The sequence below is a fragment of the Hydra vulgaris genome, chromosome 01, assembly GCF_038396675.1.
Source record: "Hydra vulgaris chromosome 01, alternate assembly HydraT2T_AEP".
Lineage (NCBI taxonomy): Eukaryota > Metazoa > Cnidaria > Hydrozoa > Anthoathecata > Hydridae > Hydra > Hydra vulgaris.
The window spans coordinates 45,512,215-45,584,303 of NC_088920.1; the positions used below are offsets into that span (position 1 = coordinate 45,512,215).

The following is a 72,089-nucleotide window of genomic DNA, read 5'->3' on the forward strand; positions in this document are numbered from 1 at the left end:
AAAGTGACTGGACTCGGCCAAAGTAGTTCTTGACTTCAACCGAAGATTCAGCAGAATGAACGCCAGCAAGGTTGAGACTATGAGCGCTGCATGGCATATAGAGAGCTTGAGGATTTTTTTGCAGTATAATCGCCTGTACTCCTTTGTATATACCGGACATGTTCGCTCCATTGTCATATCCTTGACCTCTGCAGTTTTTGAGATCGATTCCATTTTGTTCTAAGATGTCCATAATAAGCTTGGCAATGTCAGCACTTATCTTTTTTTCAAGATTAAAAATCTTGAAAAAACTTTTAAGCTAATAAAATAAGATAAAAAATCTTATTTTATTAGCTTAAAAGTTTATTAACATCATTTCTTTTAAAGAGGTAGAACTTAAAATATTCTCTTCATTCACAGCTACCATTCTGATTTTTGATAGGGGCTCTCCCGAGCTTTCAGAAATGTCAGTGACATCGTTTTCAGTTCCAACCTATAAAAATAAGTTAAAAATTTATATAACATTGAATTAATCAAATGGGAATTTTTTGTAACTGTAATGCCACAGTCTTGAAGAGTGCGTTTGTTCTTTTCCTCATTCGCAGTTCTTTGAGCAGCATTCTTTCTTACTTGACAACCAGAATCTTTCTTTTTAAAACCAGACATGTTTTAATTCTTTTTGAAACAGTATCCGCTCATAAGCAAAGAACTGTTTGAATTTCTTCTTGATTTGGTCTATCAGACTATCACATCGATATCACGTGTTTCAAAATTGTTTCAAATTTGAGAGATTTTAAAAATTAGAGAAATAAATTTAATAAAATTGTTTTAATATTTTATATCAATATCAAACTACTTGGATTTAATCTAATCTCTTTTTTTAATAAAGTAAAAAATCTCCGTTTTTAATTGAATGAAAATCTCCGTGCACTAAAGTTATTTTAAACATTTACTTCAGCGGGTTGTTAAATTAATCATTAGTATTCACTTTATTTGCGAGTTTCCGCTATATAAAAAGAATCGCTTTATTTAAAACTAATGTTTTGAAAGTAATGCTAATTTCTTAGTTTTAAAGCATTAATTACTTTTTTTTATTTAAAAAGTCCAATTATGAAGCACTTCATTACAAATTTGAAATTTTAAACTAAAAAAAATTGACCGGCCAAAAAAAGCAATTGACCGTCTATTATATGTTTTAGCTGGTCAAATTGACCGGCTGCTTTTGATTTCTTATTTTCCACGCTGCTTCCCAGTACTTCATCTTTTTTTTAAATAAACATGAAAAAAAAAATTATTTATATTCGGCTTCGTGCGCCCCTGTCGACCTGGCGCCCGGGACAAAACAACCCAGTAGACCCCCCTCACGGCGGCCCTGCTCTTCTTTGGGTATACTTTGAAGTAGCTTCGTTATGCGAGTTTTTTGACTTTCGACTTCAGTATTGCATCAAGATTTTTTTTTATCAAGTCGAATAACCAATAATCGGATGGTGCTAAGTCTGGTGAGTATGATGGATGGCGAATTATTGTAATTCCAGCTTGATTAAGACAATTTGTGACGGTTTTAGTCACATGCGGTTGAGCGTTATTATGGAGAAATTTGAAATTTTGAGTGCCTGTTTTAGGTCTTTGCTTATTTATTTCGCATATACGAGGTTTCAAACAACTTTTTATATAATATTCGCTAGTAATGGTGTCTCCTTTTTCAACATAACACAAATGATGGGTCACCATGAACTAAAACCAATTCATCGGTTATGGCTTGTGCTGAAACTCCAAGTAGAGCACGGGTTTTAATATATGCTTGATATTCAAATTTTTCCATTTTTAAATTTTTTCTTTTAAACGTATATAATAAAATTTAAATAACTTTTTTAATAAACATTCAAAATATTTCAACAAGTACTTAAAATATTCATAATTAAACACAGTTTAAAATAATGATTAATACCCCGTTCATACTGACGATAAAACACGTTTTAATTGTCGTATTTTAAACGCGTTTTACATTTTACTATTCTCATCAAATTTAAAATTGGTTTTAATTAAAACACGCAACGTTAAAAGTTGTTTTAATAAAACAACGTCGCGAGGTTGTTTTAATTGCGTTTTATTACCCTGAACTGTTTTTAAATGGCGGAGGAAAAAGCTGTTGCTGAAGAAAAAGTTAAATCTAGAAAGAGAGCTAGACATTGGGATGATGAGGAAACAAAAATACTAATTAGTAAATGGTCAGAAGATAATATCCAAGAAAAGTTGAAGTCATGCACAAGGTTTTGTTTTGTTTTTTTCAGTTAAGTTGGATCAAATTGAAATAACTTGTTAAATAAAATCAAACCACTCGTTACTAAATAGTTTAAATAAATCACAAATAGACAAGAAGTGATTACGAATTACATTAATATTGAATAAACAAGGAAATGAATGTTTATAAATTGTACTTTTTACAACAAGATATTTATTTCTCTTTGATAGTTAGCACAATATATATATATATATATATATATATATATATATATATATATATATATATATATATATATATATATATATATATATATATATATATATATATATATATATATATATATATATATATATATATATATATATATATATATATATATATAACTTCATATTTTTTGGATTTTAGAAAAGGAAAAATTTGGGAGGAAATTTTGCTATTCTTGCAAGCTTCTGGATATGAAGACAGAGATAAAGAGATGTGTAAAACAAGAATTCACACATTGACAAGTGCATATCGCAATTATATTGATAATAAACGAAATACAAGTGGGACTGGTCCTTCCAAAAAACCATCCTGCTTTGATGAAATTGATAAGGTTCTTAGTGACAAACCAACCACATTACCAACTTTTTTGAAAAGTTCCTCAGGCATGAATGTTATTATTGAAAAAACTGCAGAAGTGAATAATTTTAATAATTGTGTTAATGAGTTAGTAAACTGTGAACATATAGACATTGAAACTACTCCGTCAAGTTCTAAATCTGAAGAGTTGGTAAAAAAAGATAATAGTTTTTACTTTAAAAAATCCAAAAAGAAAAAATCAAGAAGTGAGGTAATGTTTGAACAATTAAATGCCACTGTTAATAAATTTATGACCTCTCAGGCTGATATTGATCATAAAATTTTAGAAAGTATTTTAGAAAACCACAAACAAGAAGAATCATGTGTTATATTAAAAGTTCGAAATAGAACTTTCATTGGCAGATTTGACACTAGAAAAACTTACTTGCACAATAAAAGAGGAATTTTCAGTTCAAGATAATGCATCTTTATTGATTACCAAGTTACCAAATGTACTTATCCGAAATGATAAGGATGTTAAACGTCTTAAAAGTGGGACTGAGATAGAGTTTTTAATTATGATTAAAAAAATGTGAAGCAATTTCTTTGTTTTGTTATTTTTTTCTCAAAATAAAATAAACCATGCCTTTTACAACATTGTTTGAAAAAAATCATTTACAACTAAACAGTTGTAAAATAATGTTTTTTTATGGAATTTCTAATAAACTCAGCTTTATTGTCAAGTTCAATGCAACTGTGGTTTAATATAGGGTTTACTAAGTCAATTTCTGTTTGTTCAATCCATTCATTTAAATACTTTTGCTTTGTCAAAGTACAGAAGTTATGTAGTATACAACATGTTGTAACAATATTGACTGTGTGTTCAACTGTTGTATCTAATCTCTTTAAAAGACATTGAAATCGACCTTTTAATCTTCCAAATCCATTCTCCACCACCACACGACATTTACTAAGAGAAACGTTAAACTTTGCTTCTTCTATACTAAGATTTCCACGATCTGAGTAAGGTTTCATAAGCCAATTTTTAAGGGGATATGCTGAATCACCAAGGATAAGAGGACCAATTTCAATATTATCAATTATTTTAGATAAGTTTGTAGGTAAAAAGGTTCTAGCCAGACACTCTTTATATAAGGGAGAATTTTTAAAAACCCTTGAATCGTGTGATTTGCCAGTCCACCCTACAAAAATATCTCTAAATAAATACTTGCTGTCTACCAATCCCTGTAAAATAATGGAGTGATATTCTTTTCTGTTTATATAGTCCTCTGAATTTTTATGAGGAGCCTTTATTCTTATGTGACATCCATCAACTGCTCCAACTACTTGTGGAAAACCATATAATTTTTCAAAACTTACTATAATCTCCATTGTTTCTTCCCTTGAGGGTAAGGAAATGTATTTCTTCATTAAGTTATCAACAAAATGTTTACAAATTCTGTGAACTATTGTACAAACAGTTGATTTTCCTAAGCCAAATAAATTGGCTATTGTTCGGTAATCTGCAGATCCACTTAAAAAGTAAAGTGTCACAGCTAACTTCATTTCTAAAGGCAAAGATTTACGAAAGTTAGTGCCTTGTATAGGCATAAAAGGTGAAACTTCCTTGCACAGATAATTAAAGGCTGCTTTAGACATTCTTATGTTTTTTATCCAATCATCTTCGTTCCAACAGTTTACCATTGTTTCGTACCAAAAGCTTTGACTGCGAGGTTTAGTCCAAATTTTTCTGTAAACCGCAAAATTATAAGCAGTAATACAGTTTATCAGTATGTGCTGCAATTGCAGTCTTCTTTTTTTCCTTGATATGTACAATAATACTCGTAACTTCGAGATCAAGTTTTTCTTTGAGAGCGCCATTTTCGAACGTTAATATAAATACTAAAGAACGTTCAATCTGAACGCAAGAAAACTGAAAACATGTTTATTATAAAACTATGTTTACATTAAAACATGTTTATTTAAAACAGAATTTAGTGTGAACTGGGTATTAATTATTTCTTGTTTCATTGTATCTTTATAGATGAAGTCCTATGAACTTCTCTAACGACCTAAGTATATATATATATATATATATATATATATATATATATATATATATATATATATATATATATATATATATATATATATACCTTTTGTTAAACAATTTTATAACTTTTTTATTGTATATTTTTTTTGCTATTGCCTATTTTGTCGCAATTAATAAAAAAATGAATTGTATTTATATTTTATTACCTTATAATATTTGTATATAAAATTAAATAAGTTTTTTTAACCCAACTGAAGATGGCTATAAAATAGCCGAAAAAAAATATTGTAATTTTATTTGTTAAAAAAATTAAAAAAAAAAAGGTTTTTATTAATAAGTAGATAAAATTAGTCTTATTTCTCAATTGTTTTATTTATATTGGGCAGAAATTTTGGATAAATATATATATATATATATATATATATATATATATATATATATATATATATATATATATATATATATATATATATATATATATATATATATATATATATATATATATATATATATATATATGAAACTTAAAGTACCATAGAAAAATGTTGTTTTTTCTTCGTTAATATATATATATATATATATATATATATATATATATATATATATATATATATATATATATATATATATATATATATATATATATATATATGTATATATATATATATACATATATATACTATTTCATTAATTTAATTCTTGTTATCTTTAAATCTAATATATTGTTTTTATTTGTTTCTTATAATTTTATTTATTGAAAGTTTTAACCTGCATAAAGATTATATTTTAAATTATTTCTTTGTTTTCTATTTTCCCATTTAGGTTAAAATTGAAATATTTACTGTATTAGGCATCCTATACTTTTTAATTATTTAAAATTTAAGCAACATTTAAATTGAGACTAATCTCAGAGGATGGTAATATTTTTGGTGAAAAAAGAGCTAGTTTGTGGCCCAAAACTGAATAGCAATTCTTTTTGCGTAACAATATTCCTAAAATTTTAGAAATCTTTACATAATTGATTACATAATTGCAAATGGAATTACATTGTGTTTGTTAAGAATTTTGTATTTTAAACTAGGTTTACCAATAGTTTTTCATTACCTGTTGGAAAATTAATTTTTGATTTAGTTTTCATTTTAATTTGGCAATTTTCACTTTACAAATTAAAGTGAAAATTGCCAATTTAAATTACTAAGTAACGGTAATTTGACCCGAGGAAATATTCATTTAATATAACTTTTATACTTTATATATGATATGAAATGAATTTTGCTAATAAATTTAAGATTAAAGATTTAAAAAAGAAAAAGTTATATAAGTTAAATTCCGTCGAACAACTACAGGAGCACTTACAACTACAAATTATGGCGAAGAGAAAGATAAAAAAAAAACGCATAAAAAAGATACTTAAGATGATACAAAGTCTTGATTCAGAGAATCAGGAATTCGTATCTTTTATTTAGTATCTTTTGTATTTTTAATCTTTAGTGGATAATTTTTATAAAGCTAAAAACCAATGTTTCTTTTATTTAGTAATCATATTAAACTTATGCATTTTTTTCTTAGAGTAAATAAATAAAATTAAAATCTATATATACGATTTTTTCATTTGTCGTAGGTGAATCAATTACGGTAGGTGGTGCCATATCATGGCTGGTGAAGAAACGTACTAGATCTTACAAAAAATTAAAAATAACATTAAAAAAATAATATTACTCAAATTTGAATAATATAAATTAGTTAATAATTGAGTACCGTAATTTTGGGTAACTTTGCACAACCGTGGGTAACATTGCACAACTAAAGTCAAAGATATTTTATTCTCTAACAGTTAAAATTTTTAACTATAACTGCAAAGCACTTTTGAAGTCAGCTGTTTATTCTAGTTTTAATACAAAAATAGTGTAAAAAAGTCATTTTCTTTCTAGGCAAGTAATTTTACTTAAACATAGAAAAAAGTAACGCAAATAATTTCTTGCAACATTTATCTGTTAAGCAGATCAGAATTAGACCCTAAGGTAAGTAAACAGCATAACATGCTCATCATGATATTAATTTGAATAATTTTATGTTTTAATGCGATTGTCAGTATAGGTGAAGAAAAATTACTAAATTTTGTAAATAAATTACTATTTCGGACTAAATTGGGTAACTTTGCACAATGTGCAAAATTACCACAACTGTCTTTAATCATCTAAAAACAATACTTTTTAAAACTTGAAGTAAATTTTATATATAAGCATAATTATTACATATATTTTTATTGTTTTTATTAACATTTTTTGCTTATTCCTAAATAACACTCATGTTTTTTCCAGTTGTCAAGTTGTTACAAAGCCAGAAAATATAAAGACTATGCAAATAATGACCTATCCAAATGTCTTGAAGAGGTCAAATGTAAAAAGCTGACACAAAAGCAAGCTGCTGCTAAATATGGCATCAGTCGAAGAACAATTTGTTATAAATTAAAGGGAAAACACAACTTAAAACTTGGTAAGCCATACTTCTTTTCGAAATTCGAGCTGCTTTTGTGAAGTGTACTATTCAATTGAGTGATTTTGGATTTCCAATTGGTAAAGAAGATTTACGTCATATTATGAATAATTACTTAATTAGTTCAGGAAAAAAAGTAAAAGAGTTTAAAATCTTTCCTGGGCCTGATTTAGTTAACTCATTTTTACAAATACATCCACAACTTACAAGTAAATTTGTGCCAAACTTAAAAAAATCTTGAGCAATGGTTAATAAAGAAATTTTAAAGGATTATATTCAGCAATTATCAAAAACTGTACAAAATGTACCTCCAATTACGATGAAACAAATTTGAGTGATGATCCAGGTTCAAAAAAATGCTTGGTAAAGAGAGGTAATAAATACCCAGCAAATATAAGAAACACTTCTAAGACAAGTATTTCTATTATGATATCAGGTAATGCTGCAAGTGAAGTTCTACCACCGTTTGTAGTTTATAAAGCTGTAAATCTGTGGTCAACTTGGTGTGAAGGAGTTCCTAAAGAAGTCAGATACTTTAACACTAAAAGTGGTTGGTTTGACAGGGCAGCTTTTGAAGAGTGGTTTTTTACTATAGTTTTACCTTCTTTAAAAAAAAAGCTGAATAAAAACACGAAGAGCATAAAGTCAAAAGTTCAATCTGAAGAAGATCCGAAAGAGTGCCATGATCACAGTTCTAGCTCAAAATCATTGAGTAGCATTGAAAATAAACTTGTAAACAGATATGATAAGAATGAGAAATCAAACTCAGAAAATTTGAAACATATGAACTTTTTCCTTGACAAATTACAAATGCCAAGGAAAACAATGCTTATGTGAAGCCAATGGTAATAATATTAAATGCTTGTTTGACACACAAGAAAATTTTTATGAATGGGACAATACTTGTTTCACATTAAGAAGCCTCAAAAAATAACCTAAACCAGAGAACTTTACAAAGTACCTCTATTAGACTTTTATTTCTGTTAAAGTTTGTTTATTTAGCTTTTATTTTTTATTTTAAAGATATATAATTGCCTACATTAAAAGAAATTTTGTGTTTTTAGTTTTTAATGTGGCTATGTTTCTTTTATCATGTTAAACTTTTTATTAACCAAAACAATGGTAAATCTGATTTTTTTTTATTTTTATTCGTCATTAAACTCTTGTTAAAATTTCCTTTAAAGGGTATAATAAAAAGAGTTTAAATAGCAAAATTCATATAAACGGTAAAGTTTTTTTGAAATTTTATAAGGCTTTGCAAAGTTATCCAAAACCCCGGTTAACTTAAAACATAATTTAGACACCCATAAAAAATCCTTCTTAAATGGTTAAAAAAATAAATTCTAATAATAACAGTTTTTGAATAGTCCAAAGAATATTTTTGGCAAGTTTTTATAAATATTAGAGATGTTTTAAGCCAATTTTTAGAAACACAAAGCAAAAAATTTCAACTTTTTGCGCAGTTACCCAAAGTTACGGTATAAATTATTATTCCGAAAACCCGAAATTTAAATCTGTTACGTTTTTGGAGTAATGAAAGTTTAAAGTTAAAAGTAAATTTTCTTAAAATCACGGTAGGGGAAAACATGACCCAACTACGAGTTCAGCATCGAAAACTTCATTGCAGTATGCAAAATAAATGATTCTACGCAAAATATGTTTTCTGTTATTATTCCGGTAGAATTTCGATACAACCAAGAATAAAATACTATAATGCTAAAATTTTGTACAAATGAACATAAGAATAAAACTCAAACACACAAAAAAAAAATAAAAGGGTAATCATTTTTATGATAATTTTATGCTGATTCATATTCGTACAAGAGTTGTGGGTTAAAAACGAATTTTATTAGAGAGTATTATTATGTCTATGAAACAAATTATAATGAAACAGAAAATAATAAGCCTTTTTATGTATTTTTGTTTTCTATTTAGTATGTTCTTTTGATAAAAAAAACATTTATCTTTTATCAATCTTTAACAAAAGTTATATAAAACAATATGGTTAACTTTTGAGTAAAAAACTAATCAAATAATGTTTCAAATATGTTTCTAATGTCATCGTCAATGTTTTCAAAACCGTTGATACTTTCATTATGCATTTTCAAAGTTTGTCTTTCCCATAAAATAGTACGATATAATTGAATATTGTAAAATTTTTTTCCATCGTTCCATTAATATTAAAAAATGGTAAGAAATTGCACCAAACATAATGTTTTAGTCATATTAGAATCACTTTTTTGTTGCGACAGTTTTCTCCTTGAGAACCACCACATGTGGAAACGCATTCAAGATTATGTTTTTGACAATTGCAAATATTCGAACCAGATTGGTTTTTTGAAGATATTTTACAATTGCATCTTATAACACATAGAATGTTTTTAGGTGCCACATCGTTATCGAGATAAGATTACTGTTATTTTTTCCATCCCTAGGCCTTCAGGATTAAGATTCAAACGCTCATCAAGAAACTTTCATTCAATAGCTTGAAGATGGACGCGTAACTCTTGTAAATATGCCACTTTTTCAGTTAGTGGTAACTTATGAGGTTTAACGGTTCCTTTGCAAGTCATTTCCAAATACTTTTAATATCTTTAATAGAAGGATTAGTTAAAGTTATTTTTTGTACTTTTAACTACCAGAATAGAGTTAATTAACAGCTAGGAGACAACAGGGCTAGTTGTAGCAAAAATTAAAAAACTGCACTTATCTCCTGTAACTTTGATTTTTTTTAAAATTTTTTATCAGGGTTATAAAATAGATTGTAATGACGTATTAAACCAACATTGATAAATATTAGTTTTTGCGTAGTTGTTCCGCAATAGTGAAACAAAAATGAAAAAAAAAATCTTGCAACTCACCCCGCACCGGGGCATTTTTTTTTTATTGTCGATTACTTTAGAAATAACTAGAAAAGTGCGTAAAATCAATAAAACCCGTAGTTATGACTTTGCCCGTTTTATTAAGTTTTATTCCCGTCAAACACAATATTTACTGCACCATAATTTTTGTTTTGATGTAGGTTAAGTATAATTTCCAAATCTCGCCGAATTTTAATTGTTTTACCTATCTTAGTCGATGTATCAAAGCTTCTCTATCGATTACGAACCTGACATATTTTGCATTTTTTCCATCCACTTTGCATTAAGCCTCTTTAGATTAAAAATACTTTCTGCGGTGATGATTTATAAGGTTTCCTCATCAATCCGTTTTTAAATAACGCCAGAGTTGTGGTAGTCATCTCAATGAAAATTACCGTTCGTTAGAGACGACAAAATATTGTCGTCTCTTGGAGCAATTGCACCACGTCTTGTAAACAGAATGATAGGGTTAATATGTATAGAGCTGCCTTCTTTCAGTTTTATCACATTATGCAATGCATTCAGTGGTTTTATTTGATCTTGACGTCTGATTTTACCTTTGATGACTAAGTTGTTTTAATTGTTATAGATCATCAATCCTATTTCTTCAGCTTTTTCACAATTTATTTCATCGTTTTTAATGATGGACACAAGATCTGTAGATAAAAAAATTCACGTTTGAGTTTTGATATATTAACGGGTTTTGTCTCTTTAACCACTTTACAAATTTTTGCAAGGTTCTTTGCAAGTCTTACTGACCCTATTTCTTTGTTTAGTTTGCTTGTTTCTATTTCACATCCTGTTATAGTTGTCATGGCTTCGTGTATAGTCGCACTGGAGTTTAAACTAAGTACCCAAAGAGTTCTGACACTTTATGTTTGTCCATGTCTTTAAGTAAACCCACCTCTACTTTTTACAAAATACATTAATTTTTGTTCTATTATTATATCAGATCAAAACCCCACCCAATAACGACTGGTTCTCCTTACAGCATGCGATCCAATTATAAAAGCAGTCACTAAACCAAGAACTTTTGAGATAACAGTGTTTAAACAAAAAATTCTCCACTCTTAGCATAATTTATGTGCCTTGTTGCAGCAATAAATTTAGCATTTGTTGTATGTAGATAAAAAGACCACTTTGATGTTCTCTTGGTAGGAATGAAGTTTTTTGCGATTGTCCATATATTGAAGCCAGAGTTCTGCAGTTCTAAATTTTGGTTTCAGAAATTGGATGAAATTTTCTACTCTTGACACAGTGATAAAATGTTCTGTTTGTACAAACCTCTCAAACTTGTCTTCAGTTAAAGTATTTTTCATTTCTTTTTCAAAAATAGGTTGAAACAAGGAAAGATCAATTTCTCCGTCATTAACAAGAACATCTAGCGGTATAATTTTAAGAGCATATTCTGCTGAATGTGCGCTGGAAGCAACCTTGAAATAGCTTTTCTGGAGATTATATGCATAAAACTATTTTCTGTGTATATTTTATTAAAAAACTCGTGCAAACTAGATTCTCCCATTAGCTTACCAATGCTTCCAATGTAACATATAGTATGCAGATTGGGTGGTTACACCATAATGAGTTTATGAAACTATTGTCATACCATAATTATATTAACATACCATAATGGTGAATATCATACTATAATGAGTTTATATAACTCATTATGGTATGACATAAACCCAATCTGCATACTATATTTAAATTTTCTTCTCATATGAGTGCTGTCGCTTTTATCCATAACGGATGGTCAAATGTTACGCAAGATATTAATACGTTTAATTTTTCAACTTTATTCATAACAAAACGGAGGGTGACTAAATGCAAGTTTCATCAAAAGGATTAAGATCAATTATTGGAAGGAATGAAACTAATTATTTTTGCGGACGAATTATTATGGCATAGTATCCACTTTTTATAATTACTACTATTATTCCTAAATGTATTATGATCATAAATATCCCTCTTTTTATTATTATTGAATTTGACATGTATATACTTTATATTTGGACTTATTACTATTTGTTAATATGCTTGATGTCACAACTAGATCAGTATTTATTTGATTTGATTTTGATAGAGTACGGTTCGCGGCGACAGGATCCAACGTTCTGTTTGAGTTTCCGTGTTGTTATACTTAAATGTACAACGGCATTTAAAGATGGCGTCTACTTTTAATTACTGCATACGAAGAGTGCCTAAGTTGTTAAAAAAAAGTGTGTTGCTAAAAGGAAGAAGGTTAGCTTAAAAATGTTTGAAAATATATATATTTGCATCGTTGTTCTTTTTTTTTGAAAAAAGTTATTTTGCATTTTGATCATGTTAAAAACATTGTGAATAAAACCACTCTCATTATCTATTAATACATTAACAAAAATGTTATTGTTTTCAACGAGGTCGGTCTTTGTATAGAGTTGCACTAACTGTGTAATCTTTGAAGAAGAAAGTAAATTTTCTCCTTTAAAGATTACACTTTTTTTTTAAAGATAAAATCATAGATACTTCAAGCGGTTTGCTGCTGTCTTTAAAAAAAATTTCAGCAACTTTAGATAAAATAAAAATGTTGTTGATCCCACTGTCAGCTACAGTAGTTTCTAAAATCTTCGCAATATATTTAGCAGTCTTCTGGTTTGAATTTTTTATTTCCAAAATAAATTTTTCATATTTCTTATGGATATCTTTTTTTTCTATAACTTTAACTTTTTTTTAATGTTATAATATCTTCCTCGGCATATTCATTAAGTAAACTTTTAAAAATATAATAAATATATGAAAGACAACAGTGGTTGCTCTCTAGCAATCCTGAGACTAGCCCAACCTTCACCCAAGTGATTGTTGGTCTAGTCTCACATGTAATATGGAGTATAAATTTTTTTTTCTGGAAGTAAATTATATACTGGCCGTAATTGTTGAACAAATTGTCTCATACTATTACTATCTGCAAACTTATCAGTTTACTTAAGTAATATAAAAAACAGTATAATAAAAAAAACATTTCTAAATATCTCATCAAAGTTGAGATTTTTGAACTTTTCAACTTCCAATTTTCGGATTTTAAACAGGTGGGTAGAGATTAGCAGAGAGACAAAAAAAAAACAGCCCAAAGACCAACACAAAAAAAACCTGAAAATAATCCTAGTCTTAAGGTAGTAGTATATTCTTAAGTACTTTGTTTATGTTTTTAATAATTAGAGAATTGGAATCAATAATAGAACACCCTACGCAAAAAGCTATGTGAATGCCTCATTTCTACTAATCTACCCAAAGTGTTAATAAAGTGATTTTTATAGACCTTTGACAATGCGCACTAAAATCATTTCTGGAACTATGTTCTTCGGGCAAAATTGTGCATATACTCTGATTTTACAGCTGTTGATGGAATCAGCCTCTCTGAGAGCTATAACAGAGTTCAAGAAACTTTACTACCAGCTGGCCTCAGAATCATTAAATTGATTTACAGATCTGTACCCTCATTAGAGAGTAACAAAAAGAGTTGCATAGCCACTACCAAGGGGGCACAAGCAAAAACCTATGATTAGAGTCAACAAGTTCACCCTAAATTCATCGTCCAAGGCAGTGTACATAGCCACATTCTAGGCAAGGTACATAGCCACTACCAAGGAGGTACCAGCAAAAAACCATGAGTAGAATAAAAAAGATCACCCTTGATACATCATCCTAAGTAGGATATAATGTAACATAGGTTTATATTTACAAATATTCTATCAAATTCTAACCACTGAGTGGAGCAAAGTGGAAACAGGAAACTATTCTGCTGATCAAAGACATTTTGACAAAATTGCTCACAGAAAGTGAAAACAAAAGAGCAGCCTTTTCAATAGTAATCCCAATTTCTCTATTGTATTTCTCTGTTTCAAATGTAAGTTTTTAACAAAAATATAAAATGATAGAAATATGATGTAAAAGTTGTTGTACACAACAAAATAATTATACATTTAGATGCTTAACTCAACTGGATCCAAATATTTCAAAAAAACTTTTAGAAAGACCAAAGTTACCTGGCATTTTAGCTGAGTACACTGGACATGTAATGTATCCAGATGAAGATACAGCTAAATGGGATGAAGAAGGTATTTAATATTTAGGTCACTTTTTGTAAAATTTTACAAAATACTTTTTATTTGAGGCATTTATCTTTTCTACACAGAATTTGAGGTTGAAAAGCTGGTTACTAATATGACATTAAACTTTGGTCCTCAACATCCAGCTGCTCATGGTGTCTTAAGGCTTGTTTTGGAACTAAATGGAGAGGTTTGTTAACTTTCTTTCAAACTTATTGTTATAATTTTTTATTTAACTATAATAACAAAAATTTAAAGTTAAAATTTTTTTGGCAGAGTGAAAAGCAAATGTAAATAACGCAAAATTTTAACAAAGTTAACCAAAAAATATTTTATAATCTATAACAAATAAGTAAGTTCAATTTCCTTCAAGGCTTCTAACATATAGCTTTGCTCACTAAATGTGTTACACTAAATGCTAAGCGTTAGATATCAAGTATTAAAAATAATTTAAAGTGTTTAATTTAAACAAAGAACAATATGTTAAAATATGATATTGCGAGTCATTTTTAGAATAATAAAAAAATTTGTAAAGATTTTTTAAAGAAGAAACTCAATTATTTAGTACTTTTAAGTTACTTTATTTATTGGTGTTTGATATTGCATAGTTATGGTATTATTTAGTACTTTTAAGTTCACTTTTTTCCAACTCTCTAGAGTTTCCTTTGCCAATTTGTTAACTACAAATATTTCCAGGATTTTTGTAAAAATAGTTTTTCAGGATTTTCAAAAAGTTATAAACTCATCTATGCATATTGCACATAAATTTGTATGTAAATGTTTAATCTTATTTTTAACCCTGACACTCTTGCTTCTTTTAGACCGGCACTGTCCTTATATATTTTCTACATTTTAATTTTTAAAATGCTGACTTAAAAGTTTTATAGACAAAAAAGAAAATGATTAATAAGAATAAGCAAAATATTTTATTGTTGCAGGCCTTGGTGAGAGTAAATGAGCGTGAGAGCAGAGAAAATGAACATGGCGAGCCATGTGAGTTGCTCATCTAAACAGCTTTTTTCAAGAGGTTTTGGTTTTTGGGTGAGCTATCTGTTTATTCATTAAAAAAAATTGCTTATTTAATACAAAATTTGATTTTATACTCATTGCAAGCATATATGTGTAACAATAATTTTAAAAGTATATATACCTATCATGCATAGTTTATTGTGCTATAAAAAAATTCTTTAGATGAGCGCTTTCTTTGGATTTCTACACCAGCTATCCATTTATTAATTAACAACTCTTCTTATTTTATAAAAAAATTTGATAAACAAAGAGCTGTAAAAGTTTTTGCTTCTTATTAAAAATATTTTATATTTCCTTACTGGGTAATTCCACATCAAATCAGCCAGTCCATTGAACCATGTGTCTTTTTTTTGTGTTATATTTTGACACATTATTCCTAACTATAGAAAAATATTGCATGCAAAACTTCAGCTAAAACTGTTGAGCGGGGGAGACAAGATACTGCAATTTTAATATTGACCTGGTTTCCCAAAATGACCCGGTTTTCATAACATTCTGAAAAACATTTTTCTTAAAAAAACAGGAAATAAAAATGGCAAAACTATGAAAATAAGCATATTAATGTTTTTTTGATAAAAGGAACATGCTTAAAAGTTAATAAAACAACTAGTTTGTATAAACCAACTTTGGGGCCCAATATCTCAAAACACCCCTGTCAAATTTTTTTTTTTTTTTGCTGTTAATATTTTCAGCTGCTTATAATCTTACTAGGCAAAAAAAATCTAACTGGAAAAACAACTGAAACATATAAAACTTTAATTTCAAAGATGTGTTACTTTTTCAAGAAATTCCCAAACAATATTTGTAAATAAAATGAAAATAAGTTAATTGTAATTTAAAAAGTTACTTGAATAAACAAGATTTTCAAAGGTATTGAAGATGTAAGTTATTTTGACTGTGTTTGTAATAGTTCACAATATTGTTCCCATTTTACTTGTACTTCTTCTATTTCAGCATTTTCAAACACATAGTTTCTACCGGAACTAGAGCAAGCTTGTGGAACAGATAGTTTTTTCAATATGTTGGTGTTGGGAATAAAACAGTAGTCGTCTCTTTCAGGCCAGTTAAAATAGATTGATGGACCTTTTGGGTTAAGAAACTTAACTTTAGCATCAACTTCGTCTAGATTGGTTTCAGTTACAATGCCAATCCACCACTTATGATCATAGACTACAGCTACATAACCTCCTAAAGTAACAGTATCAATTTGAAATATATCTTGTTTCTTTTTAAGATTGTGGATTATTGTATAATTAGTATCCGTACTACACCTCTTTGTCCCAACCCTGTTATCTCCAAGATTAATAAATTGATTAAAGCTACGAGTACCAGGTAGAGTTGTTACACCAGTGTACCTTTCTTCTTGCTCTTCACATTGCAATTGTAAGTCTAATCCCTTTATGTAAATGAAGTTAACAACCTTAATTTTCTCAATGCAAAATTATACATAGCTTCTGAAGTGAGAATTTGGTTTCTGTATGGTTGTTTTAAACTTTCTTGTGCTGTTAATCTTTTTACAGTACCACCAATCCCATCGTATGGTGACTTTCCGTGGGACGTGGCAAAAAAGTTCCATTTAACTTTAAAGGCAAATTTGCTCTCTAGTTGGCATATATTGTAAAAGCTTTTACAATTTTTGTACTGTCCTGCGCAACCATCAGTTAATAAATGTAATATGGACATATTGAAAAATTTTATTTTTAATATTGGTATGATTAGTTGAAATATTTTGTACACGTAAGTTACATTATGTGTAATGTCGTCTGATATAAAACAGTAAGAAATATGTTTCAGTACACCTTTATCATCTTTATAGTATATCACTAATGGATGTAAAGAACATTGTTGGGTGTTTCATTGATAGCTTTGTATTTCATCTTGGACTACGGAAGCATAATTTTCAGCAAAGTCGCCAATAATGATAATGTTTGATTGATCCATATTTTGTTTTAGTTGGTTAAGGTACTGTGATTAAGAGCGAGCAATAAAAGAATGAGCTTGTAGCTTTTCAAAGCAAGATACTAATAGTTCAACAAATGTTGGAACATCTGCTGTTAAACTCAATAGTGTTGCACGATCAGTAGTTTGCCATTGCTTGTAGTTATCTCAAAATCATCTTCGTATTCTCCAAAAATCTCATACAAATGTTTGGTAAGGGGTTCTTTATCAGGACAATTATCACACTGTGAAAGCATGCATTCTTTGTTTTCTACTGAACAAAGGGTTTTCGAAAGTAAATCCTTATACTTTAGTCCAATATTTAAGGCATCTACTAGCAATTTAGCATTTTGGTGATAAGAACAAACATAAATAGAATGTGTACCGCTTGCACCTGGCAAAATGCATCACTTTGGTCTAAGTGAAGCAAATTTTGAGTAACTTATTTGTATTTCTGGATTGTTTTCTTTGTATAATACATATAGTTCCTTTAAATTACACAAAAGCAGTTTTTTTTTGTTTATGGACGTTCTTTTGAATGCTAACAATCTTTTTTCCAGGCATAGTTCTACATAAATCACTCGAGTCATAAAAAAATTTAACAGAATCTTCTATTTCTTTGTGTAAGACTTTACCTTTATACAACGGAGAGATAGCTAACAATCCTTTTTTATTAAAAATTTGTCTAGCCATTTTTGCTTGGTATTCTGTAACTGCAAAGTTATTTTGTACTTCTAATATTGATCAACTTGGGGGTGCCAGTGTTAAAAGTTGAACAATAGTCCTTTTGTCAGAACATAGAATTTTTTCTTTTATCAAGCTCATAATTTCATCAAAGTTTTCAGCCTTCTTTTTCATGTTATTTGTTTCATAACACAGTTTTGAGGGACTTTCAGATTTTCTAGTAACGTGACTTACCATTTCATTGATGTGCTCAACTTTTCGCTTTCCTTCTGAGAGTATATGTTTTGATGACTTTGAATGAGATTTTAGAGGAGATATATTAAAATTTTCAAGTTCTTCATTGATCTCCTGTCTTTTTGATTTGAATGATGATATTAGAAAATCTTCATCTTGTTCACCCTGACTTTGCTTCTTTTTCTTAAGATCTGCTTGTCTGGCAATCTTTTGCTTACAAGGTTTGCGAAGTTTCTTTCCAGGAGCAATATTTGAACTACTTCTCATCATGATTTGTGATTCATTTATTGTAACTACTTTGAGATTTTCTAAAAGTAATTTATTGTAACTACTTTGAGATTTTCTAAAAGTAATTTATTGTAACTACTTTGAGATTTTCTAAAAGTAATTGAATTGTATAAAGCTTATCTGCACAATTGTTTAGAACAATGTTTATGTTTTGGAAAACACAAATTAAAAAAGTATATATATTAAAATATTTAAATTTTACTTCTACTTACTTGTGATTTTCTTTGTTTATTGAATGGATCACAACATGCTTTCTGCTATATAGGATACATTTTCAAATATTTTGTAGTATGTCTTTCACATAGCATTATTAAGTTTGATAGTTCAATGTTACAGCGTAATGATATAGTTATTTTTTCTTCATTGCTTAAAGTTTCAATAACATCTTGTTGGCCTTTGCATGCATCTGATGTCATTAAGCCAATAGAACACATCTTATAATAAATTACTTAGTATGAATGTATTTCCTAAAAAAAAGAGAATTCTTCTTTCCTACTTAATTTTCAGTTCAAAAGAAAAAAAATTTTAATATAGAAATAATTCAAACCTTTTCAGAATCCCTGTTGTATAATTTTTTACACTGATAGATATTGTTAATTTTCTTTATAGATATATTTATATATATATACAATCTATATATATATCAAATTGTTAATTTGTAAAAATTTTAATAAAATTTCACCAATAAATGCTGTTCTATAACTGAACTTTTTATAAACTAGTTATTATAAACTTATACAAAATATAGTTGTCAAAATTTTTTTAAACAAATGCACATCAATATCACACTTAATTAGTTTTTATATAAAAACAATTGTTTTTTTAAGGAGTCTATAAACCAAATTTAATATTTTACAGAACTCTATTTGCAAGTTTTTTAAAATAATTTATTGAAAATTTGATATATCTTTGAAATTAAAGTTCCATATGTTTCAGTTGTTTTTCCAGTTAGATTTTTTGTGCCTAGTAAGATTATAAACAGCTGAAAATATTAACAGCAAAAAAAAAAATTTGACGGGGGTGTTTTGAGATATTGGGCCCCAAAGTTGGTTTATAGAAACTAGTTGTTTTATTAACTTTTAAGCATGTTCCTTTTATATTTCAGCATTTTAAGTACATTTATTGAATTCAGCGTCAAAAAAACATTTTATATGTTTATTTTCATAACTTTGCCATTTTTATTTCCTGTTTTTTCAGAATGTTATGAAAACTGGGTCATTTTGGGAAACCAGGTCATATTAAAATTGCAGTATCTTGTCAACCGCTCAACATTTTTAGCTGAAATTTTATGTGTCAACTTTTCTTTTTAAGATGCAACAGCCAAAGAAGTTTTTAAAAAATTTGAGGACCCATGGTTCAAAATTTCCTAAATTTTGGGTGATTTGATGTGGAATTACCCTACTGTCATAGAATGCAGGAAGTTACAACACTTATAACAACAGTTAAAGATTTCACAATGAAAGTGTTTATGTAATAATTACAATTTTTTTTATTAAAACATTTAAATGTGCAATATATATATTTTTTATTTTGCTCAAATTGAGACAAATTTATTTAATTCATTGTAACTAATATATACGAGGTGTGTTCAAAAAATACCCAGAATTTTAATTTTTTTGAAAAAATATTTATTTATTCGTCTACATTAATGTTGGTTCCTTCAAAGTAGTCCCCATTTAATACACTGCACTTGTGCCAGCGCTTCTGCCAATCCTTGAAACTCTTCTCAAACTCAATCTTTGGGATAGCCTCTAGTTCATTCAGCAATGCGCTTTTAATGTCATCTATGCTTGTGAAACGATGGCCTTTTAAGGTTTTCTTCATTTTTGGGAATAAGAAAAAGTCACATGGAGCCATATCTGGTGAATATGGAGGTTGGGGCATGACTATGGTGTTGTTTTGGCCAAAAAAATAACGAACAAGCAATGACAAGTAAGCAGGTGCATTATCGTGGTGCAAAAGCCATGAACTGTTTTGCCATAAATCGGGGTGCTTTTTTTGGATTGCTTCACATAAATGTTGCATAACTTCAAGGTAATACTCCTTATTAACCATACGACCTTGTGGTAAGAACTCATGATGAATTCAAGGTGCTTCCATTGCAACGATTGTGCTTTGATTTCAATGTCATAACCGTACACCCATGTTTTATCACCAGTTATAGCTCTTTCAAGCTAACTTGGATTGTCATTGTCGTCATTTAGCAGCTCCTGAGCGATGTTCATGCGATTATTTTTTTGGTCGAAATTCAGCAGTTTTGGAATGAATTCTTGACATTTCTGAAGCTTTTGATAAAGTTTAGCATGCTGGTCTTCTCCATAAGCTTTCTTCTTTTGGTGTATCTGGTAACATTTTTAAGATTATTGAATCCTTCCTCTCCAATCCTAGTATAAAAGTTGTCCTCGATGGACAGCACTCTTCTTCTTATTCTGTAACTTCAGGGGTTCCTCAAGGTTCTATCCTTGGCCCTATACTCTTTTTAATTTATATAAACGATCTTCCAGATATTCTGACATCAAAGTCGGTGTTGTCTGCTGATGATACTACCATTTATTCTTCTCGTGATAAGAAGCCAACACTCTCTGCTTGGAGGGGGCATTTGAGCTTGAAAAGGATCTCACTTCTGCTACAGCATGGGGCTAACAGTGGCTGATGAACTTCAATTCAGATAAAACTCAATTTTTTTCAGTCAAAAATATCACTAATGTACTCGATGAGTCATCTACTCTTTACTCTCTAGGATTAACTCGTACTTTCCAAAACCTTAGCAAATGCTAATTTTGCAACCGTATATCAAATCAGTTGCAAAATTAGCATTTGCTAAAGTTGCATCTCTTTATTGAGTTCGACACTTTCTTACTCTGGAATCTATTCTCTATCTCTATAGATATCAAATCCATCCTTGTATGGAATACTGTTGCTATATCTGGGGTAGATCTTCTAATGATGCCCTTTCTCTTTTAGACAAGGTGCAAAAACGCATTGTAAACATAGTTGGACCTGCTCTTGCAGCCAGCCTCTAACCATTATCACATCATCGTAATGCTGCCTCTCCTTCTCTTTTCTACAAATACAATAATGGGCATTTCTCTGAAGAGCTAGCGTCTCTTGTGCCATCTACTAAAATTCATTCTCCTGTTACTCGTCATTCAATTAAGTCTCATCCTTTTTCTGTGACTGTTTCTAAGTGCTCCAAAAACAATTTGTCTAGTTTTTTTCCTCGAACACCAGTTCTTTGGAATTTGCTTCCTTTATCTTGCTTTCCTGATTCATATAATTTGCAATCCTTTAAGTCGTCTGTCAATCGTTATCTTGCTCTTTTTCAAATGTATTTTTTTTAATTTTTAATATTTTAAACTGAATTTTTAATAATAGCTTTAATAGGAAGACATAGCATTGACTAAGAAAATGATTTACAATAGAATAGTATCAATTTATTTTTTCATAATGGCATTTTGATAAGAAACTGATTTTTTACTTAAAAAACCAATCAATTCGTCCAATCTAATTAAAAGCATTTATATTTCAATTTGGGCTCTTATTTTTTATTTATTTTTTTATTTTGCAACAACCATCCCTTTAGAAAAGCATTGCAGTTTATTATGGTTTATTTTGTAAAATGATTTAGTGTTTGTCATCTTAGTTACAATGATAATGGTTTCTTTTGTAAACAGCTTTGCAAACTTGACCATATTGTCATTAATGTTATAGTGATATTGACTGTTACACACAAAAAAAAATATTTTGTAAGCAAAAAGATCAATTTGAAGGGAGTGTGGGCGAGAGCAAAAGCTAAAGTTATCAATTCCCGCCGAGGCCTGTTGTTATAAATCTCTTTCATAAGTAGATGCTCCCTGACCAAACTCAAACTCTTAGTCGATGTATGTTCTAAAGACTTTGTTGATGGCTGTTTCAGTATGATGTCATTAGTGACCTTTCATTTTTTTTTATTGATAGTTTTTTGACTTAATTACAAATTGTTCAAGCTTTTTTAATTTCAAAAATTAAATTTAAGGTAATGTTCACAAATTTTTTGAGGGGCAAAGTTATAAAGTACAATGCAGCAGTTTTTTATTTTTAGAATTGTTTTGTTGACCATTATATTGATCTTATTTTTTATTTATTTTTCGGATTTTGTACAAAATTATTTTGTTGCATTACTATGTAAAAAAACTAAATAACGTCATTCCTGTTGTAGTTTTTTTTTTTATTCTAGATTAGTTAAAAATAAATTAATCTTGTATAATATATAGATTCGATATTTTGGTGCATCTTGCATTTCAACTTGATGAAGTTTACACATTAGACTTTACTATAATTTTTACATTGCAATTGCCGTTTATAGGTAGTTGAAAGAGCTGATCCCCATATTGGGTTACTTCACAGAGGTACAGAAAAACTGATAGAATACAAAACCTATTTGCAGGTAAATAATGTACTATAAAAACTATTTTAAATAAATACAGAATTAGTAAAGTAACATAAAAAGAGTAAATTTTTATGTTCATATTTTCTTAAATACTATTATACTATTATTGTATTTATTTTTATTAAGAAACATGAAAAAATATAAATCCTTTAATCTTGAATAACTTTTTACAGGCTTTACCATACTTTGATCGTTTGGATTATGTTTCCATGATGACAAATGAACAGGTTTACTCTTTAGCAGTTGAAAAACTTCTGAATATACAAATCCCAGAAAGAGCTAAATGGATTAGAGGTAAAAAATATTAAAATGTTATTTTATTTGCTTTTTTTTTAAGTCTTGAAAATCAATTTTTTTTCCATCTGGCATCGTAACATAATCTTATAGAATTGAAAGTATTTATGCGGGCCAACCTCATTAATCACAATATCAAATCATAAAAAAAAGCCAAATCTGATTGCCAAACAATTTAGTTTACAATCAAATTTTATGATAAATTTTTAGCAGTTGTGTTTTATTCTTTAAAAATGATAAGTTTGTTCAGTTTGTTTATTAAGTCATGTTTGCTGAAATAACTCGAATTATGAATCACATAATGGGAATTACAACACATGCTCTGGATGTAGGTGCAATGACTCCTTTCTTCTGGTTGTTTGAAGAAAGAGAAAAAGTAAGTTACTTTTTTTTTTTTAAAGTTGTTTATATTTGCAAGCTATATTTATAATGCTTTATTTGTTATTGTAAAATGCTCTTTAATTCTTGTACGGAATAATTTTTTTTTTCTGTTTGATTAAAGTTGGATTTATTAGTATACTCCTAAAATTTAGAAATAAATGATTTTATTAGGCATTTACACCAAGTACAAATATGATTTATACTGGTTGCACATTTTGTTCACATGCTTGTTCAATAATCCTTATATTTTTCTAGACAATGTTTGTTTATAATAGGGTCATTCCATGCCAAATGGACCAAAATTTTAGGATTTCAACATAGACCCCCTCAGATTTTGATGAAACTTAGTAGGTTTGTTAATATCAATGAGAAAAGCAATTCCTGAAAATTTCAGCATAAAATCTTTTGTGGTTCATAAGGTACAGTCGTTTGAAATTTCTGATTTTTCCAAAAATAAAAACTTCAGTAGCAAAAATATGTCTTGTTCATACTTTGATGCTCTATATTTTAAAAACAAAATTTCAGAAAACCTTCTAGTTTTTTTTATTGTATACAACTCTTGACTTACTTTAATAAAACTTTGACATTGAAATATTTTGCAATAAGTACTAGAAGTACTTGAAGTATTTTGCAATAAGTACTAGAAATAAGTTTTTAATTAAGCTTGAATTAAACTCAGTTTTTAAATAGCCCTAGCTCCTACCTGCTCCCTCCCCCCCCCCCCCCCCTCCCTATCCCCTATCTCATATAAGAAATTATGATAAAATGTAAAAGTATTTGTATTATTTCAGATCATTTGCAACACAATACAAACTCAGTTCATTGTTTCATTTATGAAGTAATAAAACATTTAAAAGAGTTGATGCATTACTTTAACCACTGCGTTTATTTTTGTGATGGTGCAGGTTTACAATATAAAAATTATAAAAACATCTAATTTATGTCACCATGAACTAGATCATAAAGTATCTGCAGAATGGCATTTTTTTGCCACATCACATGGAAAGAGTGCTTGTGATGGCGTTGGGGGCTCTGTCAAATGACTTGTAGATAGGGCCAGTTTACAATCACTAACAGATCCTATCAATTCACCTGAAAAAATGTATGATTGGTGTATACAAAATATTAAAGGAATATATTTTCAATACATTTCAAATGATGCAACTGTATTACATTGCATAAAGTTTAAATTAGAAGAGCGTTATGCTACTTGTTCGACAATTCCAGGAACAAGAAACCACCATTGTTTTATACCACAATCATTAACTACTTTACAGATGAGACGGGTGTCATTTGATAATATGTATACTAATGTAAATGTTTCTAAAATGCATCATATGGTTACACTTTCTTCTCTTTCACCAGGAATTAATATAGCATGTGTTTATGATGCAAAATGGTTTTTAGGCAATATTGTGGAAATATCTGAAGAAAATCAAGATGTTCTTATCAAGTTCATGAAGCAGTCTATTTTGTTAAACACTTTTACTTGGCCACATAAAGAAGATATTTGCTGGGTTCCAATAACGCACACTTTATGCAAAATTTCATCTTTAAACGTTCAATCAACAACTGGTAGATGCTATGAACTATCAGCTCAAGAAAAAACTGAAATATTACATTTGTACAATAGCATAAGTAACATAATTAAATAACAATTTAGCAAAATTATTATAAATTAGATTTACTTGTTTTAAACATAGTTTTTTAGCAAAAATTTATTAGAAAGATGCAATGTTTATTGATTGTTTATTAAGATAATATTTTTTATTACATAATCAACTTGTGCATTGTGTTGACAAATCAAATAACTTATATAAGTTATTATATTAACTTGGTATAAGTTGTAATCTAAATTTGAACATGATAATGAAATAAGTCAAATTAATGGGGAGGGGTGGAATAATGAGTGTATTGGAAAAATATTACAAAATTTATGGCCATGGTATTAAATATTGGGTAAATTAGACTAGAAAGTCTTTTTTTTCATTTTAACCTAATAGGCTACTTATAAGTTTTAAATGTAGTCTTTTTACTGTCTGACATTTAAAACTAAATTTCACAGTTTTTATATGTGTATGTTTAGTGGTGTGTTTGGGTATTAAGGCACTTCATACATCACCGTGTAATAAAAAGTGTACAATTACAAATTTTTTCTAAGTTCTGGACAAAAATGTGCATGTTAAAAAGTAAATGCTTGGGATAGGGGGGGAGGGGGCAGGTAGGAGCTAGGGCTATTTAAAAACTGAGTTTAATTCTAGCTTAATTAAAAACTTATTTCTAGTACTTATTGTGAAATACTTTTAAATTCATACATACTTTGTGTTAGAATATATAACACAAACTAAAGTACAACAATAACTTTGTTTTTATTGTTTTTAATGCATTTTGGGCAATTTTCATTGTTCTGATTTTGTAACTTCCCCATGAGTACCCACTATTTTTTTTTCTGAAATCACTGAAATAAAGTCTATTAAATTGGAAGAAAAAAAATATTATTAAAACCAGTGTTAGTCCTTGCTTACCGGTGGTTTGAAGTGGAGGCACATTTTCCTTAGATTTAGCTGCAGCCATTTTTTGAAGTATATAATTTTTTACTGATTTGTATCTTATCAGTAAATTTTAAAAAATTTGGAAGCCTACCATATATAGAAACTAAAAAAGTATGTCTTTTCACTTCTTAAATTGCAGATTTTGTATATTGACTCATCAAAAATCAACTTTTTATATTTGCAAACAATTTTTTAGCTTTTTTAGGTAGCCATTATGGAAAAAATGTGACATTAGAGAATTCAATATCAAAGTTTTATTAAAGTAAGTCAAGAGTTGTATACAATAAAAAAAACTAGAAGGTTTTCTGAAATTTTGTTTTTAAAATATAGAGCATCAAAGTATGAACAAGACATGTTTTTGCTACTTAAGTTTTTATTTTTGGAAAAATCAGAAATTTCAAACGACTGTACCTTATGAACCACAAAAGATTTTATGCTGAAATTTTCAGGAATTGCTTTTCTCATTGATATTAACAAACCTACTAAGTTTCATCAAAATCTGAGGGGGTCCATGTTGGACCTTGGTCCAGTTGGCATGGAATGACTCAATAGCAAAATATGTAGATTAACAAGTTTTACTTGTTATTCTGTATATTTTACTAATTAGTAAAAAATATATTTATTATTATTATGTTTATTATATTATATTATATATATATGTATATATATATGTATATGTATATATATATATATATATATATATATATATATATATATATATATATATATATATATATATGTATGTATATATATATGTATATATATATGTATGTATATATATATATATGTATATATATGTATGTATATATATATATGTATATATATGTATGTATATATATATATATGTATATATAAATGTCATCATCAACAAACCATACTTATCCTAATGCTAAAAGTCTACAAATTTTTATGAAGAAAGGTAAGTTCTTCTACATGCTCTGATAGAAGACTGCAGCGTTTAATGGAAATGATGTTCCCAGATGTTGAGTTGAGACGCTCTGAATTGACGCTGGTAGCTGGGATTTCCAGAAGTAAATAATGCTCTTTACTCTCTCATCTCTATTTTGAAGCGTTTTAATATAATTTTACATGACTTTTTGAAGCATTTTAATACGATTTTACAGCAACTTTTTAAATATTGAACTTTAAGTTCGAAATTCGAATTATATTCGATTAACTAAACACATTCGATTCAAGTTCGATTATTGAATAAACTCGAAATCGAAACTTTGAGTTTTATACACCTCTAATATATATATAGGTATAAATATATATATATATATATATATATATATATATATATATATATATATGTATATATATATATATATATATATATATATATATATATATATATATATATATATATATATATATATATATATATATATATATATATGTATATATATATATATATATATATATATATATATATATATATATATATATATATATATATATATATATATATATATATACAGTAGTGGCCAAAAAATTAAAGCACATCATAAAAAATAACTCAAAATTTGTAGTGTAAATTTTTTATTGAATAAACACAATAGAAAATGTTAAAAAAATAAAAAAAAATAGATAAAAATTATCAAAAGTTGTTAATATTCAATAAAAAAATAGTTATAGCACCAAATTATAGCAATAGTTCAGTTTAAATGACTTGAATGTTATAATTAAATACTTTGTCGGATGTCCCTTATTATCAAGCACAGCTTGTATTCTTCTTGGGAGTCTATGTACTAATGTTTTACAAAACTCTCGAGTGATTTCATTAGTCCACACTTCTTTAACTTTTTGAAGATGTTCTTCAGATTTTGGCTGATGTGCTGCAACTTTCTGCTTCATTATATTCCAGCAGTTCTCGATAACATTAAAATCGGGTAAACTTGAGGGCCAATTAGATAATAATTTAATTTTATCATCAGTAAACCACTTCTTAACTGTTTTAGCTGTATGACAAGGTGCTGAATCTTGCTGGAAAATGCTGGTTTTAGTAATTTCCGTGTTCAGTTTCACTTTATCTTTCGATACACTTAGATACTTTTGTGCATTGACTTTTTCACCTTTTTTAAAGATGTGCGACCCGCATCGGTCTTGCGCTGTGATTGCTCCCCATACCATGACTAAAGGAGGATGTTTTACTGTTTTTATGGTATACTTTGGATTCAGTCGTTCTCCCACAGGTCTTCTAACATAATTATAGCCCGTGCTTCTAATCTGTTGAAACATACTTTTGTCTGTAAACATTACGCGTTCCCACCATTCCGGTGTCTTGTCTTTTAAACTCTTACAAAATTTAATCCTAGCTTGAAATTGAGATGGAGTTAATAAAGATTTTTTAGCTGGTCTTCTTGCAACTAGACCAAAGTCATAACACAACCTTCTTCTAATTGTTCTCGAAATAATAGTAAGTCCCCTTTCAATAGCAAGTTGTGATAACCTTGCAGATGTTGTGTGGAGCTCACTATTAACAACATTCTTTAAAAAATAATCTTCTCGTGATGTACTCACACATTTTCTACCATAATTTTGGCGATTTGAATAGTCTTGAACACACGTAAAGCATTTTGCACGAGACACTTGATATTTTTAATTGTTTTGCTATACTACTTTGAGAATAGCCCTCCGAAAATAGTGCATTTATTTTACCTTTAACAACCCATAATATCACAACTATGGCAACCTGACGGTGTAAAATAAATCAAAATATCTTCAAAAATTAAAATATAATAAAAAAGTTATTTGTATCCAAGGTAATAATCCCATAAATAAAAAATAAGTTAAAAATGTTTAAAAAACGTAGCCTGTCTTAATTTTTTGGCCACTACTGTATATATATATGTATATATATATATATATATATATATATATATATATATATATATATATATATATATATATATATATATATATATATATATATATATGTATATATATATATATATATATATATATATATGTATATATATATATATATATATATATATATATATATATATATATATATATGTATATGTATATATATACACACATAAGGGTTGAATTAAGCAATCACAGTTTGCGATATCTGGAAAACTATCTAGTCTTCTAAATTTTAGTTTATGCAAAACCATGTGGACTCCCTTGTAGCAGCAGGTTATAAGATAGCTGAAAAAAGCATATTTTACCTATACGTCAGTCAATATAGCAACACTCCTCATATGTTTTAAAAATATTATAAAACAATAAAAAACAATAGCAAAAATACTATTAATTAAGAAAACTTTCTAGTCATTATTATTGCAGTTTTTTAAAAAACTATAAAACTTAATGTACTTTCGCATTATCTTAATTGTTTTAACTTTTAGGCAACTTTTAAATTTGCATAAAGTATACTTTTGAAGTTATCAATAAAAATTATTTGCATTTTTTTTGCCAAATTTCCTTACTAATCAACAGAAAACAAAATTAATTTTTTTTTTTCTTGCATTATAGCTTTTGAGTTTACAGCAGAAAATGAAAATGTCCACAGACAGACAAACAGATAACCCTTACCTTTTTATGATAAGAGTATATATATATGTATATATATATATATATATATATATATATATATATATATATATATATATATATATATATATATATATATATATATATATATATATATATATATATATATTGGCTTCGGTAGGAGTAAATGTGTGCGAGAGCGGAGAAAAGCTCTCATAAAATAAGCATGGCGAGCTATGTGAGCTGCTTTTCTAAACAGCTCTATCTGTTTATTTATTAAATAAATTGCTTATTAAATACAAAGTTTAATTTCACTCTTATTACAAACATTTGCTTGTAATGTAATGTTAACAGAATATAGACATAACGAGCGTCATTTATCATATCATGGCCTACTATATTACATGGCCATGCATGTTACATTTTAGAGGCCAATTCTAAAAGGCCTATTTATGCAACAAAATAATGACAGTGCAATATTAAAAAAACATTAAATATATATATATATACATATATATATATATATATATATATATATATATATATATATATATATATATATATATATATATATATATATATATATATATATATATATATATATATATATATATATATATATATATATATATATATAAATGCTATTTCAGACAATTTATTATTATTAGCAAAGCTGAGTATTATGATTAACAAATGTGTTGCATATGGTTGTAAAACTTGATAAAACAGTTTTTTGGAAGATATAAAAGTTGCTTCTTTTCATTTTCCATTGAAATATCAACAGCTGCTAAATTATTGAGTTTGTTTTGTAAACTGTAGTGATTGGGTGCCTTCACCAAATTCTGTCTATGTGAAAATCATTTTAATGAAAAGTACATTATTCGAGGTATAAAATGCAAGTTAAATTGGAATTTAAACCCTGTTCCTGAATTTTTCTCAAGCGAATGCTCAAAATGGCCTTCCATGCTACCATCACCTATTGCTTTAAGAAGGCCACCTAAAACTCGTATTTATCAAGAAGATGAACTTAGTTTTTTTTCTGAAAATGATAAAATAACTGAATGGAACAAGTTAAACAGTAAGCATTCACCAGAAGGTTTTTAATTTAAAAAACATCTTAATTGTGTTATTTATTACAATTTAATATTTGATCCTTTAACACATTTTCCTTCTGTTCTTGAATCAATAAAAATTGATCATTGTTTATGTGTAGCTTTGCAATACAAAGGAAATAATGTTCCACTTCCTCCATGGTTAACTAAAGGTCATAATGGCAAGTTAACTAGTTTGAGTATGCTAGAAAATCTTGCATCGTACATTAAAAACATAGATTATTTTAATAGAAATATACTTCTTCAAGAAATAAATAGTAGAATATACTATAAAGCAAACGTTTAACCACAATATTCTGCAGATATGATCAGACTTAATTATTAAGATATGATCAGACTTTATTATCTTTATTATGCAGATATGATCAGACTTTATTATCTAAACAAGCATATGAAATTTTACTTGAATCATTTCCATTACCTTCAATTTCTTTATTAAATAAAATAAAACAAGGTGGAGTTGATGCAATAAAGGCTGTTAAAACACTTTATGAGAAAGGTTCAATACATGAAGATTAGGGATTGCAATCCCGGGCATGAGTTACAATCCCGGGATTGAAGGAAATAAAATCCCGGGATCATCGGATTTTATATGTGAGATATTTGCTAAAAAACAGAACTTAATACTGCATATATGAATATACTTTTTGATGTTATCAATTTTTTATTTAATTTCATTATGCCTTAATGACTTAAATTAATTTTCTATGGCGCCTTAAATTGTTTTAATTGTGTAACAGGCAGCAGGTGTATACAAAGATCTTAAAATAATGCAAAAATATATATACGGTACCTTCCATATTATGTTTTAAGATTACAGACTTTACAGAATAACCTTCATCAAATAATTGGATATGTAAATAACATTTGAACATTTGTAGTGTATTTGACTAAAGTAACTAAACAATCAAAATTTCAAAATAAATTTGTAAACATAAATTTTCTTAAATTTGGCTACCGATGTAGCTGCTGTAGCAACAAGCTACTTTGTAAAAAATAACATAATAAGTTGTTTGTTAATATTGAGAGACAAAAATTAAAGAAAATCTTTATTTTATATTTATAAATAAATGGTAGCTAAATAATAAATGTAAAACAAAAAAACAATTTATATTAAATGTATATTTTATTTACAAATTTTCTTTTTTTGTCTGAAAATATGCCCGGAGGAATAGTAGAGCATTTAAGGTTTGCTCATTTAGCCTACTCCTTATTTTACTTCCCAAATACCCAGCTGCAAAAAATGCCCGCTCAGGTTCGATGCTCGTCGGTGGAATAGAAGTCTTGCCAACAAACTTAACGATTGTTTTTTATACAATAGTCAAACAAACCTGCCTTAATTTGTGTTTGTGAAACTTTTTTCAATGATAAACTCCCGAACTCCATGATCTATTCAAAAATTTGTTCCATTTATTGTAAGGATAAAGCATAAATAGGATAAACCTGCAAAGCAGCATTATATAACTCGTTATAATTCAGTATAGTTACCAACTTTGAACATTTTGTTTTACAAAATAATTTAATTAGTTCAATCCTGCTATAATCCCGAAAATCCCAGGATTTTGTGTTTAGAATCCCGGGATTTTCGGGACCCAAAAATGTCCGGGATCCCGGGATTGCAATCCCTAATGAAGATATAATACTAATTGTAGATAAATTTTATCTTCAGAAGCAGGCACAATATTGTAATGGTGTCTATGTGGGTGCAGATGACAATGGTACTCTATACAAAAGAATATTTATGATTGTTAGTTTATTACAAAATGTAAACTAAATGTAAATGCATTTAGTTTACTTCATTCCAAATTTGGTAATCAGTTAAATTTATTTATTTATCATCCTAATAAAATTTATTTATTTATCATCCTTATTTATTTATCATCCAAATTTATTTATTTATCATCCTGATCAGTCCAAATATTAAAATATATTTATTTTATGATAGTGTTCACATTGTTAAAAATATCAGAAATAATTTATTACACTGTAAAAAATTTGTCTTTCCATCATTTACTTATAATATAAAAGATGATGTCTATAATTGTCCAGCTGGTTATATAACTTAGAGAGATTTTCATCTTCTACATTCTAAAGATAAACAACTTCAAGGTAATTTGAAAAAAGCTCCAAAATTTACATTTTGGAGCTTTTTTGAAACAACAATTGCAAGTTTTAAAAGTTATTTTTCGGAACAAAATGACATATCTGGTTTTTAATTATTTTTTAAAAATGGTGGACCGTTCAAATTCAAAACAACAATTTAGTCCTAATAAACTTGGTAATGCAATTATTTTTAATGATGGTAAAACCACATTTTTTAGGCAACTAACTGATTGGATTGAACTTTGGCAGAAATCTCCATTTTTTACTTTATCAAAACAAACATCATCTGCTCTTATCAGAACTTTGCATTCTCAAGCAATGCTTATAGATAAGCTTACCGAACAAGGATATTTGTATGTGCTTACTTCACAACTTCAAAGTGAATCTATAGAGCGTAGATTTTCTCAATATCGACAGATGAGTGGTGGGAGATTTCTAGTAAGTTTACTAGAAGTTCAACATTCAGAAATTATTTTAACATGTCAGACTTTAATTAAGAAGAATGTAAATTTTTGGGATAAAGATTTAAAGAACAATTATGATAACCCAATTAATGATGAATTACTAATAACATTAAATTTAAACTCAAATGAGATATCAGAATTAACTCTATCACCTGAAACAGAAGAAGTTGCAACAACAATTGCTGGTTATAGAGCAAAGAAATTAATAAAAAGAAGCAAATGTAGCCATTACAAGTCTAAGCTTGCTACAGATGCAAGTAATATAAATATTTGTCGGTACCTACAAATACTTTCATGAGGTGGTCTTACTATACCTTCACTTTCACTTAAGGATTTCACATATGGATGTTTTGTAGTCTTAGATAATCTTTCAAATTTAATAGCTATACAAGTTGCTAATGTCAAAGATGTATCAAGCTTTGTTTTATCAAAATGCTTTCCAACAGTTTGCTTTACTTGCGATTTATACAAAGAATGGGGGGTTTAAATTTGCTTCTAAAGTTATAATTAATGTCTTTTTTAACAATAAGCAGAAGATAATCATTGCCACTGTACCAAAAGATGCTGTTAAAAGTTTTAAAAGAAGACAGAAAAATAATATTTAAAAAAAAAAGAGAAAAAAACAAAACATAAATAGATAATAACATAAAAAAATATAATAAAATAACACACAAATTTTAACCTTTTTTTTTTGTGTAAATTCCCAGTTTTGTCAATTTAAATGTTTAATGTACAAATTTATAAAAATATATATTATAGATACATACATACATATACATATATATATATATATATATATATATATATATATATATATATATATGTATATATATATATATATATATATATATATATATATATATATATATATATATATATATATATATATATATATATATATATATCAGGCCTTGTTAAGAAGCGCTACGCAGCTCGCATTTTGCTTGCGAAAAGGCGATTTGCCTACGCGTTCACCAGTTTTGCGCTACGCAAAAACTTATATCTTTTAGAATATTTAAATTATCTTTTGATTACCGTTAACGTGACGTTTATTCAGAAGAAATAAAGTCGTAAAAATTAGTCGTAAAAACAATTATTAAAAAACACTTATCTAACTTTTTTCTTCAACTTGAAGTTTCACCATTGCTGGATCATCAGGAAGAGTTCAAAGAACTCTTCCTGATGATCCGGCAATGGTGAAACTTCAAGTTGAAGAAAAAAAGTTAGATAAGTGTTTTTTACTAATTTATTATTGCCCTGTTCTTTAAGAACATTGAGTATTCTATTTGTAAAATACACTAACATAGTTTACATATATATATATATATATATATATATATATATATATATATATATATATATATATATATATATATATATATATATATATATATATATATATATAAATATATATATATATATATAAATATATATATATATATCTGTGTTAAAAAGTTTAAATATTTTGGTTAATCAATAGTTTCTATTTATATTTTGAAATAAAGTTTTAAATATGTTTTAGCTAATGGAATTTTATGAAAGAGCATCTGGTGCACGATTACATGCAGCTTATGTTCGACCTGGAGGAGTTGCATTGGTTAGTTTAAATTTTATTGATAAGGTCTAGTTTTTTGTTTTATTATATATATATATATATATATATATATATATATATATATATATATATATATATATATATATATATATATATATATATATATACATACATATATATATATATATATATATATATATATTAAATAATAACATCTTGTATGAGTTTTATCAATTTAATTTATAAACATCAATAAATATAAGCAAGCATTTGTTGTTTAAGCTGAATATGCAATACTTTTTGTTGATGTATGTACTAAACCCACCTCTTATCCCTGTTTCAGTTACACCATTACATAATATTAAAACATGATTTTGATTGTTAAGGATATACCGATCGGTCTATTAGACGATATATGGCATTTCATGTCAAAATTTGGTCAACGCATTGATGAACTTGAGGAAGTAGGTTTATTTTTTTGTTTTTGTGTAATTGTAATTTTTTTTTTTATTCAATTTTTTTTTGGGGGGGAGAGTGTAGTTGGGTTGTGGTTAAAATTTATATTAACATTAATAACTAGTAATTTGTATTACTAGTTATTAATTTTGTTATGGAATACTAAGCTAGGGCAGCATTTGTCCCAACCACCATCACCACCACCATATAATATATTGGCAAAATAAACATTTTTTTCAACTTTTTATTCACTATCAATATAGATTTGTCATCAGTTATGACTCACCCTTTAAAAGCCCCATATACTTATTAAATTACTGATATTACTTACAAAATCTCATAACAAGCAATAAAATTTTATCATCTAGATGCTAACACATAATCGTATTTGGAAACAACGGTTAGTGGATATTGGTGTTGTGAGCACAGAAAATGCTCTTTCCTATGGAATGTCGTAAGTTTTTCAAGATCTTTCTGGAAGTATTGTATTTACTTTTCAGTAATAATAATAGAAAATTAATATTATCAAAAATAATATTATAACTAATAGTGCTAATAGTAATAATATTGTTATTATAATAATATTACTGATAATTATAGTTTTTTACTGATAATTTTATAAATTTATAGTTAATTATAGTTAATAATAATTATAATAGTAATAGTTCTAGTTTTAATTTATATACACCTAAATTTGCTAATTTTTTTATTTTTTTATTTGAAAGTGGCGTTATGTTGCGAGGTTCCGGCTTTAAATGGGATCTTCGGAAATCGCAACCATATGATGCATATGATAAAGTGGAGTTTGATGTGCCAATTGGTAAAAATGGGGACTGCTATGATAGGTAAATATTTATGTATACAGCATATTATTTACAGTGTGTTTTATGTATACATCATATCATTTACTGTGTGTTTTGCTGCACTCATCAAATACTTTATAAAATTTTTCTTAAGATACTTATGTCGTGTTGAAGAAATGCGTCAAAGTGTGCGTATCGTTGAGCAGTGCTTAAACAAAATGCCTCCAGGTGAAGTTCGTATTGATGATGCTAAAATTTCTCCACCTAAAAGAGCTGAAATGAAGGAGTCAATGGAAGCTCTTATTCATCATTTTAAACTGTACACTGAAGGTTACTCTGTTCCTCCTGGAGAAACATACACTGCTATTGAAGCTCCCAAGGTGTTAATAATCCAAATAAATTGTCTGTTGTTTTGTTTGAATTTTTAGAATGTACATACATTGTTTCATTAGTATGCAATTGTATAAAACTTGTTTTTTTTAAGGGTGAGATGGGTGTGTATCTAGTTTCAGATGGTTCCAACAAACCATACAAGTGCAAAATAAGAGCACCTGGTTTTTATCATTTAGTAAGTTCTTGTTTTTATTATTTAAAAAAATTCTTGTTTGTTTTTTATATAAAAAGTACTTTTTTTTTATTATGTAGAAAGTTCTTTATTATTATTATTATTATTATTATTATTATTATTATTATTATTATTATTTATTATTATTGTATTGTAGCAGTTTTTATTTTTATCACAAAAATGTAAATTCTGCAATATTAAAATATGCTACTGATAATCTTAATAATGCTAATTTTTTCAGTGACAAAAAATGACATCAAATATGAAAATATAAAAAACTTTTCCTTTTTTAGGAATTCTGAAATGTGCATTATATTGAATATATATAATCAATTTTTGCAAGTGTTTTGAGCCTTCTTTTTTTTTTTTTTTTTTTCACTATGTTTTCATATAAAAATTTATTGTCAATTTCAGTTAAAAGTTATAGACAATTTATGGGAAATAAATAATATAGAAGGTATTTTTTTATTATTATATTGTTAAAGAGTGAACAATCTTATAATTAGTTTTAAATCATCAAATATTGGGAAGTTAGTTAGAGTAATACTCTAACTAACTGTTTCAGCATCAACATTTTATTGCGGCCTTTAATTTTTCAATATTATTTATAATACTTTCATCATAGTTTGGATTCAAAGCAAGACTCAACAACTTAATTTAACAACCTTAAGCATTCTCCAAAAGTCTTTAGTTTAATTAGCAGCTTATCATCAAATACTACCCACTTATTTAGGATTTTTCAGCAAGAATTTCCATTAAATTTTCCACCATGCAATAATAATTTGCAACTGTTCTCAAGTCTTTTATATTCATTTCCAACCAGATCTGCTTCATGTTATCAATTACATGGTTGACTGTTTGCTCCATTATAAAGCTCCAGTATTACAAATCTGTCTACTTGAAATTCAGAGGGGTTTCCATGTAATAATACTTGAACATAATTCAAAAAATCTAAATTTAGGCTTACCTTTATAAGACATGTAAAAAAAAAAAAAACAGCATATAGCTTATAAATATTTAAGTTTAAAATACTTAATGAAATGTGTAAATTACGTTTACAATATTATTTTCAGCAGTAATTCAGAGTTTAAAAGAAAAAAAAAAATTTATTTATTGAAAAACAAGCTTTATTTTGCTATATTTTTTTAAAAGTCAGAGGGACTTTTGAGTGGGATTTTACCAATGAGGGGGACCAATGAGAAAGACAACCTATGTTGATACCAGATATATTCGGATCTTTTTCTAATAACAGTAAAAGATCTGAGTTTATTAAAGCATAACTTAACAAATTAGCTTAACTGAAGCTATTTTTGCTTGGTATTTTATTTTACTATTGGAAGATATTGTTGTTGAAAAAAATTTTGTTGAATTTATTGCTGTAATTTTGAATTCAAATAGCAGAAATCACATTTTTTGTGATATGAGTTTTATTATTTTATTTTATGGAATGAATAAATAAATTTTGTGGAATTTATTGCCACAATTTTGATCCAAAAATTAAAAATTTATTTTTAAAAAAATTTCAGCAAGAATTTTTTCTATTGAAGCATTAACTTATAAATTTTTGCAAACTAATTTAGATTCAAGTCTACTATGATGAAAACATTCCACATGGCCACTTTCCAGTATTTTCTACTTGTTCATTTATAATTTTACGATGCATCATGTTTATCTTATTAATTTTTATCCTAAGCTCTTTAAAGCTTCAACACCTAAGTACCTCAAAGCCCACCACATTGACTTACTTGGTACTCTGTTCAAACCTTTGTTTGTTTACATATGCTCTTTTTCTAAAACTTTATTTATTCATAAACCTCCTTATTTCATTTGCAATAATTCCTTCTAAAACCTTTATTACCTGGAAAAATAATTTTATTATTCAGTATAAACCACATTTTTGTGTTTCTCTCATACTCTATTATAAATCTTTATTGTCCAACTTTCCTTCCAATTATTTGAGATTTTACCAATTCAATTGTAAAGATCACCCACAACCTCTACAGCCTTTAACATCTCATTCAGTTTACCAAACGCCTAAACCAACAGCCAAACTAAAACCTTTTAACAGCTGATTTTCATTAAATGTTATCAGTTAAGCTAATCTACTAACCTTATTCAAAGCAGATGTTTGTTCTAATTGAATTCTTCAGTTAGCAAAGTTTGGCCATCTACTCTGTTTTTTATTGTATTATTTTAAATTAAATGTTTTGTTTTTTTTATTATTTGTAGTTTTTCCTATATTAACTACAATCTATACATAAAATTTTAATTATGTTTCGCTAAAACCTATTATCAGATTTGTAGTAAAGTTTTTTTTTAACAATAAATATACTCCCAGCAAGACTGTTCAAAGAGATCAAAACTTTTCAAAATTCACCATATAAAGTGAGAAGATCAGCATGCAAGACATTATCGAAAGCCGTTGATATATCAAGAGCAATAGCCCTTGTCTCACCACTTTCATATAATACAAAAATCTTTCCGTTATAACAGTTAACATGTAGAATAAGGCATCAAAATCCAAACTAATTGTCAGAAAGTAAATTGTTAGACTCGAGATGAGGAATTAAAAGTTTGTTAAAGATACAAACACTTTGTGAATAGCAGTAAGATAATAGTAAAGACTTTGTGAATAACAGTAAGATAATAGTAAACACTTTGTGAATAACTATAAGAAAATTCAGTGATAGTGATAATCAGACCAATCTCCAGAGTTTTTTAAAAATTGAATCACAGATGCCATTTTCCAGCAGGCAGGAAAACAAGATTCAGTTAAGCGCTTACTATATACTTTAGAAAATAATAAAGAGAGGTCTGGAGAACACTTCTCTAAGACTGTGAGAATGTTATCTGGACCACAAGCTGTAGAACAGTTTAAGTAGGAAGCAACATAAGCAGGACTGATTCGAATGTCTAACAATGGATCAACCTGTTTCTTTGGGATGACAAGAAGAGCATAATTATTACATTCAAAAGGTGAGTTAAAGAAATAGTTTTTTATAAATAGTTCTGTCTTATCCTTGGGAGAGATAAAAGGTTTATAAGAGGTTTTGGGAGAGATAAGAGGCTATCAGAGGTTTTGGGAGAGATAAGAGGTTATAAGAGATATGAGAGGTGAAATGTTAGACTTCTAATAAAACAAAATAGTTTCTTTATTAGACCTTTTTTAATGACTAAAAATTGTTAAAGAGTTTCTAAAAGTGTTAAGAACCTAACCTCGGAGATAAAATACAAGATTTTTGAAGGTCTTCAGAACCTAACCTTGGAGATAAAATACGAGATTTAGGAATCTGAGTATAATGGACTTTAGCCTCAGATTTTTTGCATCGATTTCTTGCAATACCAAAAAAGATTTTTGTTGTTTAGAGTCTTTTTTTTTGTGGAAAAGATTTTTAAAAAAATGATTAGATTAAAATAAAAGCTGCACACAAAAAAGAAAAAAAGTTTTTGTTTTGACTCTTATTAGGTTGTTTTGTACATTATAAGAAAATATAACGGTATAAATAATATAAATAAATATTATTATTTTGTACATTATAAAAAAATGTAACGATATAAATATAAATAAATATTATTATTTTATACATTATATGAAATATAATCTTATAAATTTATTTATTTCAATCGTTGAAATCAAATATAAATACAAAAATCTAGAAAAATTCAAATATTTTTGAATTTCTCTTTGAATTTTTAATTTAAACTTTCTAAATCTTGATTAACAGGTATTTGGTATTACACTTAAAATACAGCTCTATATTAAATATTATATTATATTATTAACATATTATTTTTTTTAGGCAAGCATTGATTACATGTCTAAAGGCCATATGTTAGCAGATGTTGTTGCTATTATCGGTTTGTATTTTTAATATGTTTGTAGTATTTTTACTTGGAGTCTTGGCACTCCACTAATGCACAGGAGTTTCTGAATTTCATAGGTTAAAAGTATTAGAGTCGCAGAGTTCTTCACCTTTCTTCAAAAAAACCCACTTATTTTACTAATACAGTAAACTTCCAAAAGCTCAAGTAACTTCCAATACCTCAAGTAACTTCCACTAGCTCATGTAGCAATAACTCAAGTACCAAAGTGTTTACAAATTATTTTTTTAATTCAATTTCTCATAAAAAAACACTCAAAAAATCAAAAATTAGGTTGAACAATTTTTTTTGTCCCTTGGCCTTGGAGGTTCAAATTATCAGGAGATAACTGTGTATTTAAAGTAAATTATATATATGCAACACAACACCAACACAACATAATATAACAACCCTGATATTACTAGCAACAAATATTTTTTCTTTTTTTAATTAGATAAAATTAAATAATTTTAAAAAAAAGCAGGTTTTTAAAGTTATAAACTACTTGATTGATTGTTTTTCAAATAAAAAAGAAATACTTTGCTAATAATTTTTCACCTGATTTTAAAGATTGCTTACTTATGGTTAAACGATTTTCACAATATGCTTTAAATCAGTGTTATCGCTAAAATTTAATTTTGTTACCATCCAAATAAATTTTTTTTTGTTACCATCCAAATAAATTTTTGATTCATTTCATATTAGTTTTATAGTCAAAAGTTGGAAAAAATCACAAAAGCTAGGAGAGATCAAAACAGGAAAACGCTTGAGTTTTAATTTTTTTTTTTTTTTTTGTAAGAAAATATTTTTAATATAAGAATATAAATATAAAAAGTTTATGCAAAATACACTTTATCAACCTATTTAAAATAGCACATTTTTACAACCAGAGCTTTTTAAACTAAAAAAAATTATGATTTAGGAACCCAAGATATCGTATTTGGTGAAGTGGACAGATAATCGTTACGAATCATTAAAGATTGGAAACTTTAAGAAATTTCAGTTTGTTAATTTGTTTTTTCTGAACTTTTTTTTAAATTAACTTGTAAAATAAACTCAAAACCTTATTTACAGCCAATATTTTTTATTTGTTAAAAATATGACTTTCAAATAAATTTTGTTTTCATAAAAATCGATAAAATTATATATTTTTGCACCAATGTTGTATCCAACTTTTTTGATAAAAAGAGTGATTTTTAAATTTAACTTTAAAAAGAATCGAATATATGTGAGAAAAAAAAGATAAGCTCCAGCTCTTAAAAAAGAAAGTGCTACACGTATAAACTTTCTGCTTTAGGCTCCACTAATGTTATTAAAGAATTAAATCATCTCAAGAATCCTGGGTGACGAGTTACTGACAAATTTATCTCTTTTTCCATATGAAAATGTCAAAAAAGTGAATGCAATCCAATTTTTTTTTTTAAAAAAAGATTGTCTTATTGCATTACGATGTCCAAAATAAAATAAAAATTTTGTTTTGTGTTTTTATTGCTTTATTTTTAGATGCTAGGCCTGTTCTGATCCATTAATGCAATTTTAACTAATTACGCACTCAAAAAGATATCGATTTTAGAATACAATTAAAGTGTAGCCTTTTTATTTTAAAACGTGATAACGTGGTTTTTACATTAGAACATTGTTACCGGTTTTATAAAAAACAGTAAATATACCTCCTTTTTACAATTCATGGTAGAATACGTTAATAATGTATATTTTGAATAACATAAAAAGAAATTGAAAGTAAGAAAAGAAAAATAAAGTAAATACAATAATAGCCTATTTTTAAAATAACAAAATACAGCCAATGAAAAGAAACAGCAAAAAACTAATGCTTCATCTAAAAAAAAAAATCCAATGATTTTTTTATTAAAAAAAGAACCATAAAACGGCGCTGCAGATGCTAGAAAATCATGTTTTTGAAAAAAAAAATAGTATTAGAGCTGCTTGTTAAGTATCATCAACATTAAAGCCATAGAGTAAAAGCGGGTCAAACCGATCGCCGAACAATAAAAATCAAGTAACTTTATTAATTTTTAAACTATTTTTTAAAATAAGATAAAAAAACCAACAAGCACATTATTAATTTTTTTTTTTTTAATTGTATTTGAAAATATGAAAGCTAGAAGAAGAAATAAATATCGCTTTTGGCAGAATGTCTGTTAAAACCGATCAATATAAAATACATTTAATAAATTTAATATTTTATATATGTAAATGTATATATTTTTATATATTTTTTATGTAGCATACAGAAATATGCTATATATTTTTTACATAGCATACAGAATTAATAAAAGATTTAAGGTTTACATTTTTTACAACAAAAAAAATCTGAACCCATTACACAATTTTTTGGCAAACATGTTTTGTTGCAGAGCCAAGTATTGCAATTTGGATTCTTGCATGACATCATGTCCGAATGTAATTCTTTTTTACACTTTCTGCATTTAATAACTTTTCTTCTTTTTGCTGAAGGTGTTGTAATCGGTTCTATATTTTGAGTTACTTCTTTTTCTGCAGGGTTTGGCAATGGCATTATGAGTTTGCAGATGGTTTTACGCTTTTTAGCTTGTTTTTCAGCTAATTTGAGTTGCTTAACTTCTCTTTTTTTGAGATGATCTGCAACACCGTGTTCTGTAATACATTGGCCAGCAATTTTTGGAATATTAGATTGCCTCGATTTTTTTACATGAGACCAATTTTTTTCTTGAAAAAAACTCTTTAGCTCATTTTCCATTTCGATTTTCATTCTCTCATGTAGTGCTCTGTACTTGTCGAACCTCGAAGCTGCCGTTGCTGGTTCAGAAGATAATGTTAAAGACTTTATTGTTCGCAATGGCGTTGAAGATGTCAGTTGATTAAACGTTTCGGAGATAGCTAATGTCTGTTGATTGATTTTGTTTTTGTTAAGTGGAAATAACCCAGTATGTTCAAAACCAGCAATAGCGTGCAAACATGTAAAACACTTACCGCTCTCACACACCTGTTTGAGCAACGTAGGAAAATTTTCTTTATTTAAGTTTTTGCATTTTGTGTCTTTGTAATATTTGGTAAGAACTGCCTTCCACACTTGCTTAACATGGCCATAGACACCTCTGTCCAGTGGCTGAAGAATGTGAGATGAGTGGGCTGGTAGACAAATCAAAATTATATTGTTTTCCCGACATAGCGATACAGCTGCTACTCTGACGTGAGACGTATGTCCATCAAGATGTAAAATATGAGTACCACTAATAGCTTGACATTCTGGTTTATACACTTCCTTCAACCATTCAATAAATGTGTCATGCTCCATCCAACCAGATTTAAAAATTGAATATTTGGTGCCAGTCGGACCACCTAAAGCCCACTCAGCTCTAAAGTTTCGTTTTGCTTTGTAAACCACGAATGGTGGTGTAAAGTATCCATCAGCATTACAGCAATTGTTCACTGTATAATGGATTTTTTCATTGTTAGCAATGAGTTTCAAAACACGCTTTGCACCTTTTCGACATACTACAGTTGCTTTGCCTTGATCACTACAGAAACCCGTTTCATCGCAATTCCAAATGTGACAACCAGAAGTTATCCCAGACAATTGATATTGTTTAGTGACAACTTCAAAATAATTATCAATTATTTCTTGCGTACAAGAAGCAGCTCAGGCAGATGCTAAAGTGTGAGTTTTTCTTGTGGAAATTTCTTTAGACCATCGGTTTATAAATGCATAAAATCAGTCTTTGCTAGGCCTGCCGTTTTTAAATAGACCTGATTGATTTGTACGAAGAAGGTAAGGCATACGAAGGCCATGACATCATTTCGTGTTAAACCATAACCCCAATCACATATGAACTTAAACGCATGCACCATAATTAACTCTGTTTGCTGTGAGAGTACGGTTGTTGATCCTGATCCCTTAAAGCTAGCATTATTGTTGTTCTTGCAACCTATTAGAGTTGAGAATGAAATGCCATATGTTAATGCAGCTTTCCTGATTGAAGTATTTTTTTCTTTTATATCATTTAACGCAGCTTCTATATCTTCTTCATTGTATGACTTTTTACTTGCTGTCATCTTGAAAGTGAATAATTAATAAATATCATTGCATCATTTTTGTAAAATAACTTTATATAGGAAGAACCCGGAACTAACACATGAGAAAATCCAATAATTTAATTCACATAGGTACCTAATTTAAAAATTCACATATTACTTAATTAAGGAATTTAAAGTAAATATGTAAATGATCGATTTTACCAGAAAAAATTTAATATTAATTTTTCTTACTTTTTTGTCTAATTTTTAACTATAAAACAAAAAAAAATTATGTAATCGGTATTAAAATTAAATTTTCTACAAGATAGAGGTAAGATTATTTTTAAACGAATTATGGTTCCCGAATTATTACGATAGCAAATCAAAGAAAAAAGAAAATTTTTACGACTCTCTTTTAAACTTTTATAAAAATAATATGACTGAAAAATGACTTGGGTTTTATTTTGACACATTTGAATAGAGGAGATGATTCTCTTTCTTCTGGTGTTTTTATTTTTAAAATATTCCGGATCAGTTCCAGTTTTATTTAAATTTTTCGATCAGTGATCGAAAAAGCAGTATGATCGGTTTGACCCGCTTTTATTCTATATATTTTTGAAATTTTGCGTAGTTTTTAAGGATAATATACTTGTATAATATAGTATATATACTGTAATGAATTAACTTTTTTAACCAACCTATGTTATTTAATAAATTTAAAAAAATCCACAACTTAACTTTATTAATTTTTTAATTAAGAATGTTTTAATGTTTACTTTTTCTTTTATTTATACCCTTTTTGTCTTTCATTTTCGTTATATATACAAACTATTTAGGGATTAGCGTGGTGAGTTTACAAATATCGACTGATTTATTTAGCCATAGGCCAAGCGAAGTGCACATATTGACTGAGGATTTTAGTTTACACAACAAAGGTTTGCGCCGCAAGTATAAGTGTAGTCATAAAGCACTTTTGGAAATATATATGTAGGCTACTTGGCTTTCATAGTTTTAATATTAACATAAATCTATTGGACTAGTCAATTTAGTTCAATGGCATTACCACTTTGGCGGTTAGCACAAAAACGACCTTTGATTATGAAAATCAGTAAAAAAAAAAACGCTAAGAATCGCCCGCGATTTTTTAGATAAAAATCGACGCGCTAAAAATCACCCAGCAATTTGCTCTGTAAAAACCGCTTCGCAATTTATTGCATATGTGATTTTCAAACAAAAAGTCAGCAACTTTTGTGACTTTTTGCGGTTTTATGTCAAATAGTTTCCTCTAAACAACTGGAAGAACCTCAACCCTTAACTTTCAACGTTAAAAACACTCAACCTTCTGAAGACCCTTTAATCTCTCTACTTGGTTACGAGCCTCAACCATCAACTTCAAAACCAGCCTTTAAGTGCGGCTCTGAAAGGACACGGCATCAATTTAAGCAAAGCATTTTACAACCACACAAAAAAAAACTAAAACTCCAATAAAAAAAACTCTTTGTATCTGTTGGTGTATCACTTTTTAAACTGATACATCAACATATACAAAGTAGATGTGAGTATATTGATTCTACATCCGTCAGGACTTCCGCATTTAGTTGAGAATCTAGATCACAGACATCTTCATTATTGTCATTGTTATATCTAATAGTCTTTTTGATACTATTATAATCCTCTTCGCTTAGTTTACTTTTTTATTATTACATGGTTGCTATTATTATTTAATTAGTACTCGTACTATCAGTAACAACCATGAAGTGTAAACTTTTATTTCAGAGTTTATATTGTTATTGTTATTGTTGTTCATATAATGTATTAATATAAATAGACTTTTGTTGTTTTTTTTTTTATTAATAAATGAAATAAACTTCTGTTCTTAATTTTTTTGAATTCGTAACTTAGATTTTTTGCTACTTTTCTATTATTCGCGAGAAAAACGGTTAAAACAGATAGCAATTTTTTGTTTAAATTGGGGTATATTATGAGAATAACGATAAAAACGCGATTTAATCGTAATTACTGCAATTTTTGTTGTTCGTAGGCTGATCGTAATCGTTAAATATTGCTTCGCGATTACCTAACTAAATAGTGCAACTAATCGCTTGCGAATCCTCATTATTATTATTTTATTATTATAAATTTTATTTCGCTGATTAAACAATTTTACAAATTTCATATAATCATGTAAAAAATAAATAACCTCGTAAACATAAAAACCTTGATAAAAACGTTTATAATTTTTTTAATAATATATATATGTATATATATATATATATATATATATATATATATATATATATATATATATATATATATATATATATATATATATATATATATATATATATTATACTATATACTCTTGAAATCTGTAAAAAGTACCCCTAATTGTTTGCCATGTATTTATATGTGAGTGTGTGCATTCACTTTTTATCTTTTTGTTTTTGTTATCAATATATATATTTTTTTTCTTTGTTTGTTTTTTGTTTTTTTTTATCTATTTTTTTAATTTTTTTTTCTTAATTATTTTTAATCTAATAAAAGAAATTAAAAAAAAAAGAAATAGGAGGATAAAATATTAAAAAAAAAATTTTTTTAATTAATTAATTTTTTTCTTTCTTTCTTTCTTTATTTAAAATATAATTTTAAAGAAACTTTAATTAATAGTTAATAGAATTTTGTATTATCTTACACGGTTTTTAAAAGCTATGCTATTATGGTATATATTAAGGTGCGTAGTGATAAGACAACTATATTTTTCTTTTTGCTCCTGTCATGTAAATTTTTATTTATTTACTTAGTTATTGTAATTATTGCCAAACGGCGAAATATATATATAAATATAATTAAAGTGCTTTATTCATACTGATGTTTCATAATAAAAAAAAGCTGTAGCGTTTATTCGTTAATCTTAAATAAATCCACTGTGAACCCTCTTTTTAAATCTTTTTTTATTAATAAAATCCATGTTGTTTTTATGTTTTATGTATTGTTTTAAATCCATGTTTTTTTATGAATTAATTCCATGTTGAAGCGCTTACATTTGCTAGACAGATCCGAGCCGCATTTGAAGCTGTGTGCATAGTGTAACTACGTTAGGGCAGGTTAGCAAAACACGGTTACGTTTCACAGCCAGTACCGGGTCTTTTCCGCTGTGCATAAACATTTATACGTGGGCAATCTTATGCTGCATGAACTCTTGAAACTAAGCATATCGTTATCGAAATATCGAAACTAACCGATATTTTTTACGATAATAGGTTTCGATATGAATTGCTATGATCCGATATGTTTCGATATGATTCCGATAAAATATCGTCTGGGTTTCGATATGCACGATATCAGTATCGCTTTTAGCGATAAATATCGCATAATTTATCACTAAAAAATGTATAACGATATTTTTTGAGTTTCGATATGATTCGATACGTTCCAATAAAATATCGTTTGGTTTCGATATTTTACAATATTTTATATTAGATATAACTAAATGTTAAGTTGTTTTATATTAGATATTTTACAATATTTTGTATTAGATATAACTAAATGTTAAGTTAAGTTATTTTGCAATATATTTTCTCAATTTATTGATTAAAATATTGATAAAAATTAATAATCGCCTAATTTTGAATGCCATTTTTTAGATTAAATTGTTATATATATATATATATATATATATATATATATATATATATATATATATATATATATATATATATATATATATATATATATATATATATGTATATATATATATATATATATATATATATATATATATATATACATATATATATATATATATATATATATATATATATATATATATATATATATATATATATATATATATATATATATATGTATATATATATATATATATATATATATATATATATATATATATATATATATATATATATATATATATATATATATATATATATATATATACACTGCAGGCCAAAAGTTTCCGGACACTTGGATTTTGTTTAATTTTTTAATTAAAAACTCCCATAAATATTTCAAAAAAATTCTTATATCATATTTATTTTATAAAAGATACATATAGTTACTATTTAAGAAAAAAAAAAAGAAAAAAAATACTAACAACACTATTATTATTAAACTGTCTTTTCGTCAAAAAATAACCCACGAGTTTTTATCACTTTTTTTGCGATCCGTGGCATCCTATTTATTAATTTATCTATTACTTCGGGTGTAATTGATAACCAGGATTCTTCTAATATCTGCCACAGGTGCTCTTTGGATGTTGGGCATTTTTGTCTGACCTTTCTGTCCAATTCTTCCCACAGTAACTCTATTGGGTTCAAATCTGGTGATTGGGCCGGCCAGGTCATGTTTTTGAATACACCATTATCCTCTTGTTCCTTTATGTAGTTCTTACATAATTTTGAGGTGTGTTTAGGGTCATTGTCCTGCATAAAAACAAAACTACGACCAATCGTTCTTAAGCCAGAAGGTATAGCATTGTTTTCTAGAATTGTTTTATATTGTTCTTTTTTCATAATACCCTCAATTTTAACTAGGTCACCAACACCAGCTGAAGAAAAACATCCCCATACCATAACTGACCCACCACCATGCTTGATTGTCTCTGGGATCATTTTTTCTTTTGTTGTTCTTCTGATGTAAATTCTACGTCTTTGCCCAAACAGTTCAAATTTGGACTCGTCGGTCCATAGTACTTTTCCCCAGTCTCCTTCTGTCCAATTTTGGTGGTCTATAGCCCATTGTAACCTTTTCTTTTTATTTCCAATCCGTAGCAACGGTTTCCTGACCGCTATACGGCCAGAAAGTCCTGCTTGTCTAAGACGTCGTTTCGTAGTGGTTAATGAAATAGATTTTGAATGACTCCTATTAAAGCCTGAAGTTATTTCCGGGGCCGTAAATCTTCGATTCCTTTTACTCACCAATATTATACTATTATCTTCTGCTTTTGTTGCTTTCCGTGGTCTACCAGATCTTTTTTTGTCTTCAAAAATGCCTGTTTGATGGTATTTTGTACAGTACTTCTGGCAACTTTTAATTTAATTGCAAATTTTACGAACTGAATAACTTTCTTTATGTAATGTAATTATTTCAGAACGTTTTGCAACCGTTAAAGAAAGTTTCTTACCCTTATTTTTAGTTAAATAGTCGAATTATAAAATTTTAAAATTTTTTTCAAGATTTTTTAATGTAACCATCATTAATACCAAATGAAAACTAAACAAAACTAAATATTCTTAATCATTTTAGTCGGCTATCATTATATTATAAATATTTACTTCATGTTTCAACAAATAAATAACTTTAACAAGACCAAACTCTTAAGAGTAATGTAACGCTATATATCAAGTTAAAATAAACAATTAAAAAAAAAAACTTACTTATTTAAGTTTGAGGTCAGTAATACCCAATTACTGACCTCAAACTTACATAAACACTTAAAATTAGTAAGTTTAAGTATTATAAATTAATTTTATTGGTTAATTTAATGATACAGGATAGATTTTAGCTTTTTATATAAAAATATCAAGTGTCCGGAAACTTTTGGCCTGCAGTGTATATATATATATATATATATATATATATATATATATATATATATATATATATATATATATATATATATATATATATATATATATATATATTAATAATCTTGATAGTTGTTTGCAACGACTAGCAAAATTTGATTACTTTGGCAATTTTACCGTTACTTTGGCAATTTTAAGTTAATCAGGGAGAACTCCTTGGCTAACGCAAGACAAAAAGATTTTAAATAGAATATTGTATGAATTTATATAAACATTTCAGTTGATACCTTCGAATCCTATTGCTTTATTTGGTTCAATCGTTTTGAAAGCAGCTTCAAATTCCTTATAGGATATTTCAATGCAATTAAGATTTGTTGTTTTTTGAGGTAAAAATTCAAAAGAATTACCAGTATATGGAATAGTTTTTGCTGAGCCCTGCTAAAATAAAATGCTTATTTAATTCAACTTCAATGTCGCTTGAAGCATATAAAATTTTATCATTAACTTTAATACCGTTAGGCAAAGCGCCTGATTTAGTTTTAGCTCTACCAGTGATTTCTCTTAAAACTTACCAAGTGCGTTTTGAGTTTGTTTTTTTTTCAAGTACGTCATGATAGTATTTTTTTTTGAAATAGTCTGCCGATTCAACAATCAACATAACTATGGCATTTAAAATATGTCCATAAAATATTATGTCGTTATGTATGTAAGATTTGAAATCTGATAATCCTTAAAAAATACCGACTGATTTCTACATAAAAACAAAATTTCTCAAAACTCAAAATCACCCGACTGAAATTTGTCAAATGTCCGATTAACCGAATATAATCCTTAAAAAACCGACTATAACTTAAAAATTGCCTTCTTTGGGAGAGGAGGGGATAGGGGAGTGTGCATTGCACATCTCAGATTAGCACAGAAATTCAGATTCATTTCATTCAGAAAATTAAGAACACAGAGAAAACAAAACTTATGTTTTAAATAAAATACACAGGTTCATTTACCATATAACGATACTTTACATATACTAATAGGTTAGTAATAGGATAATAGGTTTTAAATTAAATACCATTATACGCTACTTACAAGCACTGTTAATTGAAACCCTCATTTTGAAAATGGCACGGATCCAAAACTTTTATTAGTTTGAGAGGAGTGCGAGAATCGAATTTGAAATTTGAAGTCATACTTTAAGTCTTAAATTTAACTTGAGCAAATGCAAAGAGCGAACTTGAACTCAAACTATACTTGAAAACCAGCCGTTTTCAAGTTTTTTTAAGTTAGACTTAAAAAGCCAACTTGAAAAAGCAAAAATCTTTCCGAATCCAAGAAGCGAACTTGAATTTTCAAGTTATACTTCAAATCTGTAGTTTGACTAAAGTGTAATGCAAGAAACAAACTTGAAATGAATTCGCTCTTGAAAAATCAAATTTCAAGTCATTTTTTTGAAGTTAGGTAAAACCAGTCTTGAAAGCAAATTTGAAATTAAAAAACCAATCGCCATTATCATTTTGTAAATATGTGGAAAAAAGTTATATAGAATTTTTGTCAATTTCCTTATTTCATGAGTGAATTACTAATGATCCATTATTTTTATACGATATAAATACATTTCACCTGTACAACAACTGTCAATTGTATTTCGGTTTTATTTTACTGGCTCATTTCAAGTGAGAAAGTATAGATATTATCATCATAATTATGTTATCATAACTATAATTATACCAAATTAAGTATATATATATATACAGTTGCGGACAAAACTACGTGAACGATTGCAGATAGTTTTTTGATACAAAAGTTTCAACACCTTAAAAAAAGTTTTTTCTCTAATACTATATATGATTGGATAGAGCGTTTTTTGCTCTATAAGATTGTGTAAAGTGTATTCTTTAATAATACGTATAAAATCATACATGTATAAACGTTAAAATAATTTCGAAAATTTTGAGCGACAAAATCACGTGAACGATTTATAAAAGCGTCATTTTTGATGCAAATTATATTATATTCACATCGAAATCAGTGCTTTTAAAAATCGTTCATGTGGTTTTGGTATTCTAAGAACTTACAATCATTTAAATTTCTCAAGATCATTCTGTTTAACATCAAAAAATTAAAAAAATTAAACTATAATGGTTCGTCAAACTGATTCAAAAATTGAAAGCTTGGTTTTGCGTTTGCGCAAAGAAGAAAAATGGTCCATTGGGCAAATTGCAGCTCATGTGAAGATGTCAAAAGGTGGAATACATAAAATTATACACCGAGAAAAGAGCAAAAAGATCGTTAAGAAAGGTGGTCGTCCACGTATTACGGATAAGCGATAATATTACTTTAATTTTATTTTTTTTAATATTTAATCTTAATAATATTAATGTTAATGTTAATTTTAATGTTTAACATTTTATTTTTTAGTACTGATCGAAAAATTGTGCGAAAATCTCTTGAGAATCCACATTTGACAGCCCCTGAAATTCGTCTGCAAACAGGCATGGAAAACGTAAGCACACGAACGATTCAAAGGCGTTTAAACGAAGGAGGTCTTTATGGGCGCAGACCTGCAAAGAAACCATTCCTTAAGCCCAGGCACGTCAATGATCGCCAGTTTGCTCTAAAGATCACTTAAACTGGACGGTTGAAAATTGGAAAACAGCTTTGTGGTCGGATGAAAGTAAATTTAACATGGTTTGCAGCGACGGTCGAGGTTATGTTAGGCGTCCAGTAGGTAAAAGATTTGCAAAATATTGTATGGGGTAGTACTAATTATAGTAAATTAAAAAAACTTTATAGTAAGCAAAAACACGCATGCAGGATTGTATTTGGTGCACACAGAACTTTTCATTGCGAATCTCTTTTAAGGAAGCTTGGTGCCCTAAGTATTTATAAACTTAATATACACCAGGTTCTACAATTCATGTTTAAAATAAAACGTGGGCTTTCTCCTACTGTGTTTCAGTCTTACTTTAGTGAAATCTCGCACAAGTATCCTACTAATTTTTCAATTAACAACTTCATTGTACCAAAAACTAATTTAAAACTAGGTTCTTACCAAATTCAATATCGTGGACCGTTTCTGTGGAAACATTTTTTAAAATTTATTTCAAAAAAAAAAAATATTCAAAACATCTCTTTGGAATAATTCCGGAAAGAATCTAAGAGTCTCTTATTGCAAAATGACCTTGATTTAAAATATCTCTTTAAAAATAAATAATATAAATTATCTAAAAAATAGTTATTGACACTACTTCTCTTTTGTTGCTGTTTTATTTATATTTAACTTTTGTTAATTTTTGATATATTGCATTATATTTCAACACTTATATTTATATTGTAACTAACGTGTAAAATGCTTATTATGTACTTTGCTACTTTTCTTTTTTTATATATAAGCTGACGATTTTTTTTTCAATGTAAATGGGGCTCGATGATTAGACAGTTTATGTCTTCTGCTTGCTCCAGCTCTCTTATTTATTAACACGATTTATTTCATTGTAAATTTTAATATACGGCAAATATATATTAAAAAAAAAAAAAAAAAAAAAAAAGAGTATACAATAGGAACTGTAAAATTTGGGGGTGGCAATATAATGGTTTGGGGGTGTTTCTCCTGGGCTGGAATTGGTCCGTTGTACCGTGTAAACGGTATAATGGACCAACTACAGTACAGGGAAATATTATCTAATCAAATGTTGCCACACGCTTTAGAAAAAATGCCTCACAATTGGGTTTATCAACATGATAATGACCCTAAATATACAGCTTTGACTGTAAAAAATTGGCTCATAAATAATAGCATAACGGTTTTGAAGTGGCCTGCCCAATCTCCCGACTTAAATCCAATCGAAAATTTATGGATTGAAGTTGAGCGACGCTTGGGAGGTCGCAAATTTCAAAAACCGGATGAACTTTTTCGAGCCGTATAGTATGAATGGGAGGCATTACCAAAACAGTTACTAGAAACTCTTGTAGAATCTATGCCAAGACGGTGCAAGGCCGTTATCGATTCTAAAGGCTATGCAACTAAATATTAATGTTTTTTTTTTTTTTAGAATCTATTATTTGTTGATGTTAGTAAAATTATTCTTTTACGTTTGTATAATCGTTCACGTGGTTTTGTCGCGCAAAATATTTGATGCTTTTTGAACATTTAGATATGTTTAATTTTAAACAAATAATTAGAGAATACACTTTACACAGTCTTATAGAGCAAAAAACGCTCTATCCAACCATATATAGTATTAAACTATAAACTTATTTTAAGACATTGAAAATTTCATTAAAAAAAACTATTTGCAATCGTTCACGTAGTTTTATCCGCAGCTGTATATATATATATATATATATATATACACACACACACACACACACACACACACACACACACACACACACACACACACACACACACACACACACACACACACATATTTTTATATTTAAACAATTTTAAAATGTATTCTACAAAATAGGGTGCTCAATGTTCTTAAAAGAACAGAGCAATTATAAATGAGTAAATTTTTTTCATTTAACACTGTGTTTCATCAAGAAAGGCTCATCAGAAAAAAATACGAAAGAAATAAAAAGTAAAAGAAAGTAATTGTTTTTTTTTATTGCTTAGAGCAAGAATTAAAATTGCGAAAAATGAATGAAAGTTTAATACTTTGCGTAGGTCGTTTTTAAATAATGTTTTTGCTAAATGATCGTTTACAATAAACAAACGTTTAAACCAACGAACTTTTAACCAACATAGACGATTTTCAGCTGAATTTTATTCCCATGAAGTTTGGGAAGTCGGACGAGAAATGGTTTTCGCAGAGCCTACGACACGGTTTTCAAAGTAGGGGGCACACTACCTCATTTCGAAAATTGTCAATTTCTTTTAAAAAAAGAAAGAAGGTCCACACAAAAAAAAGTAGGGGGAGGGGCTTGCTCCCTCAGAAACTAGAGGGGGCGCACAATCTCTTGTTTCTGTGGCGAGCAATCTACCAATGCGCCATCGCTGATAAAAACAAAGAAATGTTGCATAGTTTTTGGGGGTTTTAATTATTTTTTAAAAATCTGTTTTTAAAAATCCAAATTCTTTTCAAATAAAGTTTTCAATCAATTATTGTTGGAAAAATTATTTGATCGTCTAGTTTTTAATTATTTCAAACGCTGAAAACGTTTTTCATTTGTCACAAACAAAAAGTCATAAAAGAAATTAAAATAAAATACAACAAAAAAGCGTTATCTAAATTATTTTTGCGTTTGTTTAATTTTTTTTTATTCTAAATAGACTCAGAGCCGGGTACCCGGTCTTAAACCCGGTTTTTACCACCGGGTACCCGGAATCGGGTACACGGCATATACTGGTTCTGGTACACCTCTAGTTCATGGATCACAAGTTTTTACTAATTCAGCCATTAAACATGTTGGGTACATGATGAAATGTAAAATTATAATGAGAAAAATGATTTCAAAGTATCTACGAGAGGTTTTGAAGGAGAAATTAAAGTAGTGACTCGATTCTTTTTATAAATATTTAATCTAGAATTCAATCAATAAAAAATATGTAAAAACATAATAATACTCTAATAAAATAATGTTGTGTTTATTAAAACCGATGTACAAAAAAATATTGACAGTGTTACATATTAATGTAACACTGTCAATATTTTTTTGTAAATTTTTATTTTAATGTCATTATACTTTGGTACTTTTTTGGCTTTTCTGGTACTTCAAGTTTTCTGATAATATCAAAAGACCTTGCTTCAAATATGAACTTCTGTGACTCATTTGGTCATTTAGTATACAATAATATTGATATTGTAAAATGCTATATGTAAAGAGCAAGAAAATAAATTTAATTTTGTTTTATATCAATAGTTGTATCCTAAAAATGTGCTTATAATTTTTAAGTTTTCTGAAACTTAAACAATTTAAATTCTAAAACTGCATTATCCCATAAAATTTTAAAATTGAACTAAATAATTTTGTAGCAATATTTGAAAAACGTTGTCTCTTGTTACGATATTAGAGTTTATTTAGGCCAGTTTCACCAGTCTTCTTTTCCTCTTTTTTACTAAAATTCAAAAAATAAATAAATTTATTTAGCCGAAATTAATTGTTTGTATAATAAACTTGTATTGTTTGTATAATAAACTTGTATTGTTTGTATAATAAACTTAATGAATGCAAAAAACTTTTTCTCTAATTCATATATTGAACCAAATGGCCTCACTCTTCCTCTCACTTAAATGATACGAATTAGCTCAAATTGAGGGGCAATCTTGTGCAAAGCATTCTTACTTGACATAAGTATAAACATATAATTGTTTAGAGTTCGCTCCGTGTCTGGAGGTTAGCTATCTCAAAAACCATGAAATGCTAGATCCGCCCCTGATCTATACAGATTTTGATCATATCGTTCTACTGCTGACTTGATAACCGTTATAATAAAAATGTTCTGTCGTACATTAGATGATATCTAACTCTTGTTAACCATTTTCATCTACAGATTTTGTTCTCTATGTACATCATATTTGTCCTGGTATTAAAAACTGTTGTCATTAACTTTAATTAATTTTCCGCTAACTCCCAACGTAATTAGTATTTGCTTGAAACCTTGCAAGGCTGCAAGCAAATTAATTATAATTAATTAAAGGAAAATTAATTAAAAAAATTTAACTCCAACAACGCCTTGTTGGAGATAATTTTTTTTTTTATAAAAATTTCAACAAGAAAAATGAATAACAAAAACCTTGTGTTCGACATATGCTTTACTGATAACCGCATAGCATAATATGCTATGCGGTTATCAGCAAAGCATATGTCGAACACAAGGTTTTTGTTATTCATTGTATTTTATGTATTATGTATTTGTATTATGTATTTTATGTATTATGTATTGTATTTTATGTATTTAATTTTTGATAAAACATGGTAATTTAATTAAAAAATCACTGGATTTAAATAAACATATTTGTGTTGCCTTCTATTTAGTCCAAGACTAACTACGACGTACAACTGCTTAACATTCAAATGGCAATATTATATTGCCATTTGAATGTTAAGCAGTTGTACGTCGTAGTTAGTCTTGGACTAAATAGAAGGCAACACAAACATGTTTATTTAAATCCAGTGATTTTTTAATTAAATTACCATGTTTTATCAAAAATAAAATACAAAAGTAAAAATTGTTATTTTAGTAACACATTTTAATTTATTTTTGTAAGTTAATATTTTAAAGTATAAAACTCAGAAGTATTATTTAAAATATGAAGGGCTTATTGTGAAACAATGACAAGCTACACTTTTTTCAAAAATGAGTTATCATTTTTATAATCATAAATAGTATACGCAATAGCCAATAAGATATTAAGGCATAATTCTTAAAATTGGAGCTATAATTATAAAATCATCTTACTGTAAGCATTGATTTTATAGATTTAAATAAAACTTAAAAGTCATTTTTCTCAAATATTTGTTTTTGTGGCTTGTCATCGTTTCACAATAAGCCCTTCATAAATATAGTTAATTTGCTTTGTTTAAAAGATTTTAACTTTTCAAATGCTCTCCCGCCATTGGCTGCAAAGTTTTTTTTTCTGATTGCGCTCTCAAATCAACGCCTTTTAAGTTTTTCAAGTTTGACTTTCTCAAGCACGGTCTTGAACTTTTCAAGTTTCGTTTACGCATTTGCTCAAGTTTTTTTTGAAGTCTAACTTGACAAAGTCAGACTTCAAAGTTCAAGTCGAACTTCTCTCAAGTTCGCTTCTTGCATTCCACCCGTAGTATAAAATTTAAATAATAAAACTGACAAAAATTATGTTTTATATTTATCTTCTTTTTAAGAGCAAAAAAAAAAATCTTTTTTTTTGCTTTTAAATTATTTTAATAAACTCTGTAACGTATTAGAATGATAAACTTATTTTTGATTTAATATTATTAAATAAAATATATTATTCACCTGTACACGGTCATTCAAACTTTACTAAAAAGCGCCAAGTTATTATACGCAAGCGCGTTGGCATTAAGCAAGTTGAATAATTTTCAAAATGGCTGTGGACCTTCGAAACCGAATTAACTTTTCTTAGCAACTAATTTATTTGCATAAATTGTTTTTGTTTCTTTGTTGTAATACAATTTTTGGGAAAAATACTTATAGTAGTACCGTTTTTTATATAGAATCAACGAAAATTGATATGCATATGTATAATTTTACGATTAAAACTAAGTTACTTTTATAGGTATCATACTGTTGTTTGTTTATACATTTTAAATTGATATTTTTCAAAATTTGAGCGTTAAAATTAGACAGAAATTTTGTAAGAAGTTTTATGAATCTTTTATCTTTTTGATGCTTTTTATTTATCTCAGGTTACAATTTTTGTTGTTGTTGAAAATTAACATTTTCACAGGTCAACAATAAGAAGTTTTACAAAAAGTTATGATCTTTCGAGTTATTATTAGTTTGTAATAAATTAAAATTTTTACCTGTGATATAATTTTTTTTTCTTTATTGAGCTAATATATTTTATTTAAATTTTATTTTTTGATTAGCATTCTAATATTTTTGTATTTAAGACCCACCTTATAGTCAGTAAAAATGAGTTTAATAAGTACATTAAATACACGTCTACTGACTTCTTTTATAAAAGGAGTCAGTAGACATGTATTTAATGTACCCTGTTAAATTGTATATAAAAAAAATACCCTCTCCAAAATCTTATTCTTAGACAGTCATGGTTAGGGTTAAGAATAGTGCTTTGGCTTGCATATAACTCATTTTTTACTGACTATAAGGGAGGTCTTAAATACAATTTTTTTACTTATACAATAAATTTATTGTATGCACTTATAACTTTGTTATAGTGAATTCTTTTTTACTTAATTTTACAATTTTAAATTTTGATTTAATTCATGTATTGAATTCTAATTAGTATTTTGATATTATTTTAATACTGTGTTGAAATATTTTTGTTTATAAATTTACTTATTTTAGATGGATTTGCATATCAAGAATTTAAATCTCCTTTGCAGAGTTTGTGGTTGTTTTGTTTTTAAAAAAAAATACCTTATTGGAGCCATCCAAAAAAGTAAAATTGAAAATATTTTTCACATCAAACTAATAGATGTGGAAGGGGTTCACCCTTTAAACATTTGTCACAAATGCTACTTAACAATTAACATTGTAATCAAAAGAAAGTCATCAACCACTCTGCTTTTGTGTACACAATGGACACATCATTGTGATGACTGTTATACTTGTCATCAGGTAAAAAAACTGAGTCAAGGTCTCAATGCTTCAAAATCTCAAATAAGAGATAAAACAAAGTTTATTGGCCATCCTAGAATAGGTGAAAGAGTTTGGACTTTTTCAATGTTTAGCATTTTAAAAGAAAATATTTTCACAATACACAATATGGAAATAGATAGTAGTGATTTGAAAAATGAATTCAATCCTTATTTGCAACTATGCATATGCAACTTGTGTGGCAACTTGTTTTGTTTTTTCTGTATAGTTGAAAATGTTAAAATAAAGTACATTAATGAATCTTTATGCCCACAATGTGATACATCTGTGTTGCCTGAAGACTTCGTGACCAGCAATAAAACAAATTCACTTATACAAATGTTGACTGTTCAATGTATTATATGTAAAACAAAATTCAATGTTGTAAAAGAATACGATGTGTATTTACATCATAAGCTCGCCTGCAATAAAAAATCTTTAACACAACCCGTCTCAATATTGTTGTCATCACCATTATCTTCATCAAGTTTGTCACCATCATCGTATACTTTTAACAATAGCATTTCAGAGATTTTTAATCTAACAGCTAGTAGTCATATCCCAAGAATAGTTGAAGATGCTACACTCCACATTCTTAAGCAAAAGATGAAACAAAGTGGTGGGAAATCAATTTCATTTAAACGTGGAGGACCTAGAGTAAAATTTTTGATTTTAAAATTGATTTTTTTAAATAGTAAATTAAATATTTCATAATTATTAAATAGTAAATTAAATAATTAGTAATATTTAATAAAATATTTAACATTTAATAAATATTTTTCATAGATTTTTTTTTTTTTTAGCCGGTTTTGTTTTCATCTATTCCAAAGGCATATGTCACAAGCAATGAGGCATCAAATGCAACTGTACGAGAAAGAAATGCTATTGTCAAAAGAAATATAGAAGTTGTGTCTGGTCCATCTAATGACGCAGTTTGTAGCCAGTCCTCAAAGCTTCTGATTTCACTTCCATCAGAAACAAAAGAAAAAATATTGGCTAATTCTAATATTAAAGTCACAATTAGTGCAACTAAGATGGTAGCTATGAAAGCAGATCTCTGCATACCTTGGGAAAAGCTTAAAAATATATCTAGGTTCTTATTTTTTGCATGTTTTTAAGTTAGTTAAAAATGTTATTTATTTTTATAGAATATTGTGAATAATTTTTTACAGATGGCTGAAGAGTTTTGATATACAAACAGCATCACATGCTTCACAACGAATAGTTAGTGAAAAACTGTCTGGGTGTGACTTTATTGTAGAAAATGCCCCGTTTACATTTGAAAAGGAAATTAAAGGAACCTTTGAAATTAAAGATGCATCTTACGGTTATATTGAAAATTTGCAAACACATATTTTCAAACATCTTGATCAATTAGAAAGGTGATTTGGATTGAAATAATGATTTAAAAAAATAATTTCATGTTTTTAACATGCAGCAACTGCCAGTTGGTCTCTAAACCAGCTGTCATCAACAATTGTTGATATATCAGATCCATAATTCAGTTGTAGTGTGTTTTATCTGATACAAATTGATTGTGTTCAATAAAGTATTGAATAAATCTCAATTTTTTTTTTTTAATTATTTTTTATGAACTGAAAATAATTTTTGATCAAATATAAATAATAATATTAAAATTATTTTTAATCAAATACAAATAGAAGTACGACAATATAGCATATTAACACTAATACATATTTGACCCCCAACATAATGATAAGTTAATGCAAAATGTGATGTAAAATACGTGAGGGTTTTGTATTAAGGTTGTTAAAATGTGTATATTCATCATCACTAGCCAATTTTTGTTAATATTAATGTATTATATATTGTTAATATATATATATTTTTTATAACTTTTCTATAGTTGTAAAAGTCTTCATTATCACGAGTTTTTCCCTGAGAAAGAGATACAGATTAAAATAGGAGGAGATTATGGCGGAGGAAGTTTTAAAATGACTTACCAAGTAGCAAATACCATAAACCCAAACAGCAAAGATAACACTATTGTTTTTAGTATTTTTGAGGCAAAGGATTATCAAATCAATATTAAAGTTGCCATTTCAAGATTTGAAAAAGAAATAGAAGATCTACAAAAAATGAAGTATAAGTAAGTTTTCTTAAAATGCGATTTGCGATAAAGTATAATAAAATCTTTTTTTTTTCCCTTTGTTTTGCATCGCCTTCATAACTAGGTATCTTTTGGGCTATGTTTAATAAAACTAGTGAAGGCATTTTTACAAAGCAACTCGGAGATTTAAAAAAAAAGACTTTAACAAGCTGATTATCTTTATTTACACCTTTTTTTTTAGATCTTTATTTATTTTGTTGATTATTTTTATTTAGATTATCTTTATAAGGTGAATAGTAGTTAAAATATATTGATAATGTTTATATTGTTCATTTGATAATCTTTATACACTTCTATAGAGTATAGATTTATTACAATCATTTGCGAATAACACGTTTAGTTTTATTTATAGGGATAGAAATATTAGAGTATTCATTTTTGGTGATTATAAGTTTCTTTGTGCACTTTATGGTATTTCAGGAGCTTCAGGTATTTTTATTTAAAATTTTTAATTAATAGGTTTTTCTTTATCAGGAAAATCAGAGAGGTAACTGAATCACAAAACCAATTATCAATAATCTTACCTAAAAATTCAAAATGATGGCCCTGTTTAATAATATAAAATAATGTAATTTGATTTTTACTTATCAATATATTGTTTATTTTATTCTTGAGGGAGGCATTGTTGTCTTTTCTGTTATGCGACAGCAAACGATATGAAATGTATTGACCCTGAGATGAAATATCGCACATTGGAAGATTTATGTTTAGATCATAAAAGGTTTATGAAAAATGGAGGACTAAAGAGTATTGCAAAAAATTTCAATAATGTGATAAGCGAACCAATTTTAAAAATACCACTAGACCAAGTGATTTTTGATTATTTTTTTTACTTTGACAGTGAAAAATCACTATGAGCATGATATTCAAAAATAATATCAAAGTACTATACTTTATATAAATTATTTTTAATTTTTTAGGTGTCTTTACCTAGTCTACACATGGCTCTTGGTATTTATTTAAATTTTTTTAACATGTTTGAAGAAGAAGTTCATCAATTGGACATAATGATGGCTGCTGAACCTCTAAAAAGCAGCATAAAATGCTCAGAAGAGTATGACGTTTTTATAAATAAACAAAAGCAGTTGTGGAATCTTCAAATAGACATTCTTAATATTGATGATCAAATTCAAGTGGTTAATGATGTCATTTTATTAGCTGCAGTTAGCAATTTAGATGATGTAGACGATGTTCAATCTCTTTACTTAAAAGAAATTGACTTACTTAACAATGAAAAAGAAAAAAAGGTAATTTTTGGATTGAGAGTTTATTAGTTATAATTTCTTAATAGTGAAGTTTGTATTCTTAAAACTGTACATTTTTCAAAATAAGAAACCATATATTATAAATTTCACTTGTTAAATTTTAACAGAAGTTATATCCAATGGATAAAATAAAAACATTCAGTGTAATCAGGGCTTTAAAAGTCGTAAAATTTAAATTCTCATGCCCTATTTTATTAAGCACTCAAGTAAGTTCAAACTTGAAATGCTAATGTTAGCTATGGGAATACTTAGTTTGCTGTTATATGTGAACCTCAATTGTTAATAACAGTGACGTGGTGAGGGGAGCAAAAGTGGCTCTAGCCCCAGACGTTAGAGGTTTTGAGCGATCACAAAAAATAAGCAGCAAAAAATATATTATAATTTAAAAAGGTATAATTTCTATAAAAATTTTTAAAAACCTTTTAGTCATTTTTAACCCTTGCGCTAAAACCTTCGCATCATTTTTAACAATGCGCTAAAACCTAAAGTCATTCTATTTTTGATATGCATAGTGTTTTACGAGTTTCTTTTTAGACAAATCTATGTAATACTCTTGAAGAATATTTTTTAAAGAAGGGTCAGGGACCTTGCACACAAATGATCGAGGCAATATTACAGCAGCTTAATGTTCAACGTCAAGCATATCATGGAAAAAGTTTTATTGGAAATCATGTGCATAAAATGTTAAAAGTAATATGTTACTTTTTAAGTTTTTGTTACTTTTTAACTTTTATTTAATAAATTTTATTATAAACAGGGTAAAACTTTGTATTAACTATAATTTTTTGTTATTAATAAATAAGTATTAACTATTAAAATATATTTCTATTTAGAAACCTTCAATACTTCGGTTATGCAACTCTATTCCTAAGTTTGTTTATGACAATGGGTATTCAGGGACAAAAATACATACAAAGTCAATTGAAGTTAGCAAACAATACAAGCAGCTCTTTGATAAATTTGCTCAATGTTATTACATATTTTCATCCAAAAATACTATTTCAGCAGAAAAACTAAGTATTTTAAGTAAGTTTTATTATTTTTATAATGTAAAATATGCTTTAGTGCTATTCCTGATTTTTTTTATAACTTATATTACATTAATATTTAAATTGTTCAGAAAAGAAGATAAACGAATTAATGCAATTTTATCGGGAAAATTGGCCCGAGGCCTCAGTTTCGCCAAAGTTGCATATGCTGGAACATCATGCTATTCCGTTTTTAGAAAAATGGAGAGCGGGATTTGGATTTTATGGCGAACAAGGCGGTGAGTCAATACACATGGAGTTCAATAAACTGAAAAATATATATCAATCAATTCCTTGTCCAACGATCCAATTAAAAAGTATTCTTAAATCCCATTACCAAAAGACAAACCCGGAGAACATCCAGCTTAAACCATGTGTAAAAAAGAAAATTTATTTTAAAAAATTCTTAAATACCTAACATTTGACTCCGCTGAGAAAGTCTCCAAAAAAGAGCAATTAAAAACGGCTATTTTCATAGCCACAAGCATATTAAAAGCATTACTAAGTATAAAATAAGTTTTAGGCTCTGGGGTGTAAATAAATATCACCCTAATTGTATTTTTTTTTTTTTTTACGCACTTATGGGCCACGGCGTTCGTTTTTAGTGGAGAGCGGTTGGTTTATTTTTTGAATAATTAAAAGTTTAAAAAAAATTTAAATATTATCAGACTACTCCTGAGAACATGCGACTCAGACCGTGTATAAATAAACAAAAAAGATGCTCATGTTTTTTTTAAATTTATTTAAATTTAAGGTGGCACATTGTTTAACTTTAAAAAATCAAAACTTTGTTTTTTATTTTATTTTACTTAAAATTTATTCTCGATTCAGAAATTATATATCTATACCATTTAAACTCAATATTATGAATAAAATTAGCTTTTTAAAAGTAGTCTTTTTAGCTTCAGTAGCAACGATGACTGTCTTTTTTAGTTAACTATATTCAATATTCAGTACCTGTTTGCTTTTGCAACCATTTTTCCACGTAAAAGTAAAGAGCAAACAATAGTGCAACCCTTCTCAAAGTTTGATCGTGAAAAGCCCTTTACCTTCTTCAGAAATTAAGTAGGGGATGGGGAGGGGGAGCTAAGGCAGTCAGAATTTAAATTGAAAAAATAGAAATTAGGAATTATTTGGGGGCAATCGTTTTTCCATCCCCCTGTTTCTACGCCAGTGCTTGTAACTCAAAATTAACAACTGAGTTATTTTTTTATCTGGTAGGAACCCTGTGTGATAAATTTGATGCGCCGTGGATAGGTATCTCACTTTGCTTAGTCGAGAGACTTAGCACACCAGCTTCGGTGTCGAATATATATAATACGGCGAAAATTACCGACTAACTTTACAATTTACAAACTTTTTTAAGTAGTTTATATATTTATCTTAACTTATATTTATTGGTCTATTCAAAAAATGCATTGGGTTTAGTGGTGTAGTCTACAAGATAATTAGGGGAAATCTCCCCGTTTCGCATGCTCGGAACACATTTTCTTTATAGTTAGGGCGCTTATATCACTTGCTGCGCCACTGCGCATAATGTAAGATTTTGTCAGTCCGGCCCTAAGTACGAAAAAGTTTTTTTTTTTTTTAGTTTGCACTAAAAAAACTTTTTTAATATAAAATTCTAATTCCTGCGCCACTGCGCATAATGTAAGATTTTGTCAGTCCGGCCCTAAGTACGAAAAAGTTTTTTTTTTTTTTAGTTTGCACTAAAAAAACTTTTTTAATATAAAATTCTAATTCTCACATAATATTGATTCAATTTCAATTAAGTTATTTTCTTGGTGTATTTTTTAAATTTACCAAACAAAAAATATAAAATCGGAGAAAAATCAGTGAGGCTTATAAAAAAAAGCCCAACATTTAAAAAAATTCAAAAATTGAAAAAAATAAACTTTTTCAAAAAACATCATTTTACATGATGGAAATCATGTCATATTGCCTTTGAGCAATATGACGCAATTTAACATTTTAGTACAGATAAATGTTAAATTTAATCAATGTGTAACTTAATTATTGAACGATTTTCTTACAAAAATCAAAAATGATCAAAACATAACATGTGCTAATAAGAACTTCATAATTATAAAACTATTAAATAATCTTGTTCTTTTCCTAACAATTAGTTTTTATAACAATTTATAAAGACATAGTCCCATTTATAAGTAAAAGTATAAAATAACTGGTTGTATTAATAAATTTGTATTAAAATATTGCAAAAATATCAATCAACTATTACAATAATTTCTAGAAAACTTATAAACAGTTGTATCATTATATACAATTATGCTAATATTATTAAAAAAAATCATTATAACTTTTATATATATTTATATTTATGTGAACGCAGACTTCGTGGAGATTTGAGCCAGACTTATAAGTTATTAAATAAGATTGAAAATGTGGACTTTTTAAACGGTTTCAAGCCTAATGATTTTCAATTATCTAGAGGAAACGGTGTCAGGTTTGAACGCGAAAAAACAAAGTGCAACTTAAGACACTCATTCTTTACTAACAGAATAACAAAACCATGGAATAAACTACCTAAAGATGTAGTTAATGCAAAATCAGTAAACAGTTTTAAAGCACAATTAGACAATTGGCTCCTTTTAAATAAAATTAATACTGACACTGCTGTCTAAGTGTGTTATTAATACACACACTCGTCGTCTTCGGGCGGCTACAGCATCTACTACTACTACTACTACTATATTTGCTAAAACTTTTAAACAGTTTTAGCAAATATATAAATTTGCTACTACTAATTTAAAAATAAATTATAATGAATTGATAAAATACTGGACAATATATATATATATATATATATATATATATATATATATATATATATATATATATATATATATATATATATATATATATATATATATATATATATATATATATATATATATATATATATATATATATATATATATATATATATATATATATATATATGTAAGTAGATATATATATATATATAAATATATATATATACATATATATGTGTATATATATATATATATATATATATATATATAAATATATATATATATATACATATATATATATATATATATATATATATATATATATATATATATATATATATATATATATATATATATATATATATATATATATATATATACACACACATAAATATATATATATATACACACACAAATATGTACACATTTATAAATATATGTGTGTGTATATATATATATATATATATATATATATATATATATATATATATATATATATATATATATATATATATATATATATATATATATTATATATTTATATATACATATATATATATATACACACACGCACAAATATGTACGCATTTATAAATATATATATATATTTATATATATATATATATATTTATAAACGCGTACATATTTGTGTGTGTGCGTGTATATATATATATATATATATATATATATATATATATATATATATATATATATATATATATATATATATATTTACATATATATATATAGGGGCACACAGAGACTTCTAGATGCCCAAGTAGATCATTAAAGGTGGTGGTACGGCCACCACCAAAATAAAAATAATAAAGCACTTCTAGTATTTTTCAATGTCTGATGATGTACTATAAATATTCTGCCCGGGGTAAACCGACCTGGATCCTTGTCATCTGTGGGCTCCTGTGTGTGTGTGTGTATATATATATATATATATATATATATATATATATATATATATATATATATATATATATATATATATATATATATATATTTATATACATATGTATATATATATAAATGTATGTATATATTTATATATATCCATATATATATATATATATATGTATATATATATTTATATATATATATAAATATATATGTGTATATATGTATATATATATATATATATATATATATATATATATATATATATATATATATATATATATATATATATATACATACGTGTGTGTGTGTAGAGGGTAGAGTGGTGAACTTTGACAACAAAATGCTTACGATTAGCTCTGTAACAATATATTTCCTTTGTTTCTGACACATTAGCCTAATTATAGATTGTGTCTTGATTTGAAACTGTATTCATATCTGAGAAAAATTTTTTTTGTTTGTTTAGAAATATGGTTTTTCTTACTTATAAATTTTACTATCTGTCATAGATAGTAAAATTTTTAAGTAAGAAGAACTGTATTTTTAAACAAAAAAAAATTGTATTCTCAGATATGAATGCATTTTCAAATATAGACACAATTTATCTAACTTAAAACGAAAAAATTATTAAATTCTAACGCTCAAATAATTAGAAAAAGAGTTACAATTTTATAAACAAATAACGCCTTAGATAGCTAGATAATTGTCGGCGAAAAACCAAAATTTTTGTATATTGATACATTTAAATGTTATAACAAATTTTTTTTTTCAACATAAAAACTAACTTTATAATAATTTAATTCTACGAAACAAAATAAACATGAACGTGATGCATAAAATTATAAATATATGGTTACAAATTTGACATTCCCTTTGTAACCAATGACCGTAGCCATATTTAAAATTATATATTTTATAATTGTCATTGCGCTTGCGTATAATAACTTGGCGCTTCTAAATGACCGTGTGTAATAAATTTAACAATGGTTATATATACATGGCTCAAAATAGGTGTTGACGCTAATAATCAAAATAAATATTTAAAATGGATATTGACGCTACACAATTTTCTCTTTCAGATCATTCTGAGGGAGTTACCAATTTATAATTATTATTATTTTCAAAAAAATGCACAATGGTTGGTTATCCTCTCGGGCAGGTCTCAGGAATGGTCAGTTGGCACCGATGTCCGGTACCTACGTCGACCCCTGCATTAATAAAATATATTTTTAAAGAGTTTATTTTATGATTTTCGGCACTAACTTTCCCAGAATGAATTAATCTGTCAATTCTAAAAAGCTATGATTAATAAATTTGGTTCAGGGGTGTGGTACATACCAAAAAATCAACATTTATTTCAAAAATTAATATTCATTTAAAAGAGTTTAAAAGTGATTCCCGCTAATTAGACTTAAAGGATAGCTTAAACGGTATTTCGAATGTTCATTAGTAATTTTTTCAAATCTTGACACGATTTCAGTGAGGCGCGCAGAATCATAGCGTAACTAAATACACAAGGCAATCTATAAATTAGATTATAAATGACTAAGCATTATTATACCATTTTTAAATCTTAATAAAAAAAAATACAAGCAAAAAAGTACAAACTGATAAACAAAAACTTAAGAATATATAAAATTAATTTTCAAATATAATACAATCTTCGATTTACAAGTTAAATTTAAAATACACGAACATACCTTCTAAACGAGCACACGTGACTATTTGTGTAGCAACTAATTTTAGATTAAAAAAAGAAAAGTAGTCCTAAACCAAACTGATAGAATGCAATAATGTACGCAAAAAAAGCAAAATCACACAAAGCGCATAGAATTGAATATGATTTTATATTATTTGTAGCTTTACCTTAAAAAAAATCTAATTAAAAGCACAAATGTTTAATCAATTCTAAGCAGGAAATGTCGATTACATTCTGTTTGTATAAAAAAATTTGTCTAATCAAAACGTATCAGCTGTTACAGAAAAAGATTTGTGGATTTACAGAAATGGATTTGTGGATTTCGATCCAGGTTGAGTCTTAAAAAAAATATTAAAAACTAATGTAATCTTTTTTTGATACAATTAAGAGTAAGAAAAATAACAATTCTCAAATTATAGTAATAAAAAATAATAGCGATATTAATATAGGAAGTATGAAAAAAAAAACCTTCTCAAATAGCAAAAAAAAAAATTTGAATACCTAAAATAATATTAATACCTGCGTCCAAAACTGCTGCTGTGGGGAAACATTGCTGAACGATGAAAAATTTGATTGGTTGCTTGGAGGCTGATTTTGATAATTAATTATCTGAGATGGATTTAGAGTTTGTTGTTTCTGTAATAGTTGATTGTCGGGTATATGGCTTGGTAGAATATTCATATTGCTTTGTAATACTTTCGGTGCGTTAACTCCTTGATGAAACGCTTGGTTATTAGAAACTCCTGGAAATAAAGTTTGTTGATGAGATTGGTGTAATGTATTTTTATATTGGTTAGCGATATTTTGATTATTATTCCAAGTATTTAACTGATTAGATTGTCCGAATGCATCATTAATTTGCATATTGCCACTTGCAGCAAAATTGTTTGATAAAAAGTCATTAGATTGAGGTGACGCAAATACATTTCGTTGTGAAATAACATTCAAGTCAGTTTGTTGAGATTTGTAGCTATTTTGATAAACTGCTGGTTGATTTCCAAAAGATGCAGGTTGGCTTCCGAAAGCTGGAGTTTGGCTTCCGAAAGCTGCAGGTTGGCTTCCGAAAGCTGCAGTTTGGCTTCCGAAAGATGTAGGTTGGCTTCCAAAAGCAACAGATTGATTCCCATACCCTGTAGGTTGGTTTCCATACCCAACAGGTTGATTTGCATACCCTCCAGACTGGTTTCCGAAATTAGGAAGTTGATTACTAAAATTAGTAGGCTGATTTCCAAAACCTGAAGGTTGATTTAGGAAACCACTTGAATTTTGTTGATTCAAAAATTGATTTTGTTGAAGTGTTTGGATGTTTGGTTGAAATCCATGGTGTGCACTTTCTTGAGCTTGTTTTGCAGAAAATTGTGAAGAATTTTGGTTCGATATCTGAGCTTGTGTTGAAAATGAATTGCTATAAAAAGGATTTGGTTTTGCTTGCTGCTGCTGTTGTTCGTTATTTATTCTGGAAGCATTTCCTGATGACAAAAATGGATTAGGTTGAGAACCCAAGCCTTTATTATCGGAAGATATACTACTGAATACTGACCCATTAAACCCACCATGTGAATCACTTGCTTTAAAGAGATCTGTGTTTGAAAATGCTGCATATTTATCCGAGACCGGAACTAACAAAAATGAAATAATTTACATTTATGAAGTATTGCAAAAAATAAATTTTTATTTAAGTATTGAAAACATTTGTTCTAATATTTTGTCGCAAAAAACAAACAAACAAAAAACAAATAAACAAGGAAAATAAAAAAAACAATTTCCAAAAAGAAACTAATTTAATAGTACTTACCTGAATTTGATGTTCCGCTTAAGTTTATCGGTTGGGAGGAGGAAAAAAAGTCTGACGCATGCTGTGATTGACCAGATGAATTTGCAAAAAAATCGAAAGGAGGCGCTGAATATCCAGTTCCTGAATTTAATGTAGCAAACTGATCTTGAGTTGAAGGTTGATTGAATATTCCAAAAGTCTGATCTGTAAAGAAATGATTTAAAGAAAAATCTGTAGGATTTTAAAATAAGCCAAGTGTTTAAAAAAATTACCAATTTAAATGTTTAAAATTTAATACCTGTTTATACTAAGAATAAAATATACTTAAATTTCATATTTTTATGTGAAAAAACTAAGAATAAAAAATATTTTATTTTAAATAAATTACATATTTTTATGCGAAAAAAAACAACAAAAAGTTGTAAAAAAACACTGAGGTAATTTAACTCACACTTAAAACATGTTAAATTTAAAACAGTTTAAACTGGATTATAGTATCCCATGTTAAACAAGTTCCAAAATTTTAATTGCTTATATCACAAGAAAAATTTCAATTGCACTCTTTTTGATGTTATTTCTGATCATATTGACCCTCTCTCTTTATCCATCAGCTAATATAGTTGTTGTCAGTGACTTTAATGCTCACCACTCTGAATGGCTTGGCTCTAGTGTCAGTGATTCTGCAGGCATTAAAGCTCACAACTTTTGCTTTTCTCAATCCCTAACTCAAATAGTCAACTTTCCAACTCGCTTTCAAGACAACCAGAATCTTGTTTCTGATCCTAGTCAGAGCTCAGTTTCTCCACATTCACCCTTAGATGCTTCTGATCACAGTTTGATCAGTACCTCTTTGAACATTATCGTACCTCTTACAACTACAGTAAAGCTGACTGGGATTCTTTCCGTGATTTTCTTCGTGATGGCCCTTGGGTAGAAATCTTTTGTCTTCCTGTTGACAAATGTGCTTCTTACATAACTTCATGAATTCAGGCTGGCATGAAATTTTTTGTTCCCTCTCGATGATTCCAGGTCAAGCCTCACTCTCCTCCATGGTTTTCCTCACACTGTGCTGCTGCAAATTTTTTTTTTTTTTTTTTTTTTTTTTTTTTTTTTTAGATTATTCACCTCCCCAAGGCCCGAAGGGGGCCACTA

General features: G+C 27.5%; 5 protein-coding genes across 6 annotated transcripts in view; 3 read left to right on the forward strand and 2 right to left on the reverse strand.

Moving 5' to 3' along the window:
- The first annotated feature begins 1,931 nt into the window (after nucleotides 1–1,931).
- On the forward strand, nucleotides 1,932–3,266 carry LOC136074446 (zinc finger and SCAN domain-containing protein 29-like). The gene is made up of 2 exons (XM_065786762.1): nucleotides 1,932–2,249; nucleotides 2,630–3,266. The coding sequence occupies exons 1-2, from the start codon at nucleotides 2,110–2,112 to the stop codon at nucleotides 3,264–3,266; spliced, it is 777 nt and encodes a 258-aa protein (XP_065642834.1). The 5' UTR covers nucleotides 1,932–2,109.
- A 200-nt stretch (nucleotides 3,267–3,466) lies between these two features.
- Nucleotides 3,467–4,489, reverse strand: LOC136074447 (uncharacterized). The gene has a single exon (XM_065786763.1). It carries the CDS (start codon nucleotides 4,487–4,489, stop codon nucleotides 3,467–3,469), a length of 1,023 nt encoding a protein of 340 aa, XP_065642835.1.
- Nucleotides 4,490–12,255: 7,766 nt separating this feature from the next.
- On the forward strand, nucleotides 12,256–41,647 carry LOC100214060 (NADH-ubiquinone oxidoreductase 49 kDa subunit). Its single transcript, XM_065788323.1, has 14 exons — nucleotides 12,256–12,436; nucleotides 14,159–14,289; nucleotides 14,367–14,470; nucleotides 22,799–22,879; nucleotides 23,056–23,176; nucleotides 23,440–23,552; nucleotides 34,815–34,889; nucleotides 35,234–35,311; nucleotides 35,672–35,757; nucleotides 36,029–36,148; nucleotides 36,261–36,486; nucleotides 36,591–36,674; nucleotides 40,472–40,529; nucleotides 41,455–41,647. Exons 1-14 carry the CDS (start codon nucleotides 12,360–12,362, stop codon nucleotides 41,490–41,492), a joined length of 1,392 nt encoding a protein of 463 aa, XP_065644395.1. The 5' UTR covers nucleotides 12,256–12,359; the 3' UTR covers nucleotides 41,493–41,647.
- A 12,029-nt stretch (nucleotides 41,648–53,676) lies between these two features.
- Nucleotides 53,677–64,303, forward strand: LOC136074448 (uncharacterized). Its single transcript, XM_065786764.1, has 12 exons — nucleotides 53,677–54,006; nucleotides 55,365–55,562; nucleotides 59,070–60,017; nucleotides 60,164–60,453; nucleotides 60,533–60,742; nucleotides 61,228–61,470; nucleotides 61,844–61,920; nucleotides 62,107–62,300; nucleotides 62,412–62,738; nucleotides 63,291–63,446; nucleotides 63,590–63,782; nucleotides 63,877–64,303. The coding sequence occupies exons 1-12, from the start codon at nucleotides 53,677–53,679 to the stop codon at nucleotides 64,200–64,202; spliced, it is 3,492 nt and encodes a 1,163-aa protein (XP_065642836.1). The 3' UTR covers nucleotides 64,203–64,303.
- Nucleotides 64,304–69,016: 4,713 nt separating this feature from the next.
- LOC100210180 (arf-GAP domain and FG repeat-containing protein 1) overlaps nucleotides 69,017–72,089 on the reverse strand; it is a 25,975-nt gene continuing 22,902 nt past the window's right edge. For both annotated transcript variants that reach the window (XM_065788326.1, XM_065788325.1), the window contains exons 5-7: nucleotides 70,959–71,141; nucleotides 69,683–70,782; nucleotides 69,017–69,501 (exon numbers count right to left, since the gene is read on the reverse strand). In XM_065788326.1, the coding sequence (XP_065644398.1) occupies nucleotides 69,463–69,501; nucleotides 69,683–70,782; nucleotides 70,959–71,141 (1,322 nt within the window). In that variant the 3' untranslated portion in view covers nucleotides 69,017–69,462. The remainder of the gene's footprint in view (nucleotides 69,502–69,682; nucleotides 70,783–70,958; nucleotides 71,142–72,089) is intronic.

Excerpts from the sequence above, each read along its gene's own strand:
- LOC136074448 (XM_065786764.1), top strand. The coding sequence starts at position 53,677 with ATGGTTTGGGGGTGTTTCTCCTGGGCTGGAATTGGTCCGTTGTACCGT. Across the intron at positions 62,739-63,290 it reads ACAATGAAAAAGAAAAAAAG|ACAAATCTATGTAATACTCT; the intron begins GTAATTTTTGGA and ends GTTTCTTTTTAG. Across the intron at positions 63,447-63,589 it reads ATGTGCATAAAATGTTAAAA|AAACCTTCAATACTTCGGTT; the intron begins GTAATATGTTAC and ends ATTTCTATTTAG.
- LOC136074447 (XM_065786763.1), bottom strand. The coding sequence starts at position 4,489 with ATGGTAAACTGTTGGAACGAAGATGATTGGATAAAAAACATAAGAATG.
- LOC136074446 (XM_065786762.1), top strand. The coding sequence starts at position 2,110 with ATGGCGGAGGAAAAAGCTGTTGCTGAAGAAAAAGTTAAATCTAGAAAG. Across the intron at positions 2,250-2,629 it reads AAGTTGAAGTCATGCACAAG|AAAAGGAAAAATTTGGGAGG; the intron begins GTTTTGTTTTGT and ends TTTGGATTTTAG.
- LOC100214060 (XM_065788323.1), top strand. The coding sequence starts at position 12,360 with ATGGCGTCTACTTTTAATTACTGCATACGAAGAGTGCCTAAGTTGTTA. Across the intron at positions 34,890-35,233 it reads GACCTGGAGGAGTTGCATTG|GATATACCGATCGGTCTATT; the intron begins GTTAGTTTAAAT and ends TTGATTGTTAAG. Across the intron at positions 36,675-40,471 it reads CACCTGGTTTTTATCATTTA|GCAAGCATTGATTACATGTC; the intron begins GTAAGTTCTTGT and ends TATTTTTTTTAG.